The sequence below is a fragment of the Salvia splendens genome, chromosome 12 (assembly GCF_004379255.2).
Source record: "Salvia splendens isolate huo1 chromosome 12, SspV2, whole genome shotgun sequence".
Lineage (NCBI taxonomy): Eukaryota > Viridiplantae > Streptophyta > Magnoliopsida > Lamiales > Lamiaceae > Salvia > Salvia splendens.
The window spans coordinates 4,291,632-4,347,994 of NC_056043.1; the positions used below are offsets into that span (position 1 = coordinate 4,291,632).

General features: G+C 34.7%; 4 protein-coding genes and 1 pseudogene across 5 annotated transcripts; 2 read left to right on the forward strand and 3 right to left on the reverse strand.

Moving 5' to 3' along the window:
- The first annotated feature begins 2,484 nt into the window (after nucleotides 1–2,484).
- LOC121756996 (nucleolar complex protein 3 homolog) lies at nucleotides 2,485–7,651 on the forward strand. Of its 2 annotated transcripts, none has more exons than XM_042152452.1 (13): nucleotides 2,485–2,772; nucleotides 2,849–3,018; nucleotides 3,093–3,265; nucleotides 3,835–4,043; nucleotides 4,145–4,247; nucleotides 4,389–4,552; nucleotides 4,895–5,033; nucleotides 5,220–5,396; nucleotides 5,466–5,593; nucleotides 5,868–6,188; nucleotides 6,581–6,720; nucleotides 6,809–6,906; nucleotides 6,986–7,651. In XM_042152452.1, the coding sequence occupies exons 1-13, from the start codon at nucleotides 2,615–2,617 to the stop codon at nucleotides 7,454–7,456; spliced, it is 2,451 nt and encodes an 816-aa protein (XP_042008386.1). In that variant the 5' UTR covers nucleotides 2,485–2,614; the 3' UTR covers nucleotides 7,457–7,651. The 2 variants fall into 2 exon arrangements, with proteins under 2 accessions (XP_042008386.1, XP_042008387.1); XM_042152453.1 differs by having other exon boundaries at nucleotides 3,096–3,265.
- A 5,637-nt stretch (nucleotides 7,652–13,288) lies between these two features.
- LOC121757284 (auxin-responsive protein SAUR71-like) lies at nucleotides 13,289–13,957 on the reverse strand. The gene has a single exon (XM_042152817.1). It carries the CDS (start codon nucleotides 13,851–13,853, stop codon nucleotides 13,485–13,487), a length of 369 nt encoding a protein of 122 aa, XP_042008751.1. The 5' UTR covers nucleotides 13,854–13,957; the 3' UTR covers nucleotides 13,289–13,484.
- Nucleotides 13,958–24,592: 10,635 nt separating this feature from the next.
- Nucleotides 24,593–27,526, reverse strand: LOC121757431. The gene is made up of 3 exons (XM_042152978.1): nucleotides 27,499–27,526; nucleotides 25,250–26,518; nucleotides 24,593–24,929 (listed from the first exon to the last, which is right to left on the reverse strand). Exons 1-3 carry the CDS (start codon nucleotides 27,524–27,526, stop codon nucleotides 24,895–24,897), a joined length of 1,332 nt encoding a protein of 443 aa, XP_042008912.1. The 3' UTR covers nucleotides 24,593–24,894.
- Nucleotides 27,527–40,193: 12,667 nt separating this feature from the next.
- LOC121757398 lies at nucleotides 40,194–45,509 on the forward strand (annotated as a pseudogene).
- A 13-nt stretch (nucleotides 45,510–45,522) lies between these two features.
- On the reverse strand, nucleotides 45,523–46,223 carry LOC121757397. The gene has a single exon (XM_042152952.1). It carries the CDS (start codon nucleotides 46,176–46,178, stop codon nucleotides 45,579–45,581), a length of 600 nt encoding a protein of 199 aa, XP_042008886.1. The 5' UTR covers nucleotides 46,179–46,223; the 3' UTR covers nucleotides 45,523–45,578.
- Between the last annotated feature and the right edge of the window lie 10,140 nt (nucleotides 46,224–56,363).

Genomic DNA, 56,363 nt, shown 5'->3' on the forward strand with positions numbered 1-56,363 from the left:
AACAATAATTGCGAGCCCAATAGCAGTGACGGCCCATCAGCCCAAAACCCAAGAAAGAGTATCAGTTCGGCACAACCAAAGAGTTCGGTCACAGCCTATAGCTCGGTAAAAGCCGACCAATCGAGCTCAACTCTCAGATCGGCAAAAGCTGTTCGGCAAAGTTCAGCAGTTCGGTCTCAGTATTCGACCGAACAAGGAGATAGTGGACCCACGCAGGATCTCCACGACCTCCATTACACCCACGATCTATTTAGTGGTATTAAGCAGTTATCAACCCCCCTACCAGGGCTGCAAACCACGATCTTAGTTCGAATGTATAAATAGAACTTAGATCAGATAGACCAGGGTTAAGTTCTCTAGATCTTGAATCTCATATAGCAAATCAGTATTGTAATCTGTAAGCTAGATCAAGCAATACAAATTTGCCCTCTATTCTTCCCGTGGACGTAGATTTACCTCAGTAAATCGAACCACGTAATTTTCAGTGTTGTGATCTTCATTTATTACTTGCATTCATTCCCATCAAAAATTCGCTAAATCATCAGTTATATACACGACTTTTTTATGGAGTATTTTAGTTTACAATCATGATATAAGAAATTATTTGTTCAATCCAACACACAAACACTAGTTATAATTTTTGTTTTGGATGCATCAACACACAAACACACACGTTAAATAAATTTAGTTAATTATTGATCTAATGACACCTTAGTTCATTATTTGTACATTTAGATATATTACTAGATATAATAAATTATTTGTATTTTTTTCAATAATAAATGGTGGACTTCGAATATTTTAATAAAAAGTTGTTTGAAACGTAAAACATAAATATAAATAGAATGAGTGATCGAAATTTATAAAGGAGAGAACAATTATTCTTCAAGGATAGTTTAGTCATTAATTTAAATAAATAAGAATAATTTTCACAATTATAATATTATCTTTATTTGTAACTTGTCGTACCAAACATTTAAATAGGATAACTTGTCGTATCAAACGTACAATCAAGATTAATTAACTAATCAAAACTATGATAACTATTACAAATTGTATCATGTCTAGTCGAAACATGATATAGCTACCAAACGATGCTTAAAGTTTGTAAGTTTTAATAGTAATTATCCAAACTAAAAATAATGGATATATTGGTCGAATGGTAATGTATCCCGGATTAAATATATAGTGTGTTTGGTTCATAAAGTATATTTCTTTTGCAATTAGTAAGACTATTGTGAGACTGTCATATTACAATAAATTATATTTCTTTTGAAATTAGTAATAATTAATAAATTTAAAAGTAGTGTAATTTTTTTGAATATAAAGTATATTTAATACAAAATATATTAATAAGAAAATTTTGTATAATTATTTACTTTATAGAAATTATTCTTAAAATAATGTGGGATTAATATGTAAATTAAATAAGTAAGGAGGTATATTTGAAAAAAGTATAAATATGGAATATTTTTTTAGGTTTGAGTTTGATGTAAATGGTTGGAGATGGCGTATCGAGATTCCAACTTAACATTTAGAAGAGGTAGTACAATTGTATAGATAATTATAAGTATGACTACGTATTTAAAATTCAAAATGTAACAGCAAACCATGTTTAGCTCAAAATAATTTGTTGTGAGATCATTTTCTGTTATTAAATTATTAAAAACCCATCCTATAGCGTGACTACATAACCATACATATATTCTATAACAGCAAGAATTTTATATTGACGGTTGTTTCCAGAATAAATACAAATATTTTGAGCATACTTTAATTTCAAACTTAGTGTATTCACAATAGGCGGAACAACCATGCCACAGCTACAACCACATCCGTAAAAAAACCTATCCATCTAGTCATTACAGTCACAATAAAACTCTTCCGCCGCAGCCACAACTTGCCTGCCTAGTTACCACATCCACAAAAAAAACTTTTACGCCACATCATCACAGCCACAAAATAAAATCACATTATTAATTAATAAAATAAAATAAAAAAAATTAAAAATGGGAACGGCGGCTGCCGCGGTACCACCTCATCGACCGCCGCCACCCCGTCCACACTGCCTACCCGGCTCTTTCTCCACCGTCGTGGTGCAACCGGGCTCCCGGCGACCGCCGCGGCGGTCCTATTGGTGATACTTACCCATCTCAATATTTCTTCATTGCTTATTTGAAGAACGTCAATAAATCCACGAAGAATCAAGGGGTTTGAAAGGATAAATGGTAGAGTGAATGATGCCACAACGGGAATGAACGAACCGTTGATAAGTCTGTGAAAGTGGAATGAATAACGTCACAGACAATTGTGAATGGTCGTATACGTTGGATAAAAAGCCTAAATGAATGAAAAACTCCGGAGAGATAAAACTCATCATAATATTAACCTTCTTTTTTTTTCCAGAATATGACTCTGTAAATAAAATTTCTCAAATTAAATATACATGCAATAAAAATTATAATACCAAAGCCCAAATAAAAGCCCACTAAACCCTAAAGCCTCTGTCCCTTTTCTTCTCCGACGCGTCCTCCTATTTTCTCCTGGGAACGAATTGCTTCCTCTTTTCCGACGAATCCTCTCTTCTTTTCTTCTCGGACGAAGTTTTGTCAAAATGGGGAAGAAGAAGCAGAAGATAATACTACCGCCTGACCTTCCTCCAGAAGTTCCCGATGAAGAAGTGGAAGTTTCTGACGAGGATCTGGATTTTGTCGACCAGCATTCAGATTATGCTAATTTTATGTCCAAAATTGACACTCCTTCTCTCACCAAGTAAGTGTTTATCGCATTCTTATCAATTTAGGCATGTTAGTTGAGTAGCTGATGCAATTATTTGTTCGAACCCTAGGCATGTTAGTCGAGTGGCTGATGCCAATGAAGGAGCTCTGGAACTGTTGTATGAGAAGAAGTTGAGAAAGAAATTTGAAAATAAAGAGAAAGAAGAGAATACGTTGGAGGTTGATCCGATTGATGCACTTCCGTTGAAAACGGCGGATGGGCAGTTATACTACAGAAGAGGTTTTTTTTTTATGTGATAAATGGATTAAGCTTAATGTGTAGCAGTGATAGTATTTTTAAAATGTTTTTTGCAGTAGTGAAGGAGCCGAAAGAGGCTGCAGAAGAGTCTGGCGAATCGATCAAGGACCCAGCTCTGGTGAAGCCAACGAAAGCAGAGAAACGGTTGAAGACTAAGAAATTGAGGAAAGAGGCTAAGAAACAAGCAAAGGAGGAGGAAGTGCAGCAAACTCCTCAGGAAGAAGTATTGGTGCGTGTGTCTTTATTATGTATAATGTGTTGATACAGTTGAGTGGATTATTCGAGTGGAGATAGAATTGAAAAGAAAAAAGAGGTGTTAAAAATTCATATTCTTTCTTGGTTGATTCAAGATGCAAACCAATAACTTGAAAGTCTTGACATGATAAAAGCTTACGATGTTATGAATTCCATAGGATTGTGAAGTGTGACTAACACTTTCTTATTCTTTTAGCCAAACAACCAATAAGATTAGTAGAGTTTTGATAATGATGCAAGGTTTTGTGTTTCACTAATGCAACTAAATAATTTCTGGGCTCTTTTTCAGCATGCGTGCTTTGTTTCTTTCTTTTGATTTGAATGTTCTGAATTATTTAAGTTTATTGATTACTCTATGTTATTCTCGTTGTTACTAGTAAAGAATCTGAATTGCTGTATGTGACATGAAAATTTGAGTTATTTACTTTTAAGAGGTGACTGCTGAATTAAAACTGAGCAACCAATAATAGGGTAACAGATCACAGCAAAACAGTGTAAATATTAAGTTGCAGTCATTCATAACATAATATATCCATATTTCAGGATGAAGTGAAAAAAGATCTGACAGCTGAAGAAGCGAATGAGAAGAAGAAATATAAGTTTGCTGAGTTGGGTACCACTCTACTTGCTGATCCAGAGTCCAATATTAGGCTTTTAAAAGAGATGCTAGAGCTTTCAAAAGATGGAGACAGTACCATTGTCATACTTGGGCTTAAATCTTTGTTGGCTGTCTTCAAAGACATCATTCCAGGGTGAGCATGTTGCGAAAAATTCTGTTTTCTGCCCACTTCAGTTTCTGTTGCATCAGTGTTTGTGTTCCATAGGTGTAACTCTCTATTTTCCAATATTGCAGTTATCGGATCAGACTGCCTACTGAAAAGGAACAAGAGATGAAGGTTTCAAAGGATGTTAAGAAGATGAGATTTTATGAGTCCACGCTTTTGTCCGCATACAAGGTTAGGTTTCCAATCTTTAGTATTATTGCCCAGCGTCAAATAACCTTCTCATTACCTTTCTCAGAAATTCCGATAAATCAGTAGTGGACTACGGCATAAATATACTCTTGTACTGAATATGATCTGTGTAACTATTTTCAGGCTTATGTTCAGAAGTTGGTAGCACTGCAGCAACAAACAGCTTATCAACTTGTGGCCACCCGTTGCTTATGTACTTTGGTTGCAGCAGTCCCACACTTCAACTATCGTGAGAGCTTGTTGGCTGCAGTTGTTAAAGATATAAGCTCCCAAGATGATGTTATAAGGTATATAGAGTTAAAAAAATCCATTTTATCTAATATAGTTACGCATATAAATAGCTGTTTTTTCCTAAAAAAATGTTAAAAGTATAAGGTACTCTGTAGTTTATATGAAGTATTTGATTGCATATAGTTTCCTTTGTAGGTAATTTCTGTCAATTGTTGCATTCTCTTTTCCATGAACATGGCTGTGATATTATCCACATGACACTCCAAAAATCATCTAATGAAATATAAATTGTAGTACTACTTTTTCTCATCTGGTTGATTTTTAGCATCTTTATTTTATTCTATAACTTTCAACTACTTTGCTTGATACTGACATGACTTTGTCCTTGATTTTGATAGAAAACTTTGTTGCTCAGCCGTGAAGTCACTTTTCACTAATGAAGGCAAACATGGTGGTGAAGTTACTGTGGAAGCTGTAAGAAGGATTGCAGAACTTGTAAAAAGCCACAACTGCCAACTGCATCCAGATTCCTTAGAGGTAATAATCTATTCTGTTGGTTGGACTTTAGGTGCCATTGCTAACATATTATGTTGTTTATACTGTATATACCCTAACCCAGAATTTCAAATGCCTACAAACCAAAAAGCACTTTTTTGTTTATTGATATAATTCCATTTAGTTTTGGTTCCTTGTAACGAATCTATTTACCATTCAACCTTATAGGTTTTCTTGTCTCTGTCATTTGATGAGGATCTTGGAAAACCAGAAAGATCTGATATGGATAAAAAGGCAAAATACAAAAACTTCAAGAAGAGAAAAGGTTCGGATGAGTCAAATCAGAAGCCGGAAAATGACAGGAAGAAAAGTAGGAAAGAGATGATGTCAAAGACTAGAGAGGAGGTATATATCTGACTTTTAAGTGTTTTGTGCTTGTTTGTTATGTTATCTCTGACATTTGGAGACTTGCAGGTAAATGCAGACTACAAAGCCGTTTCATCTGATCAAGATCCCCAAGAGCGAAGGAAAATGCAGTCACAGACTCTCTCTGCTGTATTTCAGACATTCTTCCGCGTACTAAAACATACTGTGCAGCCAAAGTAAGTTTCCTGTTTTAGGAGGTAAAGATGATCAGCAGAGTTTATTATGGAACTTTGTAGTTATCTTAGTTATATCAATGCACCTTAGTCTCCTTGCATTTAATGAAGTTTTATGTAAATTGTTCCTAACCACTTCAAGAGAGGCAAATTGTTTCATGTTATGCTTGTTGCAGTCTGTTTGAATAAAATCTGTGTTGTTGTCTGTAGTTTTGAGCTATTTGTTTGATTAGGCAATTACTGCCAACCTTAGGTCCACTTGTGTTTTGATGCACAGATCTGAAGGTTCGGTAAATGGTGCATTTGGAAGCCATCCCCTACTTGATCCTTGTTTGAATGGAATTGGAAAGTTTGCTCATCTAATTGACTTGGATTTTATGGCTGATCTCATGCAATGTCTGAGAAAACTTGCTGGGAACGGCAATAAGTCCGCAGATTCTTCCGAGAATTCCTCTTGTCAGCTAACAGTGTCGGAACGGTTACGGTGCTGTATTGTCGCTTTCAAAGTGATGAGGAACAACCTAGATGCTCTGAATGTTGATCTACAGGAGTTTTTTATCCAGTTATACAATCTTATACTCGAATACCAGCCAGGAAGGTCTGTACATATGGTTCTGAATCAATTATATCTGTTACTGTGTTTGCCTGCTTTTGCTTTGTTGGTTTTGGCTGTCCGTCTTTTATTTCTTCATTAAGTTTGAATCTCCCAGAAATTGATCATCCTCAAGCATCTGTTTTTTTGTGTATGTTACTTCAGATGCATTGCTTTATCTGAAACATCATTTGAGGTTGTTGATTGGCATCTTAGGATATTCTAACGTGGAAGTGGATATAATATCTGCTCCAGTTACATTGTAACAGTATATAAATTTTATTGTTTGTGATTCTTATTTTGTTGGACTCGAGTCATATTTTTGGGGCGTTTTTTTGAGTTTTTTGTATTTTCTGCTTAATTTGCATTGGGGACTTCATCATTAATTTCTGAAACAGGGATGATGGGGATTTGTTGGCTGAAGCCCTGAAGATAATGTTGTGTGATGAAAGACAGCATGATATGCAACGAGCTGCTGCATTTATAAAGCGGTTGGCTACATTCGCTTTGTGCTTTAGGCCGGCTGAGTCCATGGCTGGTCAGTTTTCAACTTTGGAATACTGAAATTATCACTACTGAGTACTGTTTCTATAATGTTAATTTCTTATTCGGGAAACAAATTGCAGCACTGGTCACTGTGAAGCATCTTCTGCAGAAGAATGCTAAATGCCGTAATCTGTTGGAAAATGATGCTGGAGGTGGATCTGTTGCTGGTGCCATTGCAGTAAGTCTTTATCTTGATAATCCTATCACATAGCTTCTTGCATTTCAGTTGATGCTGATAATTGTTTGTATAATCGCAGAAATTCCAACCTCAAGTGCTGGACCCGAACCTTTGTGGCGCACTAGCTTCAGTCCTTTGGGAGCTTAACCTTCTGATGAAACACTATCACCCTTCTGTTTCATCAATCGCGGCCACTATCTCAACCATGAACGCCAACACAAACCAGGTCTTTCGTGTCCATGCCTCTCCACAACAAGCGTACACGGAGTTATTAAAGGAAAACGAGTCATTTGCCACACCTAGTGCCATAAAAAGAACCAACAACAAGAGAAAGGTAAGCGACAGCGTGCCTGTCCAAGGACCAGACCTAAATTCTTCAGATGAAATTGATGAAAATGCAATTAGAAGTAAACTTTCCCAACACTTCTCATTGCTACACGATATCCAAGAAAACGAGAGGTTAAGATCCGAGATGGACCACACAAGACAGTCTCTAAATCTCTACGAGACGTACAAAATGCAGAAGAAGAGGAAGGCTAGATCAAATTAAGATAACTACATTTTCATAAATGTTGTGTGGTAAGAAGCAGTTTTGTAGTGTTAAATTATGTAGACTGTCAGAGTTTTGGTCCAAAACCACACAATGATACTCAAATCTTTCATAATTTGTGACAATATAATTTGATTGAGGGAGATTGTATTTTTTCTACACAAAGTGAAGTAATGGGGGATCTTTTCACATGTACATGTTTGGCTTGTTCGAAAATGTTTAGATTGAATATTGAAAATTTCATTCTTGAAGACAAGTAAACAAGATTTGATTGCATGTGGTGGCAGCGTGAATCAAGGGCAAGAATATGAGAAAATTGGTTATTGATTGTGGTTAACAGTTGCATCTCTATTTATTATTAATAACCTCTGAAACAGCTTCTTTTCCTACCATTCTTGTTAATTACTTGTTTAACTATTATCGTCCAAAAATTTTGGGAGGCTTCTATTGCACCATAAATGAGCTATCAACCATTCTTGAACGATAATAGTTAAACAAGTAATTAACAATTTGGATATTCGAGTTTTCAAGAATAAAGTTCTTACGTATTCGAGGGCAAATTGTCAGAAAATCACGAAGTTTTAGTCAAATTATGGTCGTTCCTTAAATTTGAAAATCAACCACAAAAATAATAAAGTTTGGATTTATTCTCAATTATTATATGGTCGAAAAATTCTGGTCGAGTATATGTAATATATTGATGAAAATTTTCAACTAAACGATATCCATATTTCTTTATGACTAAACAACATTATTTGACTTATTGACGGTAACATTCATGCATATCAGATAGTCTCTCTATCTCACAAAAAGAGTCACATTTTGTCATTTCGGTTTGCTCCATAATAAGAATCACATTTCACTTTCAGTATATATGGTAAATATATGGTAAATATGTCTCACACAAAATACTACTCCCTCCGTCCCACATAATTTGACCCAGTTTTCCATTTTGGGTCGTCCCACATAATTTGACCCATTTCACTTTTACCATTTTTGGTAGTGGACCCCACATTCCACTAACTCATTCATACTCACATTTAATTATAAAACTAATATATAAAAGTAGGACTCACATTCCACTAACTTTTTCAACTCACTTTTCATTATATTTCTTAAAACCCGTGCCAGGTCAAAGTGTCCCAAATTATGTGGGACGGAGGGAGTAATTCACTTTACCCACATTGTATTGTAAAACTATAAAAAAATGTGTCACACGTTCTACTAACTTTTCCAGCCTACTATTTTTTACATTTCTTAAATTCGTGCCCACATGAAGAGAGATTGTATTTTTCTTGATAGATTTTCAAAATTTTAGGACGAACTAGATTTTGAGGATTCTTATGTTTCCAACAATTTTGTCATGATATTGTATAGATCGTCTAAGTTCGTGTGATCGTGTCCACTAGCCGTGTAAGATACTACGTACTAAGATGGTAATGTATTCTACTACTTGTAATTATGGATTATTGATAGTTTGATTAAGCTACGGCATGTCTTGCTAATTAAATTTAGGATGGATGCAAAGACATTCTTGATTATGATGACTCAGCAGAATCCTTAACTGCAATCATTAGTGAAAGATTTTTAAAATTTAAGCAACTTCATTACAAACTTAATAATGATATCGCATTAGAAAAAAAATGGTTGTGTGTTACTCAATAACCATATTCACCAATCTTGTATTTTTAATAGAAAATGGTAAAAATGACTTTACTTACAATTTTTCATGCAAACCCACATGATATGTACAGAGATAATTTGTTAGTTAATTGGTAAATTATTGGGAAGAGAGAGAGAGAGAGAGATCATGTGATGTGACATAGCTCCATATCAAATCCCAAAATGGCCAGGTGACGAAAATCGGATAAAAATAAAATAATCCAGGTTGTAGTGGGTCTAAGTAACTTTAATAATTTATAGGTTTGATTTGTTCGAAATCAAGTGATTGATTAATTAGTTAATTAAAATCCAAAATCATGTGGGTCATCCTCTAAAAAAGCACCTTGCATATGAAGTCGATTCGTTCCACCACTTGGCATGTCTGTTATAGATAATATTTTGCAATTTTTTTCTATCTCAATGTTCTAATTATAGTTTTAAAGTACAATTGAACAGTCACATTCTTCTGTTAATTAATTTATTTCAGTTTGTATGAAATGTAACGGAAATAGCAGTGGGAAAGTGTCACTAATTTAATGATTCATGATTAGAAGTCCTCTATGAGAAGAGAAATACTTTGAAAATCTTCTCACATTGACCTTAATTATAAATTGATGAAACTTGAATCTGAAATTAAAGTATTCCAGAGTTAACAGATTCTTAAGTAAAGGGAGAATCCTCTTCATATTTATGTACAAAATCGATGACTTCGATCATTATATACAATCTTAGTTAGGATCTTAAAAATAATCTTATCAGAAGTATCCCAACATGTTCATACTTAATCAAGCATAAAAGAAGTTATGAACTTTCACTAAATTCTGTTTTTGCACAAAAACTTTAAAATTTGTCTATAAATTATTAAACTATTGATTTATTCTAGATTTGCTACAAAACTAGTTACTCCTTTCGTTCCTAAAAAGTATGAACTCCCTCCGTCCCGAGCTACTCGCTCATTTCCTTTTCGGCACGGAGATTAAGGAATGAGTGTATAGGAAAGTCAAAAATGACGGTTGTAGGTAGAAATTTTTACTAAAAATGGAAAGAGTGCAAGTAACTTGGGACGCCCAAAAAGAAAATACGTGCGAGTAGTGCGGGACGGAGGGAGTACTATTTTCTTTTTAGTCCGTCCCTGAAAAGCATATACTTTCTAATTTTGGAAAGTCGTTTCTCCTCTAATGAGGTGAAACTCATTCTCCACTGACAATACTTTAAAAACTTTTTCTTTATATTTCTTTCTTACTTTTCCAATTATGCATTAAAATCTGTGCCGATTCAAATGTTCATACTCTTTGGGGACGGAGGGAGTATTAATTTGTTATGATTTTGCAATAAATTTTGTAAAAATAAAATGTCAATAATATTTTTATTATGAGAATCATATTAAATGCAATAGAACATATACCATTAAATGTATATGAAATGAGGATGATGCTCATATAAGATGTTCTATAAGTTATTTAAGTATATCATTTTCTAAAAGAGGATATAAAACTTGAATGAGAGTCGCTGTCTTTAAATTAGGTAATTCTACTGAAGTCATCAAAATCCTAAACCATCTTTTATTTTATAATTTTATTTTGATTTTAAACAATGAGATTAATTACATTTTATGTGAATTGAGAGAGTATAATTTATTTGTTAATAATCGAAAGTATAAAGAATATCCGGTCAAATTATAATTTATATTTCGCGTAGTCAAAGTTGATGCTGCATGCTAGAGTTTTAAAATGGTCATAATATTTAGGATATATTTGAACATTTTAGTACTCCCTCCGTTCTCTTATAATTGAGGCGAAACTTTTCGGCACAGAGTTTAAGAAAAGAATATTAAAGGTATTAAATAAATAGATTAAAAAAAGTAAGAAAGAGAAAAAGTTAGGGAGAATAAAGTAAAAAGTGAATAAAGTAGAGAAAGTAAAGTAAGAAAGAGAAATTTTTTTACCATATATGGAAATGACTCAACTATGATAGAACTTCCTGAAATGGAAAAATGACTCAACTATGAGGGAACATAGGGAGTATTGAACTTCGTTAAAACAAATTTTGATTTTGTTGGAGGTAGAGCAAAGTTTATTTAAAGTAAACTAGGAGTAATTAGGATTGTGAATCGCACAATTCCAGTTATTACCACGCTAATTACGGCGGCTATACTCAAGCATTCATTGAATCGATTATAAAGTCTTTATGATCATGCATGTTTATATAATAAAAATGGATTATTTTAATTAGTTGTAATTAAAAACGTTTTCTACCCTATATTGTTAAATGATAGTGATAACTCCTTAGCAAATGTTAATTACAAATTAGAAACGTCTATATTAATTGTTTTAGGCGGAGAAAAAAGAGAGCTATTAATACTATCTAGACAATACACCCTAACAAAATAATCAAATTAAATCGTTTGTTAAAATTTTGTCTCATATGGGGTTTTGATAGAATGCCATTAATTAATTTCTTAGCCAGACATATTTTATTTCAAATATACATACATGAATATTTTTCGGTTGCAATGATAAGATACTTAATCTAAGTAAAATATATGGTTAGTATTTCCTTGTGTGTCTAATCTCTGCTATGACAAAACTAATCTTAATTAATTCAATTCAGCTAATTTCGAAACAAATTATATAATTGACGCCCACTCCACAACCCCTAGCTCTAATTTATTACTGCTACTATTATCTTCTCTTGCGAGATTCTATCTATTCAACTTTCACTGTGGAGATGCATTTATTGATTATTCCGTCCTTCTAGATTCAGTGTTGGCGCAAAGATAATAGTCAGCTTGATAAATTAAGTAACAAATATTATCTGGTTGCAATGATACTCTACTTAATCTCAGGATAGCATATGGCAAGTAACTTAGTATTTCCTCATAGGGGAGCATTAGGGTGTCACCATAGTTAGATTGACAATGTACGATAACCTCGTGCTGCCACGTGGCACGCTATCCAGCAATATTAAGGGCGTATCCAACAATATCATAGTAGCGTTTTAGATGGACTTCTACAGATTGCATGATAGTACTACGTGGATTGCTGTGTGGAGTGCTGAGTATTGCTGTATTAGCTATACAACAAAATAATGGTATAAAAAAGCAATCTTTCTATCTATATACTGCAACTGAAACATTCTATGCACTATACAGCAATACTCAACAATCTACACAGCAATTCACCTATTACTATCATGCAATATGTAAACGCATGCTAAATGAATATTGCTGGATATGCCTCTAATATTGTTGGATAACATGCCACGTGGCAGCACGAGATTGGTGGTACGTTGTCACTTTAAAAAGGGTTATCATCTTAACATAATCCTTTCATTATAAGTATAATCTTTGTTACGACAAAACTAATCTTGATTAATTAAATTCAGATAATTTTGAAACAAGTTATATTAAAAAAAATAATTTATAGTGGTGATTGGCTTCGACTCCGTAACCCTTAGCTCTAATTTATCATATCTGCTCTTGCGAGATTCTATCAATTTAACTTTTATTGCGGAGATGCATTTATCGGCTATTCCATTAATGTAAAAATATACCTTCTAGATTCAATATTGGCGCAAAGATACTAATCAATTTGATAGATTACATATTACGAATATCGTTATCGGTTGCATCATATGATACGATACTTAATCTCAGTATCACATATGATTAGCATCCCCTCATGAGTCTCGATTATTGCTATGCCAAAACTAATCTTAATTATGAAAATTACATAAATATTTTAATTTCATAGTAGTGATTATCATTTTCAACCGTATCCGTACAACACAATGAGATATTCCTCCAACCAAAAAAACACATTTTCTTAACGTGACGAAATTACCCTCGCCGAAATGACCATTTCGCCCCTCCATTTCAGAATCCGATGCTCCGATATCGGAAACAGCAAAGCGCCACCGTTAGCCACGCGGCGGCGCTATTCTCCAAAATTCAGTCACCGTTACTTTCCGTTTTCCTCGTTGTACGAACCGTACACACTATCGGTATCCCCGTTTTAAACACTTAATTTTGCACCTTTATCGTATATACATACATTATACGCTACATTCCTCTTTCGCCTTCTTCCTCACTCCTCTTTCGCCGATTTCAAAATTTTCCGGAAAAAAAAAATTCAAAATTCAAAACTCAAACACGAATTCACACATCAGAACTGAAGAAAAATACGTTTAATTTCTGTTTCCGCTGTCGTAACTTTCTACATCATCAGGCACAAAAAAAAACCTTCAACGAAAAAAAAAATCCTAGCCTCTCCGCCTCTCAACTCTGCTCACAACAAAGTATATACAATCGAGAAGCCAGAGAGAAAAACGATCCCGGCGATCTGGTATAATTAAAATTCATCGGTTGCTACAACTGATCGGTGAGCGAATTGAGCAGATCCTGCGCGTCAATTGCGTCGGCGACTCCGACGCGGAGCGCCTCGAGCACGCGCTCGAAGATGAGGACGTGGCAGGGAATGCGCAGCACGCCTTTCTGCTCGTATCCGTACTCCTGCGCCGATCGGTTGAGCAGCGTGACGAAGATCGGGTGATTCAGCAGCTCCGCGCTCACCACGAACCGCTCCATCTCCTCGCCGACGTAGACCGGGAGGTGCCCCTCAGGAACGCCGCCCTTCCGCAGCGAGGAGGCGGAGGCGCAGCGGCGCGATTGAGATCTGAGGAGGCAGTACTGTGAAGAGTCGCCGACTCTGGATAATCTCCTCATGAGCTTCTTCATAGATCTCGGAAATTGGGGGAAAATGGTGAAAATGGTTTTAGTGAGAGAAAGTGAGGGTGGGTGAGGGGAGAGATTGAGGGAGAAGGGGTATAAATAATGTTGAACACAGAAAGGTTATTGAGAGGAGAGGTACAGAGATGCGTACTTGGCAGGTACAATTATTGTTTGCTGAGAGACTCTATTTATTTTATTTATTTAGCTAATTTAATTTAATAAATCCGGTAAAGAACACACAGATGTTTTTCTGGAGTGGGGATAGCAATTGTCACGGAGTGGGGATAGCGATTTTGCGGGAAAGATAAATCTTGTGATACCGTGACTTGACGGACTCGGTCTCGTTAGTATCGCCATGGCCAAATTGATTTCACCTACTTTAGATAAGGATAAATTACCAGAAAGCGAAGAAGTTTTTTTCAGAGCACCCACAACCGTGCTCTTGCCAGAGAGCACGGTTGTGGGCCCGGCCCCACTTTTTCTGCCTGTTTTCTGACAAGAGCACAACACCCACAGCTGTGCTCTTCCGCAAGGACGAACATAATTCAATTTAAAATTCAAATAAACAAAAACATTTCCATAATATTAAAATTCATTAAAAAACCTAAATAATATTACAAATGACAAATAAAATAAAAACAACATAATTAAAATACTAAAAATAAAAAAAAATCACTACTCGTTGCCGAATTTTGCCCACATGTGTTTGATTATGTCTTCTTGTAGCTCAATGTGGGTTCGGGTATCGCGCATTGTGTGCCTTGTCTCGATCCTCTGGCCCACCATCGTATGCACACCTCAGCGTGGGGGAGACCTCGCGGTTGAGCTTCCGGCTTCATCCTCGTCGTAGAAGCTAGCCGCCCTCAGTCCTTCGTCGGCTATGATCATGTTGTGTAAGATAATACACGTGTACATGATGTCGGCGATATTATTCACGTACCAGAGCCGAGCCGGGGCCTTCACAATGTTGAATCGGGCTTGAAGGACCCCAAAGGCTCTTTCGACGTCTTTCAGCGCGGACTCTTGACGCTGCGCAAAAAGAACCCGTCTCGGGTCGTGCGGGTTGCTGAACGTCTTCACGAAAGTCGATCACCTTGGCCAAATACCATAGGCGAGATAGTAACCCATATGGTATGTATTTCCGTTGATGGCGAAGTCGATCGCTGATGCTACACCATTCATCACATCATTGAAGAGTGGTGAAGAGTAGAGCACGTTCAAGTCGTTGTTGGATCCGGCAACGCCGAAATATGCATGTCAAATCCATAAGCGGTAGTCGGCGACCGCCTCAAGGATAAGTGTTGGGCCGCCGCCTTTGTGACCGCTTAGGTGTTGCCCCCTCCAAGCTGTTGGGCAATTCTTCCACCTCCAATGCATGCAGTCAATCCTGCCAAGCATTCTGGGAAAGCCATGGACTGATTCGTGAACACGAAGCAACCGTTGGCAATCATCGGTGGTGGGTACCCAAAGGAATTCATCACCGAAAGCTGAACAAACGCCCTCGCAAAAAAATTTTAGACAAGGGATTCCGGTGGACTCAACGATATGCAAATACTCGTCGAAGAGGTCGGCCGTTTGCCCAGTAGCGAGTTGTCGGATGGCACACGTACACTTCTGCAACGGCGTGATACTTTGCCGGTCGGCTGCATCTGGACATGTTTGGAAGAATTCAACACGTGCGGACAATGTGTTGACAATTCGCATAAACAAGCGCTTTGACATGCGAAAACGGCGCCTGAAGTAATCTGCCGGAAACCGCGGCTGGTCGGCAAAGTAGTCGGCAACGAGCCTTTCGTGGGCTCCCTCCCGGTCACGATAGATGTAGCGGCGAGTTGATCTAGTTCGTTGAGGAGGAGGAGCGGGGGTATTCGCCGCGACATATGCTTCGTAAGCGGCACGATATTGTTCGTAATATTCTTGTTCTTCGCGCTCCGCTTCCGCCATAAGATGGGTGGAATCCATTTGAGGTTTTGAGTGAGAGATGAAGGTGTAGATAGTATGTATGAGAATTATGAATGAGAGATGATTTGATGTGATAAATGGATGATGAATGTGTGTATTTATAGATGATTTTGGGGAAAAACAAATTAAAAAAATCAAAAAATTTCAGAAAAACCTGCAAAAAAAAAGGCATATTTTTGGGATTTGGAATTTTTATATTTTTTTATTGATTTTTAAAATTAAATACTGAATTTTTTTAAAAAAAATAAAAATATTCTAAGGCAACGGCTATGTCGTTGACCAATCGCGTGCCGCCACATCACCTGCTCGCTGACACGGACGGACGGACGGCGTCCGTCCACCGTTGCAGATGCTCTCATATTCAGCTAGAAATAATATAAATTTTTGTATTTACTTTTAATTATTTTATGGTAAAATTTTGTTAATGAATTTTTATTTGATATGGCAGCTGAGAATCTAACGTGGATATCGCTATCTACTCATAAGGAGAACAACATCGTTCGTTTGAAAAGTACAAATATAATATATTTGTGTGTGTGCGATTAGAATTTTTTCACGGTTACACAGTTACAAACAAAATCAAATTTCATGATTTTTCTGGCTTATTTTTCAAAATGACCACTTCATTAAATCTCATGCTGATAAAAAACGACTTACTACTTATTATAAAACGGAGTGAGTATGTTAAATCTCATACAACACCTACTTATTATGAACCGGAGGGAGTATAATAGTTGTTTTATTCAATTTTTGAAATTATAGAAATAGTGAAAGGATCAAATTTTGGTTTTCAAAATTGAAGTGAATTGTAAAGTTAACGAATTTAATTAGTACTAATATGAGATATTAAAATCGAAATAAATAAGTGTATAAAATAAATAATGTAATGTGAATTGATAGTGGTTCTCATGGATGATGCTCGACGTCTATATATAAACTGTAAACATTTTTGTTTATATTAATGCAAGCAAAATTAGTAATTTTTATAAATATAGTGACAAATTCGACTTGGGACTAACTTGTTTAAAATGTTCATTCGCGACTTTAGGAAATTTCGTAAATTGATTAATTTATTGACCAAAAATTGAGAGTATTACAAGTACAGATAACTGTCAATTTAATTAAGTTTCTCCCCAACCTCCTTTGTCGAATCACGAATGTGGTCAATGGCCACACTCTTTGAATGAACTCATGAAATTAAGCATGGCTAATTTAGTTTTAACTTCTAATTAAGTAGCATAATTAATATGTTGATGGAACGACATCGAGTTTTAAAATTAGGGTGGTGATACTAAACATAGTCACATACATCTCTAAAAATGAAATATATTTTTTAAAAATATATCTGATTGTAGTTTTATTTTTGCTTTGATAAATTATTAAAACAGAATAATAAAATTGTAGTTTTATTTTTGCTTTTATATACTTTTGGTGGATTGAGTTTAATTCTTGCCTCCAAATAATTTTAATGGAAAATGTGAGATAAAAACGGTAGTCATAATCTCTATTGAGAATTGGTGCAAAATGATAAGTATTTAAAAGCATTTGAAGATTAATTAGAACTATTAATCGATCATTACTTTTTAGAGCTATTTATTAAATAATCATGTGTTGAATACTATAATATGCCAGAAAAAAAGTAGCAATACATAGTTATCCAGAAAAGACAAAGTAAAACTAAAACTAAAAGATGAAAAAACTATTGGAATCGTAGTCCGGTCAACGCAATTTGACCGGGTCGTACAAGTAATAGAATATTTAATTTTGAAATAATTAAATAATTTATAATCGATCTACGCTCTGAGTAAATAATTGTGGTATATTCATTTTCTCTAAACTGATTCCGGTGAGTGAAAAATAATATATTAAAATATATCACGATATATGTAGTTATGTAATTAATTAATTAATCTCATTTTGGATATGTAGATAAAATAATGTGGCAAATAAGCATACGGAGAATGCTTTGTAGAATTCCATGTGTGCACATTGATCAATTCGTCCAGATACATTTCTAGAATGAACAATTACGTGAGAGATGTCTAGATACATCCGTCCAGGTTCATGCTCCATGAGTGGCGTTTGTAACGTCTATAACCGCCGACCGTTACAAAGTAGCCTTAATGGCAGAATTGACTCCATATCCTCTACATTGGCTATAAATAGTGATGCATACTCTTACATTCTCTACACTAAATACACCACATTCTGCATCATAAGCTTTCTCTCTCTTTTTTGCATTGTTGTTCTATCGAATTTCTGCCCTCACCTCCATCTAGTTTGTCGGAGCTCTGCTGATATCGGTGCTGCTTCATCAAAGACGGAAGTTGTTTTATCTTTGGGGACGACATGCTAATCCGAGAGCACTACCGGGGCGTATCTCGTCTTGCGTAAAGATGCCTCCTCGACTCGGCTTATCACTACATTTACTATTTACGGTTTCGATTTGGTATTGTAATTTCGTTTTCGTTTTTCTTGTATTCCAGAAACCAACAAAAAAATGATGGTAATTTTGAGAAGATAGTATATAGTAGCTTGCAATCCATATACATTATAAGTGTAGTAATGATATTTCAACTAAACAAATTATATACAATGGCAATATGACATAATAAAAGATAACCTAATTCTAGGCTAGAATATGATTAATTAAATTGGTATACATAATGATAAAATAGCATTATACAATCATCGCCACGCGTCAGTGGGATATTTTGTTGGTCTAATTTAGATCTCATTCAATTTCCACGAAATTTAAAAGGGGTGGTCACAGTCACATAATTAAGTAAATTAGAATAGTCCTAAGTTGAATAGAAAGAAATTGCTTCCATAACTGTCGGTATTTGAATTTAAAGAAATAATGTGACTTGCCCACATCATGATTCATGACACACTTAAATAAGTAAGCATACATATATTGAGATTTTTAATTGAAATAGGATGAATGTAGAGTACAGTATTTATTAAAATTTATCAAGGTATCTACCCTATTATACATGACACACAGTCCTACTAGTTAGTTAGACATTTTTTACAATATATTTACATGTTAGAATAATTTAGCAACGTATCTACCCTATTATGCATGATAAAATTTAGTTTGTGTTTGAATATATATATGCAGACATTTCTTCATACATACATTTTTATGTAATATTATCAAATTTTTAGTATTTTGTTTAAATTATTGTGCAAAAATCTCTGTTATCATTAAAAAAACATTAATATTATTATCTATAAATTCGAATTCGAAGTTTAAAAATGTATAGCTCTTACCTAAAAAAATTTATGCATCCGATATTCTTTACTTGAGCCCGAATATAAGTAGCAACACACAATGACTAAATAAAATATTTACCTTATATGCTAAGATCAATTATTGTTTTAGATTAAGCCATAGTCCAATGGTGAGAGACAGTGTCCTAAAATTGATACAAAATTATTTAATGTAATAATTCTGACAGTTGAGTCTTGGGGAATTCTCAGATCCAGTTCAGACTAAAAACGAAGTGTATTCACATTGATATAGGCACAAGGGCGCCGACGAAATTATTTGAGTATATATATTCAACTAATCATTTATCATCCCATTTACTATAATTTATTTTAAATCAATCATTAGCACTGGCATATACTTGGTTTACAAGAACATAATCATGTCACGTTGGAGGGAACTCTATATTTATTAGTAATACATAATACGCGTATGTGCGTTGTAGTTTCATGATATTAATTTAATTTCCACAATTTTAAAAAAAAAATATCAGTGTGATAGTAATACATTTGATATTATCAAATTGAATTAATTCATACATAAATACGCGTATGTGCGTTGTAGTTTCACGAAAATAATTTAATTTCCATAGTTTAAATAATAATATTAGTGTGTGATATCATTTAATACACTTTCTATTATATATCGTATTAAATTAACGTTGTAAACTCTAAGTATGGAAACTTCATACTAAAAATGGAAATCATGGTTCAATCAATCCTTGCCCACTACATTTTCGAAGCATTAAAATTATTATCGAGAAGAAATCTTAGTTTGTGTTATCTAGAAGAAGAGGGTAGGTACGATCATTAATGAAATCAAAATATTGGTTGGCTTAGTTTAATATATTAATACTCCATTAACCAATAGATCATGTGACGGTAAATTAATGTATGAGATACATAATAAATACTACCAAGGAACTAAATTTCTGAATATTCTGATCACACTAGTAATTACTATCGCCGAGACTTGAAGACAACGTACCCAAATTCTTGTAGGAAACTATTGATATTTGTCGAATTTATAATTGTTATTAGAAAGAAAGATCATAACTAGGTAATCAGAGCATCCACAATGGTTTTCGCCCAGCCATAGCCTAGCCACAAACTCCTCCTGCCACATCATCAGCACTAAAAATCTTCCTGCCACATTATCTAAACAAACAAATAGTCCAGCCATAGCCCAGCCACATCACTCAAAATTATATAAAACAAATAATGAACAATCACACAAAATACGGAATTAAATTTACGCCACAGATACGGGAAAATGCAACAATTTTATTTAAATTTTAAAAAAATTACATTTTAAAAAATTACATAAATAAAAAAAACTAACTCCGAGTAGTCCTCCGCGCCCATAACTCTTCAATTAAATCATTTTGGAGTCGAATATGAGCTTCCGTTTGGCGCATGTCGGTATATGCCTCAAACGCTTCGGCCATTCGACGTTCGTACTCCTCAGCGTCCCCCCCCCCACTACCTCCACTACTACCACCCGCGTTACTCATTTCTCGGTGTTGATCTTGTACAGAAATTAAGATAGAGAGAGTACTCGTTAATACAAGTGGTGCGAATGAAAATGAAGTGCAAATCGCGTATATATAGTGTTTCGAAAATTAAAAAAAAAACGCTGGGCTATGCGCTGGGCGATCCGGGCGCTGCAATGGCGCCGAGCGGATCGCCCAGCGCATAGCCCAGCGGATTTTGACCGCCTAGCGCTAGGCGAAATTCATTTCCGAAAAACCGCTCGGCGGTTTTCGGCTCCTGCAATGGTTCGCCTAGCGACCGCCTAGCGCCGGCGCTCGGCTAGGCGGTGCGCTAGGCGCCATTGTGGATGCTCTCAATATTATATTATACAATCATTTTTGTGCAAATTATCAAATAAATCATGAAAAATGGTCAAATGTTAGCATGTCACACGTTTTCAAAATATGAAAAATAAACACAAAGTTTGACATTTTCGTAATTATCATATCCTTTCCATTTTTCGGTGAATAACATGTTGCTTTAAACACATGGAGAAATGGCGCTGCACAACATGACAATGTCTAATTAAGTTCAAAATGACGTTTTGTAAATGTGTTTTAAACCGATTGCCGCATTAGCCGCGAAAAAGAAAAGTAGTGCTACTAATAAAAAAAAAAGAAAAGACACATAATCGTGGTGTACAAATGATATACGGTTGACATATGGAGTCGTTGATGTTGGTGTCCAAAATTTGTGTAGATGTTGAAGCGGTCTGAGCATGTTGATGGAGTAGGAGGTGGTGTCCGAACGTAGTAGCTTTCGTCACTCATTTTTCTTTCGACTTTTCACTTTGTCTAATGATTAATTATTTTTAAAGCCAAAGGAAAAAAAACAAGGCCGTTTGACTCAAGGAAAATGATAAGTCCTTGCAGGGAAATGTATAACGTTCCAAATACAAAGGATTGATATCGAATATTATGAACTTTTTCGATTATGAAAATGTAATTCTATATACTAGAACTCATATTAGCAAGTAAATTAAAGATAAAATAAAAAGATTCTAATCATGCTTATTAATGAATTGAGAGGCTGTACTTTTGAAGATCAAGAGATGTCATCCATTTTTTACTCTCCTTTAGTTCAATCTTCGATTTGTAACTTATTCCTGAATTAATATTATAAATATGTGGATAATATTTATCAAAGTGTGTAGAAATTGTAAAACTAAACATATATCAAATCAATTCTCAATATAGAGAAGATATAAAGAGATGAGAGGAAAAGATATTTTTATTGATCAGAATTATGAATTCAATTCAAAGAGAAATAGCTAGCTACTTATTTATACTATGGCTGGAAGAGCTAAGACGTAGCTAGAGTGCATAAGGGTGCATGGAGTTGATCACAGACGATTAACTCTCTTTTAACTAACTACCAACTAACTAACTGCCAGCTCATCATTGAAGATCTTCTTCTCTAAATCATCGAGTCTTCTTCATTTCATTGTTTTCATGCAGCTATTTATTTCTTCACTTTCAACACCCCCCTTCAAGATGGACAATATAGGCTTTTAAAGTTCATCTTGTCCAACATTCCTTGGAAGGCAGCAACTCCCAAAGGCTTGGTAAATATGTCAGCCAACTGCAAAGTGTTTCGAATATGCATAGGTTTAATAATCCCATCCAAGTACTTCTCTCTGACTGTATGTCAGTCTATTTCAATATGTTTTGTTCGTTCATGGAAGACTGGGTTGGAGCAGATATGAACCGCAGCTTGGTTGTCACAATACAGAGGGATAGCTTTACTTATTTTGACTCCGAAGTCTGCCAAAATGGTGGAAGCCCATACTACTTCACAGCAAGCTTGAGCCATTGCTCTATATTCAGCTTCGGCTGAGGATCTTGATATAGTGTGTTGCTTCTTAGCTCTCCATGATATCAAAGAAGTTCCTAGAAATAGGCAATATCCTGTCATTGATCTCCTAGTATCCGGACAAGCTGCCCAATCAGCATCCGAGAATATGCTCAAAGAAGATTCTGATTTCCTGGAATAGAACAATCCATGTCCCGGTGTTCCTTTCACATACCTCAATATTTTCTCAGCTGCTATCCAATGTTCCTCACAAGGTTTAGATACGTATTGACTGAGCTTATGGACAGCAAAGGTTATGTCTGGTCTTGTGATGCACAAATATAGAAGTCTCCCAATTAATCTTCTATATTTTGAAGACTCTTTCATTGTTTCTCCTGCATCTTGTCCCAGTTGTTTTGAGGGATCCATAGGAACTGAAGATGGCTTACAGCCTAGAAGACCAGCATCTCTCAACAGATCCATGGCATACTTTCTTTGAGAAACAAGAATACCATCTTTACTTCTAGCAATTTCCAATCCCAGAAAATATTTAGGAATGCTCAAGTCTTTGAACTTGAAATATTGAGCTAAAAATTCTTTGAAGTTATCAATCTCCTTTCTGTCATCTGTGGCTATTAATATGTCATCTACATAAACCACTATACCAAAGAATCTTGCACCATCTTTCTTGAAGAAGAATGAATGGTCTGAGGCTGACTGTTGAAGTCCAAATCCACTCAATACTTGAGATAGCTTTAAGTACCATTGCCTTGAAGCTTGTTTAAGACCATATAAAGATTTCTTGAGTCTACAAACAAGTCTAGTTCCTGGTTCACAGTCGACCCCCTCAACAGACAGCCCAGGAGGTATGTTCATATAGATTTCCTCTTCTAAGTCTCCATATAAAAAGGCATTGTTTATATCAAGATGACTGAGTTCCCAATTATGTATTGCTGCTAGTGCTAGCATAAACTTCACAGTAGTGAGTTTAGCTACAGGAGAAAAAGTGTCTAGAAAGTCTACACCTTCCAATTGTGTATAGCCTTTAGCAACTAGCCTTGCCTTATATCGTTCTACTGTTCCATCAGCATGAAACTTCACTTTGAAAACCCATTTGCAATCAATAGGTTCTTTCCCAGGTGGTAAAGCTGTGATAAACCAAGTTTCTGTCTTTTTGAGAGCATTTAGTTCATCTTGAATAGCTAGATGCCATTCTGGAATAGGAGCTGCCTGAGCATAGCTGGCTGGCTCAAACACTGCAGTCATCAGAATGACATATCGAAGGTATTCTGGGGATAGTTTTGATAATGTGAAGTAGGAAGAAATTGGGTATGGAGTAGTGGAAGAAACTGAGTTACATAAGTAATCAGTTAGATGAGCTGGTGGTGTAATTGTTCTGCCAGCCCTGGTGGTGATGGAAGAGGTTGATTGCTGGTTAATTTCTGAAGAAGAAGATGGATTATTGGATGAAGAAGGCTCTTTATTATGTGCGGCTGAAAGATTGTGTGAGGCTGATGTTGGGAAATCAGGGAAATTTGATGTAGTGAGGTGTGAGTATGGAAAAATGTCCTCATGAAAGACAACATTGCGAGTAATGATTTCTTGCATGCTGTCAATCTCAAGGAGTTTGTACCCTTTATATCCAGGTGGATACCCCAAAAATATGCACTTAGAAGCTCTTGGTGAGAACTTGTCTCTGCCTCTAGTAAGGGTTGAAGCATAGCACAAACAGCCAAACACTTTCAAATGGGAATATGAAGGTTCTTTATTGTATAGGATATGAAATGGTGTAGTGTTATGAGGTAAAACAGAAGATGGAGTTCGGTTTATTAGGTATGCTGCTGTGAGAATGCAGTCTCCCCAGAAAGTGTTAGGTAAATGGGATTGAAAGAGAAGACTTCTTGCAACATTTAGAAGGTGTTGGTGTTTTCTCTCCACTCTAGCATTTTGTTGTGGAGTTTCCACACAAGAGTGTTGGTGAATGGTTCCAAAAGGAGTGTATATGGAGGGTATAAGAAATTCTGGGGCATTATCGGTTCTGATCATTTTGATCTTTTTATTGAACTGAGTGTGGACTGTGTTAAAGAATTGGATGAGAATGTCTTTAACATCAGATTTGTGTTTCATGAGGAAAATCCAAACAAATCTGGAAGCATCATCAATAATGGTAAGGAAGTATGTAAAGCCCTGTGATGTGCAAGGATTAAAAGGACCCCAAACATCACAATGTATCAAATCAAAAGGAGCATCTGCTATAGAGTTGGAAGATTGAAAGCTGAGGTGTTTTTGTTTGGCCATAGGGCAGATATCACAAACAGATAAGCTTTTATTTGGCAAATGCAAAATGTCAGAAATACATTTGAGTTTATTTATGGAAGGATGGCCTAGTCTCATATGCCAAGTATCAACAGAAACAATGGCATTTGCAGCAGATACAGTAGGAATGATACCAGAATCAACAATGAGTGTGTAAAGATTTCCAACACGTTTACCCTTCCCAATCAAAGTCCCCTGTGAAGTTTCCTGAATTGTGAGTGAATCATGAGTAAAATTCACAACACAAGGTAAAGAAGATGTTAAGGAACTGACTGAGATAAGATTGAAAGTGAAGGAAGGAACACAAAGGACAGAGGAAAGAGTTATTGAAGAAGTGAGATTAATGGTGCCTATGTGTGTCACAGTGGCTGTTTCACCATTAGGCAAATTCACAAAAGTCTCATTAACAGGGGAAGATGAATCAAACAATGATAGATTGCAGCATACATGGTGTGTGGCACCAGTATCAATTAGCCAAGAATTAGGAGCAGTAACATTAGCTACAAAGGGAGTGAAAGAGAATGTACCAGCAAAGTGAGGTGATTGTGAAGTTGGAACTTGAGGTGATGAGGTGGATGAATGTATGAGTGCGGCAGAGATGTTTTCTGGTGGAGCTGAAGTGGATTGGGGAGAGGAAGACATGCCAAGCTGAGACTGCAGTAAAGCCATGAGATGTTGGCATTGCTCCATGGTTGAATGTATAGAACCTGCTGTAACAGAGGAATTTGTAGCATTGTTAGTGAATTGTTTGTCACTATAATCAGCAAAGTTATCCTCCACCAAATTCACTGATTTAGGTTGCATAGAATCTCTAAATGTAGGTTTTCCTCTGCCTCTTCCAAAACTAGGTGGAAAACCATGTAGGACAAAGCATCGATCAATAGTGTGATTTGTTTTTCCACAGTGAGTACATAATCTGCCTCTGCCATAGGATGAGGAAGCTGCATTTGCAGCAAACAATTGTTCACTTGAAGAATGAGAAGGAGAAATATAGGCTTGATCAATATTTCGTTGTCTTTCTTCCTGCACAACCATGGAGAAGACCTTTGACAGTGATGGTAAAGGTACCATAGAGAGGATTGTAGATCGGATTTGAGAAAAAGATGGATTAAGGCCAATGAGGAATTGCATTGTGCAATCCTCCTCTTGAGAAATCTGCCATCGCCGAGCGCTATTGCAACGGCAATTGGAGCATGTACACCAAGCAATCGGCTGGAAATGCTTAAATTCATCCCAGACTATTCTCAGATTAGTAAAATAAGAGCTAACATCATTCTGACCTTGTGTGAGATTCATGATTTGCTGTCGAAGTTGATAGGATCTAGCAGAATCAGATTGAGAAAAGCGATCACGTAGATCCAGCCATATTTCATAGGCATTCTCCAGATACATTATGCTGGAACATATCTGTGGTGAAATCGAGTTTCGTAGCCATGAAACTATCATGCTGTTGCATCGAATCCATGCCGGAAGGAGAAGATGATCATCATCCGGTCGAAGAAGAGTACCATTGACGAAAGGTAGTTTATTCTTAGCTAGAAGAGCTGTAGTCACAGATCTACTCCAATTGATGTAGTTTGATCCGGTTAAAACCTGAGGCACAAGCTGCAAACTAGGATTGTCGCTTGGATGAAGGTAATATGGACTGGAATTGTCCTCCAAAGTAGAATTGTTTGATGATCCGCTGCTTCCAGCGTTGCCGGAGTTAGCGGCGCATTGCCGCGAGCCATCACAGAAACAAAGATAGAATGCGGAATTTAAAAGATGTTCACTGATACCATGTAGAAATTGTAAAACTAAACATATATCAAATCAATTCTCAATATAGAGAAGATATAAAGAGATGAGAGGAAAAGATATTTTTATTGATCAAAATTATGAATTCAATTCAAAGAGAAATAGCTAGCTACTTATTTATACTATGGCTGGAAGAGCTAAGACGTAGCTAGAGTGCATAAGGGTGCATGGAGTTGATCACAGACGATTAACTCTCTTTTAACTAACTACCAACTAACTAACTGCCAGCTCATCATTGAAGATCTTCTTCTCTAAATCATCGAGTCTTCTTCATTTCATTGTTTTCATGCAGCTATTTATTTCTTCACTTTCAACAAAGTGTAATTAAATAGTAAAGAAAGATAAGAAGGAGACGTATGGATTTCTTTTATTCTAAAGCAAAAACACAAATGCTCTTTTCTAAAAACGATTAAGAGTTTTTCCAAGGCAATAACACACCTTAATAAGTTTCAAATCATCTTTATTTTTCTTGTGTACTGTACTTGCATTTAGATTATAACACAATTAATGTCCATCTATGTTATGTTCACTATAGGATTAGGATTAGGATAAGGACTAAAGGTCTCTAGTTTAGATTTACCCGTCGAGCTAATTATAACTACAATTTAACCGTTGTTCAAACAAATCTTAACATTATACCACTATCAGAGTTAACTAATGTAACTTTTTGAAATATAAATGATTTAACTAATGTAGTTTACTAATTTTATTATGTAATATTTGGAATATAAATGATTATGTGATTTATTTTATGGGATATTTCAAGCTAGATTGAAAGAAATTTATACGAGGCAAGCAAACAACCTAGTGCCAACCCTACTTGACATTGACAAGTTTTTGAACCAAACAACATAAAAATATGCATTTACTCTTTCAGCAAGTTATGGCCATTTTTCTTCTTTCTTAAAGTTTGGTAGATATCGAGAACAATATAGAGGCTGTCGATCCCGTTGTAAATCTATTTTCTTGTCCAATTTACCTAACTCGAATTCTTTAGCTACACCCATTAATTGCACTATCCTAGCATTTTAACACATTCTTGGAATGTTCATTTACTGGTGGTGGGCCCGATAATGTAAAACAACATAATTTATATAGTTTTTATTTTTCGTAATATTATTCAAAATTTAATTTTGGTTTTAAATATTTTTATTTAAGAATTTTACAAAACAATTATATAATCTCTCGTTTAATCTTTATCCTTATTTAGGTCAATTAAATTATTAATATATTTGATTTTTCATTTAATTATTAAAGATAAAATAAATTTACTCTAAATCATTTGTATAAATATAAAAACTTATAGGACAAGGAAGTAAAAATTAAATGAAGGTATATATATTTATACACAAGAATGTAATCAAATGCAACTTCTATATATTGTACAAACTTTAAACTATGATTTGGACTGTTAGAAAATGTCAACACATGACAAAATATTAGCAACAAAAAATGTCAACATAGTGTCAACGAATGACACCGTACTGGCATTGTGTTGACATCAAAATCTTGAAATTTTATACTATGTTGAAAAGTTTGGAGTTTGTATAATATATAGAGTTCGTTACCCTTTATACACATCTAGTATATTTATACACATCGAGCGGGGCGGATCCAGGAAAAAAAGAAAGGAAGCATTATGTTTACAAAAGTTTATACCATAAATTATAGTAATTTTTTATAATTAAAATTATTAATAAATATTTGTACTTGACATTAATTTGTTCACAAGAAAGGAAGGATTATGTTCACATCCAGTAATTTGCAAAAGTTTGACAATACTATAAAAAATATTTTCAAATACCACTAAGCTTGTGGCGAGGGCATATAGAGAATTTTAGATGAATGGATAAATTGTAAAAAAAAATGAAATCTGAAAAAATAATAATTTGTCTCGTAAAAAGTCTACTAATTGAGCCGCAACTAAAACAAATCAAATAAAATCAGTCTAAATTAATAAAATGAAAACTAATACTGTACTAATACTAGTACTAGTAACTAAATACAAACTACGTTAATGCTAAAATATAATTAAACAAGTCTTTACAAATCCTTGGTTGATCTACTTATCCTTGTATTAATACTAAGTAGTAAAAAATAAATAAAAACTAAAGTAAAAGGTGTGGCAGAAGTGATATCACAAAATATCACTTTACTTTTTTCTATTATCTTCATTTTAATTTATTATCACTTTCCGTAGTCCGTTTCAGTACAGTTGTCACAATAAAATGATAAATCAATCACTTCTCTATCCAACTTTATTTGTTTATTTTTTCACCCAAATTATTCCCCTCGTGTGAAAATGTTATCCTTTTCCAACTTTAACCAAATTTAATTTTGTGGGTGTCTCGACAATAACAATTAAATTTAGAATAATAAAATATCAGGGACTATGAATATGATAACTGTCATATATTGAGGTTGAATTCAAAAAGTAAACATTAGTATTTTATAATTTGAAGGATTTATTAATTGGTTAAAGTAGAAAAGGCTACAGAATGTGTTCATCTCGTTTGAAATCAGGTCACACCTCACTTTATTTACTTTTTCTTTAATTTAGATCCCACTTTTTGAATGATATTCGGCTTTGGACTTAAAAAAGTAAAAAAGTTGTGGATAATAAAAGTGCATGAAATAACAGAACAAAAAATGTGACATGCGTGAATTGATATTCACGGGAAAAACGTAGAAATGTAGATATAGATTAGTGATTATTCAACTATCGGCGCTCATCACATTTTCTAATTGACTTCTTCATTAAAAATAAGAGGCTTTGGAAATTTTAGGACATATGAATCGTCGGGTTTTAAATTAATTATACATTACATAATATATCTACATTCTAAATACAATTTAATTATTATTATATTATAAATACAATTTCAATTAATTATACATTACATAATATCACTACATAATACTATCTAATAACAAATGTTTTTTTCTCAAATACGTAGATATGTAATTTAAAACGTTATTAATTTTCTAAATTACTACATAATGATTAGTATATACTACATCCGTCCCATAATCAGAGTCCACATTTGACTCGGCACAGGTTTTAAGAAATGTAAAAGAAAGTGAGTTGAAAAAGTCAGTGAAGTAAATGTCTCACTTTTATGTACTATTAGTTTTATAATGAAATGTGAGTGGAATGACTTAGTGGAATGTAGGACTTACCATTTATAGTAAAAGTAAAAGTGGACTCTTATTGTGGGACAGACTAAAATGACAAAAGTGGACTCTTATTGTTGGACGGAGGAGGTAGTAATATACTTTAAATCAATTAATATAAATTAATTTTCAGTGTAAAATTTCTTTAAAATTCAGTTATGTACTTGTGTACATTTATAGCCATCCTTCTTTTTTATTAGTAGTATGTAAATAATGTAACTATATATTCTTGTGGGTTTTTGTTTCGATCAAATCTCCCTAATGATTGGGCTAACTAAATTAAGAAGTACTAGTATATGTTGTCATAATAACATGCATACTCTAAACAAAGAATAAAGCTATGCGGCCACATTATGGCCAGCCATAAATTAATTAAATAATAAAAAAATTGATTTTTTTTCAAATTTTTTATTTAATACTACTTGATTTTACTTTTATATCATCTTCATTATATGTTGCTCAACATGTTAGTGTTGCTCTTTCGTAGTTTTTGCTCAACTTATTACTACTGTCATTTCTTGATCGTTGCTCAACGTATACAGTAATTCGTGATATTAATGTGGCTTACGTAATGGAATTCAAAGATAAGTATCAACTCACAAGTCCATTCACACACATATAAGTTTATATCGGTAATTCTAATTTTTTTTATGCATGTAAATGGACTAAATTAACTCTTTATGGCTGGCCACATTATGGTCATTTAGCATCACTCTAAAACAAAAGGCTAACCCCAACTAAATTAAAAGTATCCCAGAGAGGGTAATGGTTGGACATAAATTATCTTAATAGGTTCTGACAAAATCATCAAGGTGGACGACATGTAAACCCCACTATATCAACCCATTCAAATCCAAAAATCAACAAGTTGCTGGTGGATGTGGAATTCCATCTGTAATTCCTATATATATTAATACTCGTATAAGATAATAAACAATTCCAAAAGCAATGATTCATATAGAAAAAGATTAGCTTAGTGTGAAAATAGAGAATATTTTACAAACCTCCAATTCCAAAGATATAATGAGCAAAACTTCATTTTTTTCACTACAATTAATTTCATTATATATGCATTGATTTTGTATATTCAATAATATACACTATTTTCACCTTTTTACAAAAAAAATGTAGTAGTAATATTCTAGATAGCTGGCATTTTCCCACAACAAAATATATAAATTAATAAACATTTTCGCCTGTTGTTATAATAAATACTACTAATATTTCAGACCAAGACATTTTTTTCTTTTAGGGGCAGACAATATTATAGTGCAACCTCATGTTGCAGTCTACGTCAAAAGCATGCTCCTTTTAGACAAACTTTTTGAGGTATTATGAACAATAATATCCCAACTGTAATTTATGTTATGCCAATTTTAAATAAAAATTGTCTAAAAATTTTTGTCTAGGGCAATTATTTAACTGCACTACTCAATCCAAATGCCTAAGACGAAATGTATCAATCAATTAGACTATATTTAGAACTAGCAAAATTAAAACTATGTTAGTATTATTGGTTACAAATTGAACAAAGATAAAATGAATGGGAATGGTCTCAATGGAAAATTCCTCATGCGCTTTAGCAATCTAGCATTCATTATTTTTGCTTATGATTAAAGCTAAGTATTCATATTATGATTTTCCATACAAAATATTTTAATTTTATAATGCTATAAGTTTATGTTTTATACTTTAAACTATTGATAAATTATTAAATAAAACAATTAAAGTAATAATCTTCTATGATGAAAACATTTAGGCTCCACAATTTCAAATTTTCTCTATATATATTTACAGTTTATATCATAGTACTCTTAATTATGAGTGGCGACGCGTGTTTTTCTTGATATGTGTGATTCATCTAACTTTCTTGCTGGAAATTAATTTTCCAGCTCCACAATCATATTATTAAATCATACCATCATCTTTTGGTATATGACATCTCATATCTCATATTTAAATCAATCAATATTATACGCATTGATCTCAAAATAATATTAACATGTAGTAGGAATTTAGCGATTGATGAGTCTTAACGGGTATGCACCATACATATGATGATGTGAATGTAAATTAATTTACAATAATTTAAATCTTTATTCACCGAGCTTAGATATTGCCAAAATCTTATTCAGGTATAGTGTAATTAAGTTTAAATCCCAATAAGCATTTAAACCTAATTAGTGTTTTTTTCACCGCGCAATGCACGAAATTAAATTCTTTTGTCAATTTGCCATAAATATTTAAGAATTTGCCGCGTTTTATTTTTTGGAATGTAAAAATTGTGTGTTCATATATTTGAGATGCACCTTATTAATTGCTTTAATTATTATCTTCTTCGCTGTCACGGTATCAATGTTTACGAATTACAATCATCACGAGAGAATAAAACATTTTAGATATGTTCCCCAAAACATCACCGGAATTATCACACTTAATCAGAAAAAAGAAAATAAAACTGATTGCACACCGCGTTTCAATTATTATTTGCAATCTGATTCTCTTAATTAGCCTTAATTATTATTATGCAATTATAATTATTTATATTTTTTTCATTCATTTATGGTTAATCTAGTAATTTTGAATTGTAATTATAAATTTTTAATTGTTTCGCGATTGTCAAAATGGAAATTAATCTGGCAAAATTAAGTACTCCATGATGTTACAATAAATCACATTGTTTTGAATTTTGACGTTTTTTAAATTAGCAATAAAAATAAAATGATGTTATATTCTAGCTTCAGAAATTACTCCATAAGATTGACAATTTGACCATAAATCAATCAAAAAATACTCGATCAGTCCCTTGCTTAATAATTCATATTTATTTTTTAGTTATTCCAAAATAAATGAGTCATTTTTTTTTTCATTCTCTCTTTTACTTTTTCATCTTTACTTTATTCATTCTTTTACTTTATTACTCCATCCGTTCCCAAAGAATATGCACTTTGAGTTCAACATGGATTTTAATACAAAATTGGTAAAGTAAGAGAGATATAGAGAGAAAAAGTAATTAAAATATTATTAATGGAGAATGCATCCTAACTTATTATAGAGAAAATATTTTTCAAAATTGGAAAGTAAATATTCTTATGAGATGAACTAAAATGAAAAGAGTGCATATATTTGTGGGACGAATGAACTATTTTCTATTTAAATAGCAAATTATATTTTCTTAAATTTCGTGCCGAAAATAAATCCCACATAGTAAAGAATGGGGGTAATACTACTCCCTCTCTCCCGCTTAAGATAACACATTTTATTTTTTAGTTTGTCTCAACTAAGATGACACATTTTTTTGGAAACGTTCTCTCTCCAATTAATACATCAAATTACTTTTTCTTACTCCTATTAAAATATTCATCTTTCTTTCTCTCTATATTTTAAGGCCATCCGCAATGGGGCGGACAATGGCACGCCCGCTGGCGCGCATCGTCGGCGCCATTGCGGGTGCGTGACATAGGCCGCGGACGATCGTCGCGCCATCGTCCGCCCCATTGCGGCCTACGCAGATGATGGCCGCGGACGATAGGCCATCGGCCGCCCCATTGTGGGCTACGCGGACGATGGTCGCGGACGATGGCACGCGTTTTTTATTTTCTATTTAAATCTCGTTTCTCATTCATTTGTACATACGAACATATCGACTATCTCTTTACATATTCTCTCTCAACATCCAACCAAAATGAATCTCGGCGACGACACCAATAGTTCTAGTTCGTCTGAGTCCGGTAGTTCGACGTCAGAAGCATTAGATGCAGCCGTTGAAGAGGCCATGGCGGCATGCTATACGGCAATGCAGCGCGAGGAGGAGGCGGCGGCAGCGGCGGCTGAGCAAGTCCATAGGCCTATTCGACATAGGACGTATGTCCGACGCGACCACCCGAAAGCTCACAGACGTCTGGTTGAAGACTATTTTGCCGATCAACCACGATGGGGCCCGACTGTTTTCCGCCGGCGGTTTAGAATGTCGCGGTACCTTTTTCTCAGCATTGTTTGGACATTGTCTTCACGTGATGAATACTTCACGTTTCGGGAGGACGACATCGGCAAACCCGACCTTACACCATTGCAAAAGTGCACGACTGCTATTCGTCAGTTGGCATACGGCACCACGTCGAACCTTTTTGACGAGTACCTCCACTGCGGGGATTCTACAGGTCGCGAGTGTCTGAAGCGCTTTTGTCGGGGGATAGTAGAGGCCTATGGCGACACATATTTGCGCAAGCCGACTGCCACTGATTGCCAGGGTCTGATGCAGATGCACGAGATGGCGCACGAGTTTCTTGGGATGCTCGGGAGCATCGACTGTAAGCACTGGCAGTGGAAGAATTGTCCAACGACGTGGAGAGGCCAATTCACAAGAGGATACAAGGGCAGCCACCCGACGATGATCCTCGAAGCCGTCGCTGACTATCGACTCTGGATCTGGCATGCTTACTTCGGCGTAGCCGGGTCGAACAACGACATTAACGTCCTCAACTCGTCCACCCTCATCACCGAGCAATGTAACGGCAACGGCCCGGCCATCGAGTTCACTGCCAACAGAAGCAAATACCATATGGGGTACTACTTGGCCGATGGCATCTACCCGCGGTGGCCAGTTTTCCTAAAGACGATCAACTACCCAATTGGTGAGAAGAGGGTTTTATTTGCGCAAAAGCAGGAGTCGGCGCGGAAGGATGTCGAGCGGGCATTTGGTGTGCTCCAATCACGGTGGGCAATTGTGAAAGGGCCGGCTCGTTCCTAGTACAAGGAAGTCATCGCCGATGTCATATATGCGTGCATAATCATGCACAACATGATAGTCGAGAATGAAGGCGGAAGCATCACCGATTGGAATGAAGATGACCGTGCATCTAGCTCGTCCGGCACGTCGACCGAGACACCCGATAGAGGGTTACCGTTAGGCTTCAATGAGGTTCTATCTAGACAGACATCAATGCGCAACCAATAGGATCATGCGCAGCTCATGAGCGACATGATTGAAGAAGTGTGAGATCGTAACCGCCGTCGTTGAGTTTGCGTTTTTTTAAATTCGCATTGTAATGTATTAATTTTTATTAAATGAAATGAAGTTTTTGAAATTCGTATTTTAATTTATTAGTTTTTTAAAATTTGTATGGATTTTGTAAATATTAAAAAATGATGGCGCTCCACTGCAGGTGGGGAGGTAGGAGGATAAAATAGATGACGTGGCGCGCCTTAGGGCGCCCCACTGCTGATGCCCTAATACTTGCACCCACCTTTTCTCTCTCCAATTAAACATTTTAACCAGTAACACTTAAAATCTTGTGTCGGCTAAGAAATATGCCATCTTAGCCGGAAAGGAGGAATAAGTAAATACTATCAATAATTTAATTTTTCGAGAAAATAAAATAATTAAAAAAATTGACGCGCTACTTTTGTTGAATCGCAGGGGAGTGGGGCCAGGGGCAGTTGACGATGGAATTTAATTAACCGTAGCGTTTTCCTCCCATGTGCCGTACGGTCATGTCGTACGACCCTACTCACTCATTTCCCATTAAATTAGGGTACCTGACCTGTCCTCATTATTTTTAGTCGTAGACAAAAGGAGGCCCACTACTGATGGATGTGATTTGGATTTCCACAATCCTGTGGGCCTCTCTCGGCCCATCTCTTATTAAAAGGACGGTCACAACAAGTAAAATATAATTAGTGGACCCCTTTCTCATTAATTTGCGCATCACCTGTCTCTCTTTGTTTTTCTGATATGGATGTAATTTATTATTCATAAACATACAAGAATTTTAATATGAAATAAATTATAGATAAGAGAAGTTATTGGAGTATTATTAGTGAACTCCACCTTATTAGATTGAGAAGTGAACTATTTTTATGGGACATATAGGTTACACATACGTGGTTTGTCGAGTCAATTATGATTACAGAAATATTTCCTCTCCTTTGTTTTTCCTTTTTCTACATTTGTAATTATCTAGACATAATACTTGATAATATGTCTGGACTACTAACTTTTAGATCAGTTAGACAAGGTTGTTATCGCTTGAATGTTTTTCGAAGCTACTTTGTTCACATTTAAGGATAACACAGTAAGTGTATCATTTTAGAATATAGTGTGTGCACGACTAAAACAATACAAAAGGCCAAAAGAAAAGAAAAGAAAAGAGTAAAGATGTAGGCAACTGCAATACGTGAATATATGATATCTGAATTGTGTGGACGAGAAATTGGTTATAATAATTATTATTCATCAACATTTTATTTCTTGCAAGTTATATACACATATATTGATGATAGTGGTTCTCATGGGAATATTTTGGTCAATTATTACTCCATAATAATAATGCTAATTCTGATTATAGTTAATTTTGCTGACGATCGCCTAAGAGAAGATGGATGTGGGGTGGTTTTTGATATATACATGTATTTTAGTTTGATGCATGAATAATTTTCTGTTTATTTTTTTAATTTTAAATTAGAATATCGCGTACTTTTCCATAATAACCTCTCACACTTATCGCCACGCGTTAGAATTGTGCTTTAGATTTGGTTTAGGGATTCATAATCATAATCAAAGGTGAAGAAACAATTGGGGATCGAAAAATGGTGTAATTTTATTCTTAATGAATATGTGCAGAGATTACATCTTTATAAGTAAGATACAATTTACATATGGAAAATACAACCTCCTAATTTTGGTATATGATCAATTAGAGATCAATTAGGAATCAATCACATTAATTCCTTGATTTATTTCCAACAAAAGGGAGGATTAATGCAATGTTGAAAAAAAAACTAGCTAAGTAAAGACAAATCTTCTACCATATTTAATGCTGCACATATAGGTTTATGATAACAGTTGCATTTATTTTAATTATTTGTGTACAATATTCGGTTTGAAATTTCCCAATTCACAAGACATTCAAAACCACCACAAATTTCTTCCCCCTCATGTTATGTTAGATAACCACTTGCTCATCATAGTAATTAATTAATCACATAATTAAAGCAACACCAGCACTCCACCTATAAATTTATTTTTTTTGGTCCTTCACTATTGTATTTTAACTTACTACTATATTGATGTCACGTATATAAGTAATTAGTAAGACACGTGTCGCGATCCAATTTATAAAGTCAAGAGGATCTGAATATTAATCCGACTTAGGTATTATTGACTAAAAACAATGTGACACGAGACTAAACTGTAGCTTGTGGATCTACGGTGGATTCATCATCTCTTGGGTTCATATTCCTTTGGACGAAAATTAAAATTTTTAAATTTTCATAGCAAATTCAACATATATATTCTACAGTGAATTCATCATTCTTTTAATACCACTCTATGGGAGTTTACAGACCTAATAAAGGAGGAAGGAGGGGCTTAAGCCTCTACCAAAACTTATTTTATACATCAAAAATTGTCTTGAACCTAATTAATTAAGCCGATCTTTTGAATACTAAAAATAAATACATTAATAGTTTGTTATATTATTTCCTGTACAGAAGATGATCACTTTCTATTTCTAAGAAAAAAAATACCCCTCCGTCCTGCACTACTTGCACTTATTTCATTTCTGGGCGTCCCAAGTTATTTGCACTCTTTCCATTTTTAGTAACAATTTATACCTACAGCCGTAATTGTTGACTTTGTCTATCACTCATTCCTTAATCTCCGTGCCCAAAAGGAAATGTGCGAGTAGTGCGGGACGGATGGAGTATTTTTTATTAAAATATTAAACCAATTTTTTCTCCCTTCCTTTACTCGATCAACAACTTTGACCAAAATCGTAGATGCAACTTTTAACATCATTATTATGTGCATCCACCATAATTATATTCCATCCATATGTGTCAGTGTGTAAGTGAGTGATGAAGAAGAAGAGTCAGAGAAAGATGGAAAAACATGCATGAAGAGATGTGGTTCTCGAAATGGGAAACTAAGAAGGCGACAAGATAGGAGCTTGAAAATCTTGATACAAACATTTATGCCTTTGTCTTTATAGATACATTTGTATAGTCACGAGACACTCTAATTTATTGACTATTTAATCACTAGAATTTCTGTTTGTGACTACTGGTTTTTTAGAGGTTCTATATCATTTCACTACTCCAAGGGCCAATTTGCCTTGTTTTTTTGGCATCATATTCACTTACCAATTTATCTAATTCTGAAAAGATTGCGTATATTAATTGATTTTAATTAATTGATAAAGTTGCGCACATATTTGAGAGGGAGATGATAATATTGTGGGCGCATTCTTTAGAGCACCCACCTTCATGCTCTTGCCCAGAGCACGGATGTGGGTTCAGACCCATTTTTATTAATTTTCAATTTCCTCCTCTTTCGCAAAAGTATGCTCAAAGGTCTCACCATTTTATTATTCAATTTAAATACTTCAATTACTAAAAACGTTTCTACAATATTAAAATGCATTAAAAATACTCGAAAAAAAGTTAAAAACTACACTAAAAATTAAAAATTACATTATTAAAATCCTAAAAAAATAAAAATTACATAATTAAAACCCTAAAAATTGAGATTGAGAGAGTTGTTTGGTGTAGTGTGATTTTTTGTGTTGAAATGGAGGTATTTATAGATGAAAGTATGAATTTTGGGATAAAAATTATGAAAAAATAAATTAAAAGTGTGGAAAAAATGGATATATTTTATTAGGAAGTGGGAAAATATTTTTTTTATAACCTACATTTTTTAGATTTTTTCGATTTTTTTTTAAAAATGTTAAACCAACGGCCAATCAGAGCATGCCACGTCGGCTGCTCGTGCTCTTGCCGTTGGCACGACCGTGCTCGATAGCAAGAGCACCGTCGTGCCAACGGCAAGAGTGCAGCAGTGGGCACGGCGGCTGCTCTTGCGGAAGAGCACCGCTGCAGATGCTCTTATTCCATTCAAGTATCAAGTTGTATTTATGCTACACTTTTTCACTATACACCTCCATTGTTTAATGATACTATGCTTCTTAAATAATTGATGAAATTGCAAGTTGGTAAGTGGAGGGTGACATGGGGTGATAATTACCCTCGCACAACTATAAGAGCCATTTAACTGTTTTTATTCTTGCTAGCTATATCAATAAATCGATATGCTTCTATATAGTTTTACTCCCTCCGTCCCTAATAATTTGTCACCATTTGACCCGGCACGAATTTTAAGAAATGTAATAGAAAGTGAGTTAAAAAAGTTTGTGGCATGTGGGTCCTACTTTTATATATTAGTTTTATAATAAAATGTTAGTGTAAAAGAGTTAGTGGAATGTAGGGTCCACTATAAAAAATGGTAAAAGTGAAAGGTGATAAATTTTTAGGGACGAACGAAAAAGGAAATAGAAGACAAATTTTCAGGGACGGAGGGAGGTTTATTTTGGGCCTTTGTCAACTGAATTATTTAAACCGATAGATATTAAGTGGGCTTTGTTTATATGACACGATCTAAAATTAAAGCCCGTTAAAAGAAACTTTATTGTATAGTTTAAAGTAGTGGCCCAACTTAGATATATACAATTAGTTTGAGATTGAGTTTGATTTGGGCTTGGAAGTTCAAAGGGTTATTTTTGGCTAATTTGTAAATATAGATAGATGGGTTGGGTTGGGTCATTCGTTGCATCTTATTTTGACGTTCAAAATTTGTCTACTTATGCATAGTTAAGCTTGAAATGTTGATAGCTAGCTGACAGACATCGAAGAATTATACTATCAACTTGGGATTTTAGATCTACATATCCTACTAATGTTTCGATTAATTGGCTGATATGGCCCATCATCTTGAGGATATGGTCCTTCACTGATTTAAGATCATTGTAAGCCATTAGCTCTGTGTGTGTGTGTGTGTTCAGAGGGAGTGAAGTATATGAACTGCATGGTGTGTTCTTGCTCTCTTGCAGGGCTATTGGTACTTGTAATTACTCTGGTCCTTTGCCATCTGAACTTGCGGACTGCACTGCTACTTCTCTGTCTTTGTCTTGCATTTAATTTACTACTGTGTGAGAATTTACTGAGGAAATCGCCATGCTCGATATAAGAGTAGAATGCTCTGCTTTTTTTCTTTCTTACGAGCTATATGTTCTACTTGCTGATAACATATTCTTGAACTTTCATCTTGATCACAAACTGTGTTGATCCTCCGTTTTGATGTACACCTTACCCGTTGGATCGATAGCTCTGGAGTTAGGGGTGAAATCCCTTCGTCGTTTGCAAGACTACGGAACATGAAGATAATGTGAGAGTTTAGCTCAAGATAAATGTTCAAATTTCTTGGGATTTCAGGTTTTCTTCAGACGTTGCATTCACAGGACAAATACCCGATTTCATTGGAAACTGGACTAACTTAACTGTCATGTGAGATACAATCCTAGTTATTTATGCCTCCTTCAAGATTCTAGCTTCTAATTTGTTCAACTATTCAATAATCTTGGCAAGTTTCATGGTAGTAAACCTCTGGCTGTAGTCCTGCCTTGCATTTTCATGATCCGTTTTGTTCTGATACATCTCCAGAAGATTCGAAGGAAACTCGTTTCAGGGCCCAATACCACCATCCTTTTCCAATTTAAGGGATTTGACCGACTTGTGAGCGCCTTAACCAACTCTCTCTAAGATTTGATGGTTCGATACCATATGTTCATACTTTGGAATGGTTAATATCAATGTTTTAAAAACCGGACCGGTGAGCGAACCGGCGAAGCTACTGGTTCATGGTTCAACCGGTCCAACCGGTTCAATCATTGGTCGAACCGTTTTATTTTTGTAAATACATATAATTAAGTATACAATATACAAAATATATTAAATTTATATAGTAGGACTATAATTTATCAAAAATATTAACCTTATATTTTGGTTTTAATATAAATATTAAAATTTAGTAGCAAATGACTAAATTTCATAAATATTTTTGTTGGTAAATAAAATTAAATATATGATTCATTAGTTATTGTAGATAAAAAATTTAATATTTTATATATAGATAGATAATTTTTTTGTAATTAAAAAAGTGTATTGAACGAAATAATATTATATTAAGCAATAATTAAACATGAATAATTAGTTATTTTATGTAAAAGTATTAATATCAATGGGTAGTGTATATAAATTAAATATTTACAAGAAAAATATTAATGTTAAGTAATAATAAATTATATTTACATCTAAAAGATATTAAATTTATGTGTAGTTACAAAAATTTAGGGATTGTTAAAGCATAATTAAGTATATATTATAATTAACAATTTATATAAAAAATATAAAATTAAAATGAATTATTATTTTAGGTGGCTAAAAATTATCATTTTTAGTGTATAAGAATAATTAATGTTCTTATTATTTCAAAATGGTCATATGGTGGAGTGGTAAAGTGTTGGATTGTAGAGAAGGCGTCATGGGTTCAAGTCTTGCCAACAACAAATTTTGAAAATTTATTTTGTAAAGTAAAAAACCGGTTTTCGGTTCACGGTTGAACCGGTTTGACCGGCCGGTTTCGCCGGTTCACGACGGTTTAACATGCTGACGGTTTCTAGGGGTGAACCGGACCGGACTGCATATCGGTTCGCGGTTGTACCGGTCGAACCGGCCGGTCCGGTCCGGTTTTTAAAACATTGGTTAATATTTTAAAAATTATGATCACAGGAGAATATCTGATCTATCCAATGGGAGCTCTTCACTAGACTTTCTCACAAATATGAAGGCTTTGACTACTTTGTGAGTGACTCTGGCATGGCATTATTTACATAGTGATAGTATTATCCTAGTGTTGTTGACATACTTCAATTATCAATAAATTGCAGATCTTTGAGGAATAACAACATCTCTGGCTCCATCCCCTCCAACCTTGATGAATATCCAAATTTATCTTTGCTGTAAGTTTCCATGATGAAAAATGATTTCATGTGCACTATGGCTCTCTATCTTTTATGATTTCGTTCTTATTCTTTCAGTTCACCAAATGCATAGTCAAATTTTCTACTGTAGAATGCTATTGGCTTATGTTTATATATCAATACAATTATCATCATGATGATATTAGGCATGTAAGCTTGTGCCTAAAGAAATTAAGAATACTGAAATTCACTGGAATTGTATATATATTATGCATTTCAAGCAAATTATGCATAGTTTCTGGATACCAATAACTAGAATGACATCCATATTCTACTTATTTGCAGTGATTTGTCGTATAACGAACTTTCTGGGAGCTTTTCCTTCTTGGACCAGCCAGCGAGATCTCCAACTGTATGAATTTGTTACATTTAAGGGTTAAAATAACTTAGATATTTTGGTCGAACTTATTATTCCCATCTAAGTTGGTTAGTGTGATATCTAACATGTAACTTTCTGCAGTAATTTGGTTGCCAACAATTTTAATATGGAAGGTTCTAACACCAGGTTAACTCCTAGTCCTTAAGCTGTGTTCATAAGCTTCATATTATCTGTTTGTTCTACTCATTATTTCTGCTTCACATATACATGCTACTTCTGAAAATTTCTGGTTTCTTCATGCAACTGTCAGTTACAGTAACCAACCACGTTTATCCGATCTATATGGAATCAAGGAAAACATATATCACCATATAATAATGTACAAAATGAGAACTACTATTTTTTACATACACCAGAATATGAATTTTGTAATGTCCATATGTCCCATATCCAAATCTGAATTTTCATCATGTCCTTTTAAGAATTAATTAGCATCTTACCTAAATTCCTTTTTTAAATAAACTACAAGTGGGAAGAGGTTTTCAGAATTGAGTTTATGCTTTAGCTTGATCTTTTCTTGAGTTAAGTGCGAAAAGTATTGGCACAAATGAGCACATCCCGCCAAACATTTGGGAGATGAGAATGTGTGCATTATATATTGAACACAGAAGTTACGTTAAATATAATACTAAGTGTTTGAAAAAAACATGTATGCTTGCCTATCTTTGACTTGTGATAGTTAGAAATTGTAAAGAGCATAAGCACTTTAAAAAATTGAAGAAATTCAGAATTTTGCTGACTGCATGTGAAATTTGGAAACCATTTTTCTTGTCACGATAAAGAGATCGATGTTCATCATCCTTCAGTATTTTTTGATCCAGTAATATAGTAAGGACTGCTAATCAACCAATAAGCTGTTTGCATATCCAATGAGCTTCACTTTACTTTCTTAGAAAGCTTTATTGACAAATTAGCATGTGACTTTGTATTTCCATGTTTGCAGATTCCAGCTTTGCGATAAAATCTGGTGGTGTACAAATGAGATCTGCCACAGGAGTCGTGTACGAGGCAGATAACGCAACTCTAGGTCCAGCGTCATATTATGTGACTAGAGAACAGAGATGGGCTGTTAGTAATGTTGGTCTTCCTTCTGGAAGCAGGAATCCAGAATACATAACTAACTTCGTAACATATATTCCGAATACGAGGGATCCAGAGATGTACCAGAGTTCGCGTGTTTCTGCTGGATCATTAAGATATTATAGCTCGGGCCTCGAGAATGGGGGTTACAACATAACCCTTCAGTTTGTGGAAGACCAAGATTGAGAACCCTACTAGTTGGAAGAGTCTTGGAAGGCATGTTTTTGATATATATATTCAGGTGAGAGATACATACAGCTATCGTAAAGAACTCTTGCTTCACTGTGGCTATGTTTAACTTTTTATAAGGTCATTTTAAATGATCAATCTCTCCTTCCCAGGGTAATCTGGCTTTCAAAGATTTCGACATACGAAAAGAGGTGCGCGAGTGACTGAAAACCACCTTGAAATCCATCTGTTTTGGGCTGGAAAAGGAACTTGCTGTGTGCCCTCTCAGGGTATATATGGACCTTCTATTTCAGCATTGAGCGTCAGCCCCGGAGGTACATCTCCCTTGGAAACTGGACTTCTTACAACTAATGAAGTTTGATCCTCAAATTTTATGCCAATTCTAACCAAAAAAAATAAGTTATTCTGTATATTTTATTCCTACTCTAAGCAATAATTCTCCAAATGAGTTTGTCAACAGCAAGAAAAATAGGTCGGGCATGATCGTGGGGGTTGTCGTTTCGGTTGTAGCTGTAAGTTTCCTTACCTTACTAGCAATCTGTTATACGGTGCGGAGAAGAAGGCAGAAGAGACATGAAGATGAAGGTAATTAAGCAGAAAAGTTTATGCCCTCTTAAAGCAAGAATTTATGTTTTTTAAATGCAAACATGGCCTTATATGGTTCATGCGATAGAAAGCCATGTTCATAGGCAAAGATAAGTTCAATTTGTCAAAATTCACCATAAATTCTCTACATGATATACACTCTCTCAATTTGTCCATAGGCAAAGATAAGCTATATTTTGTTTGGAAATACAGAACTTTTTTCGTGTGCTCGCCTTTTTCTACATTTTTATGATTTGATATCTCTAGATGACGTTAAGCATTTCATGGCATGCCATAACTGTGAATCTGTGATTATCGCCCTAAATATTGAAAAGTTTCTGCCTTAATCTTCAGAGTTCCTGGGCCTTGAAACCAGACCCTACACTTTTACATATGCACAGCTTAGAGCTGCCACAGACGATTTCAGTACAGCCAACAAGCTTGGAGAGGGAGGATTTGGGACTGTTTACAAGGTAACTTCGGTTTTTTTCATACAAGCATTCTCACATGGTTTGTCTTTTAGAAGAGGCTAATCATATGATAAAAACAGGTGTAAACTGAGTATGTTTGTGAGACAAACTGGTTGAAAGATGAGATAATAAGAGCATCACAAGTATTAGTATAATAATCAAAAGTCTTTCCTCTTATCTACATATTGCATCAAAACGAAGGGGAAACTGGAGGATGGAAGAGTTACTGCTGTGAAGCTGTTGTCTGTAGCATCCCGTCAAGGGAAGAGCGAATTTCTGGCAGAGATTGAAACCATATCAGCTGTGCAACACCGTAACCTAGTGAAGCTGTACGGATGCTGCATTGAGGGGAATAAACGACTACTTGTATATGAGTACCTTGAGAACAAGAGCTTAGATCATCAAGCTTTATTTGGTATGAAAAGTCTAGTTTGTGAATCAGTTGTATTTTTACAGGAATCACTAATATCTGGACCACTGTGCTTTATTGTATCAGGTATAGGAAGTTTTTTCCTCGTCTGGCATATGAGATTTGATATATGCTTAGGAGTAGCACGAGGCCTAGCTTATCTTCATGAGGAATCCCGACTTCGGATTGTGCACAGAGACGTGAAGGCAAGCAATATTCTGCTCGATACTCAACTCAACCCAACCCAAAACTCTCGGATTTTGGCTTGGCCGAGTTGTATGATGACACGAAGACACATATGAGCACCCGTGTTGCAGGCACGATGTAAGATCCACCAAACTCATCTGCTTAAAAAACCTATATCTTCCAGTCATCTGTGTACAATTATATTGTGAACGATGTGATGCAGTGGGTATCTTGCTCCGGAATATGATGAGGGGTCACCTTACTGTGAAGGCTGATGTATTCGGTTTTGGAGTTGTGGCTCTTGAAATTATCAGTGGAAGAGCAAATTCCGATCCGAACCAGGAAGAAGATAGGGTATATCTACTTGAATGGGTATGATCTTCTCCTTCCTCTACACCTCGCGAAAAGCAGGCAAAATACTAACAGATAAGGGCAACATGTGTTTTCTACACAAGCCTGGCATTGCCATGAAAATGAGAGGGATGTGGGGCTGGTGGACGAAGAGTTGTCAGAGTTCAATGAGGAGGAGGCACGGCGGGTGATAGCAGTAGCGCTTTACATAACACAATTAGAGATTACTTTCTATCATTCGTACATCATTTGTGAATTCTAATTATCTGAAGTAAAATTTGCATTGTAATATGAACACATTACATAACACAAAAGCGAAATTTGCATTGTAATATGAAGAAAGATTACATTACATCAAAGCTAGTAAGTGCACAAGATGAGCCTGTTCAACACTACGACACAGCAAGACACCGCAAAGAAAAACAGGGTAACGAAGTCCCGGGCGGACCACTTGGGGACGGACTTGGACTCAATTCGCAAGCTCTTGGCGCGGCGCAGGGCGTCCACCTCGGTGAGCAGGTCGAACTCTGCGCCCTTCCTCTTGAGCTCCTCGACACACTTAGCCAGCAGCGCAGAGTCCTCCTTCTCCCGGGTAAGCATCTTCTCGAGATGGGACTCGGCGTCGGTCTTGTACCGGATGGCCCAGATGAAGCCGAGAGAGAAGAGCAGGGAGCAGAGGGAGGGGAGCCAGGAGCGGCGGCAGAGGTGGGGGCGGGCATCTGCAGAGAAGAGGAGGAGGAGGGCGGTGGAGTGGAAGAGGAAGAAGAGGCAGTAGAGGTGGGTGATCTCTTTGCGGGTGGAGTCGATTTGGGTCTCCTTGAGGGAGAGACGGTTGAGGATGAGCTCCTCCTCTTTCAGCCACTGCTTGAGGAGGAGTTTGTGGGTTGGATTTCCGGCGATCTGGTGGAGGGGGTGCACCGGCTTTGCCTCCATTAGAGATGATGACTTTGTATCGCTCATTTGATTGCTAGATTTTTCAGATCAATGAGAGGAGAGTGTTTTCACTTTTCATATGCAACGGGAATTTATTTTGAATTTTGCAACGGTCGAATTATGGGGAGAGCGGTTTATTTGTTTATTTACTAGTAATTTAATTCAACGACTAAACACTAGCCCAAGCGTTTATATTTTCTTTGACATAGTTGTAATTTTGGTTAATTTAACAATTTATAAACTTGGAATATAAAATTAAAAAATTATTTTTTTGTATTGTTTCATATGAGTATTAAAACGAAGTAATATTATTTTTGACAACACAACGTTGTTATATTTTGAATGCCAAGTAAAAAGATGTTAACATATATCTAAACGATGTAATTTTACTTCCAATATCTTATTTGATTTTATCGTTAATTCTATTTTTGATTATCATGGACAATGGTGAAAAATTGAATAATATAATATGATATTCAAATTTTAAAAAAATTGTTAAATTAGTTAAAAGTTAATGGAAATTTATAATTTAAATGATAATTATTTCATTTGTTTCCTTTTTTTTCCAGAAATACTACCACGCTATGATTAATTAATATCGCGTCGCGCCAAACACTTTTGCTTTTTAAAAAGTGAAATAAAATTAATACTTTATTCCTTAATTTGACATGGATACGCTAACTCACAACAATGTTGCCACGTCATCTTTCTTGGGAAAAAAAAGCAGGCTAACTCACAAGTGTACAAAAAAAAAGTTATCATTGGAGTATTTCATAAAGAAATTGACACTTAATTATTTCAGGTGGTGAGACATGAATTGACTTAAATATTAGGATGTGATGCAAAAAGTTGCTTTAGTATCACCGAAACTTATCATTACATCCATTATTTCTAAAAACTATGAACTATTTTATTTTTAATCAATCCCTTAAAATTATGAATTAACAATAATTATTTACAGCATCATCAAGTTCTCACTTCCCGCATAGATCAAAAGAGTTAGTCTAAACGAGCGCATACTGCATTAGCGAGTTATGTATAGCTCAAACGAAACAAACAAGCCAACCAACACTAGTCATTTGGTGTGAACAAAGGAGGATATCAGTTTTCGTTGCTCAACTAAATACCACAATATTTAGTACTCATTAAACAAAAACTTTATCATTACTTCTACATTAATTAATTAGCATTTCACTCCAACAAATGTTACATGTACCTTAGTCAAAAATGAACTTCCACTTATACATAGAGTTGTGATCAAACGAGAACACCATCGAATGCACGCTTCAAAAAGCTACTCACCTCCTAACTTAGAAGATTAAGCAAATGAATTTGAAGATTGTTTTTCTATCTCTAGATATGCCTATTCTAAGCAAACGCAAGAGAATGCTTAGAATAAGAATACTGTTATGTTTTGAGATGTGTATTTAATCTAGAAATGCCAATTTAGCCTGAATCCAATGGATTGACCCGAATTACCCGTAAAAATTGGAGGGTTATGGCCGACAATATGTAACCCGATAAGAAGATGGGCTAATCAGGTCAATCCTAATGGGCTAGCGGGTTAAGCGGGCCAGCCCGCTGGGCTACACCAAATTAGGGTTTTAAATATTGTGTTTGTATTTTCAAATGATTGGGCCGCAACCCACAGAGGGATGTCAGTGCAGCCCGCAACCCGTGGGCTGACCCGAATAGCCCACCAAATTTACTGGTTAGGGTTGAAAATTTCTAACCCGATAAAATTACAATCTGATTAGCCCGCACCTGATAAACCTGCAACTCGTCAGGGTCAGACCCGAAAACCCGATGGGCTGGCTCGAAAACCCGATAAAATTTTTATTGTTCTATTTATTTGACTCTTAATTCGACACTTCATTGATTAAACTAAAAAAATGACTTTCAATTTTATATTAAATATATAAACTATATATTAAATTTTTATTAATATAATAATAGATAAATAAATTATTAACTTCAAATGCACAATAAAAATATTTAAACTTCTAAAACATGCTTTAAAATTTCTGAATGTTTATGTTTTATTTTGCACAAATCTCAAATATTAGTATTTGATCATGTTTATGTTTGAATTTAACCATATATATCAAATTTATCATAATTAAATATTTTACATTTTATAAATATAACTAATTTTTATCATTATTTATTGGATTGATCGCATGTTAATTTTATCGATAGCAACCCGATTAAACCGTTGGGCTAGCCCGAACCCGCTGGGCCGACCCCGATTGACATCCCTTTACCCACTGCATGAAATCAAGATTCCAATTCTCATTATACTACACTTAATCTTTTAGCGTCATTAATTCTGCAAGTGTCCTTAATTAGATTTCACATATTTTACAAATATTTTTTTTATAATTTCTTGTATACTTGCAAACCAACCAAAAACAAAATATACCGTAATATATTCTACACACAGTGTCTTCTTATTAATTATATAAATGCAATATAATGAATTTATAATAATTTCAAAATATTTCAATCACAATACATGCTTTTAATTTGACTTTTTTTAATCTAAATTCACATTAGAATTTTAATATTTTATCACCCAATTTCTCGACTTTAACATAAATTCACAATTACAATAACAATGTTATTCGTCTTCACTTTTCACAAATCCTACTATTATGAATAATATATTTAAAATTCCTATATATATTGAGTTTATTCTAATGTTTTTTTCATAATATAGACTTATTATTGCTAAAATAAAATATTTCCCGGAATAGTGACAATAGTAAGAAAAATGAAGGTTTTAGATAATTTCAAGCTTAAGAAGAGAATATTTTCTTAAAATTTTTGTATATTAATTTATTATACATATGAGGCTCTTAAGATTAAAAATAATTTTTATTATTTCTTTTTGACTCGATTAATCCGTTGGGCTAGTCCGGAATCCGAATGTTTAAGGTTAGGGTTGTAAATTTTTATTCCAATATAATTTCTGCCTGATTTCATTTTAGATGGTGGGCTGACCATATTGACATCCCTAAAAGGTTAGCCCGCAATTCGAGTAGGGTTGACCCAAAACGTGCTGGGCTGACCATATTGACATCCCTAATTTCATCTATTTTGATTATCTAGTGCCTTCATTGTAATGATAATGACTAGATATCATTTGTAAACTTCTTGATTGTATTCTTCCGATAATAGATTTTAGATGGTGGATCTCGTAGTTTTTGTCGATTCACATTGAATTAGAGTGTTTTCCACATAAAATTTTGATATTGCTATCTTTGTTCTCGCTATTATCTTGTTGATTTGTCTAACTACATTATATTAAGGGTAAGTAAATTGCGTTTAGAATTAGACCACCCCCTTCCAACACAACAATGTGCAAACATTGAATTTTGGAGGATAGTTAGAACTAGACCACTCCCTTCCAACACAAATGCACAACAATGTGCAAACATTGAATTTTGGAGAATATTTCATAACCACTATTCCTACCCTCTCTGTCACTGGATTCATATGTAGCTATATTCCCTGGCCGATGTTTTCGTTTGCCACTGTAAAGTTTTCCTTTCGTTTGATTAGATCCAAGTTCTTTAATCATAAGTCTAAAGTGATATGACAAATAATTTATTTAGTAGAACTAGAAAAGATTTTGTACCATTTTACTCCCTCTGTCCCTAATAAATGGTCACCATTTGATCGGAACGTATGGATTATAATTTATAACAATACATATAAAAATACTTTTAATTTAATCTAAAATATAGTATATACTCCCTCCGTCCCTTAAAATTTGGCACCATTTGATCCGACACGAGTTTTAAGAAATGTAATAGAAAGTGGGTTGAAAAAGTTGGTGGCATGTGGGTCCTACTTTTATATATTAGTTTTAAAATAAAATGTGAGTGAGAATGAGTTAATGGAATGTGAGGTCCACTGGACTTGAGACTCCATCTCTTCCAAATACATGCACACTTAGTAGGCTCTCGAAGGATCTAAAACCAAACAGAACTAAGAAAGACAAAGTCAAACGCCACAGAATATGGCTCAGGTCGCAACAGCGATTACACTTGGCCAAGAACCTCCCCACGGCTTCAATCAACAGTCACAAGAGAAGCACCGTTGAATACAGGTGCCAGAAACCTCAGTTTCACCGGCTATCACCAACGCAAGCCTACTCAACACTCGAATTCACACGAACCTCTCAGAACACAGCCTTACACCACAGAAACCCTCGCACAACACCTTCAAGCACAAACGGTTGGTCATAGAAGAAGACCGAACCCTAAGGTTTGAGAAGGAAACCGAAGAAGTTGCCTAACACTCAAACTACACCGATGGATCTCTTAAGAACTGAGAATCATCGGTAGAACCAAAAGCTTAAAGTAAAACTCCAGCTAGAATAGCGGGAATTCTAGAGAGAAGGCGGAGCAAATTCTAAGAGAGAGAGAAGGTCGAGAGTTGAATGAACAGAATGAGTGAAGTGAGGAGACGACGCCTCACTTAACCCTCACAACAAACACACTCTAGATCCAACGGCTGAGGCTCGTGATCCGCATGGAGCTGCTACGTGGCGGCCATCGGGTATAACAGGTAAGTAACGGGCCAAACAACTCATTGGGCTGAGTTAACCAATAATTGGGCCTAAGTAATTAATTAAATTAGGACCAGCCCAATTCAAATAATATATAAGTCCAATACATAATTGGTCCACCAAATATTCAAGAGATATACCGAACGCTAATTCAAAATTGCACAAAAAAGTTGTCGTTGTATTTATTTATTTCATTATAAGAAATAGACACTTATTTCAGGTGGTGACATGATGAATTAACTTAAATATCACGATATGATCCAAAAAGAAGCTTATCCATAATTTTAAAAAGTCCTTGTACTCCCCCCTTCTATAAAAAAATGGTTCCATTTTTATGGACAATGCGAGTTTTAATGAGAAATTGATAAAGTAAAAGCAATAGGAGAAAAAGTAGGTAAAGTAAAAGAAATATGAAGAAAAAGTAAGTAAATTATGGAAAAGAGGAGAAAAAATGAGTAAAATATGAGAGGTAAACTTTCTATTTCTAGAAATGGGTCTATTTTTTTAGACATACTAAAATAGCAAAATGAGACTATTTTTCGTGGACGGGAGAAGTATAAGTACTTTTTTATTTTAACCATGTCATCAAATCCTCATTGAAACTAACGGCTTCATAACTTTTTTCGTTAATTAAGAAAGAGATCATTTATTTGAATTATAAATCCTACATTCGTTGCTTTACGCATTGATTTAAGATTAGAGTTTATTACAGTCTATATATCTCCTGTTATTTTCAACATTTGGGCAAATTGAAAAAAAAACTCTACAATATTTTGTTAATCCCACAACTTTTTGCAATAACTGATTATATAATAACTTTGACAAATTTTCAATTCATTTTTTTAAATACAGGATTGACCGTGAATTGACAAAACTTTGTTGTTTTTCTGACAATATATCCTTTTCAAAAAAATATTATGTGCATCTTAAATATAACTTCATAAAAATATCTGTAATATGGAGTATATAAATACATAAGTTAGAATAAGAAAGTTAGTTTTGATATCGTAAAATTTAATTTGAGTACTCCTTGTTGTGCCCTTTTTGATGCTCTCTTATCTTGATTAGCCAATTATCTCAAAAAAAAGTTAATAGCCAATTTGTGAATGGTCACACTCAAGATTAATCATTGATTGGTAATCTGTCATAACTGTATACAAAACTGTCATAATAAACTTAATAAATGATTTGACAAATATGGTGCTCCATATTGTTGGGGAAGGTTGGCCGTCATAATAATAAACTCTGCTAGGGATGTCAGTAGCCCGAAACTCGTGGGCTGACCCGAATAGCTCGCTAAATATATAGTGTTAGGGCTGGAAATTTCAAGCCCGACAAAATTAAAACCTGATTAGCACAAACCCGATTAACCCGCAACCCGTTAGGGCCAAACCCGAAAACCCGATAAAAATTTTATTATTCTATTTTTTACTCATAATTCGGCACTTCATTGATTAATTTTATAATATACAAATATACAAATTATATATTAAATTTTTATTAATATAATTAATAAATTAATTAAAAACTTCAAATTCACTAAAAAATATTTATGCATTAAAATTTCACGAAATATCTCAAATATTAGTATTTTATCATGTTTATGATTGAGTTTAAGCATATATCTCAAATTTATCATAATTAAATATTTTACCTTTTATGAATATAACTAATTTTCATCATTATTTATTGGATTGATCGCATGTTAATCTTATCGCTAGCAACCCGATTAACCCGATGTGCTAGCCCGAAACCCGAGCTTTTAGGGTTAGGGTTGAACTTTTATAACCCAAAAGAAATCACAATCCGATTAATCCGCACCCGATTGACCCGAAACCCGACAGGCCGACCCGATTGACATTCCTAAACCCTGCAAACTAATTGCATTTAATTAATTTAGGTGTATTATTACAAAAGGGCAAATTAGAAAAAAATTTTCCAGAGTTTTTGGTTAATCCCGCAACTTTCACAATTAGCCGTTGATATCATAACTTTAACGATTTTTTAAAGTGTACCATGGCCAAAATATCTGACGTCGTAGGTTTCTTCATATTTTTTGTCTTTATTTTTTTATAGCATTGTACTCCCTCCGTCCGTGAAATGTTGTCCAGTATTGTCATTTTGGTCTGTCCGCAAAATGTTGTACACTTTGCTTTTTTTCAAATTTTGGTAAATGGACCCTCTTTCAATTAACTCATTACAGTCACGTTTTATTATAAAACTAATAAATAAATGTGGAACATATATTCCACTAACTTTTTTCACTCACTTTTATTCATATTTATTAAAAACAGTGCCAAGTTAAACCGACAATATTTTGCGGACGGAGAAAGTAAGTCTATTTTTGGGCAACCTGATAAAAAAACTGCCTAAAGACAGATAATACATAAAAAAAATTGAAGACGTGTATGATGCCGAATTTTTTGGATATAAAACAAATGAGGAATTGTCAAAATTATGATATAAATTAACTCTAATATTATTTTTTTAGAATTGCAGGATTGACTGAAAATAGACAAAAAATTGTGGATCTTTTTACAATTTACCCTTGAAAAAGGTATTATGTGCATCTTAAATGTAACTTCATAAAATATTAAAAACATAATTTAGAATAAATAAGTTAAGTTTTGATATCGTTATTCAATTAAGTACTCCTTGTTGTACCCTTTTCTATGCTTCCCTTCGTACTCTATAATCTTGATTAGCCAATTATCTCAAAATATTATTGAATAGCCAATTTTTATGAGTGGTCACACTCGAGATTGATCACTGATTAGCAATATGTCAAAACATTATACAGAACTGTCCTAGTAAACTAAATAAATGTTGTGACCAATATGGTGCTCAATATTGAAGAGGTAGGTTGCCGTCATAATAATAACTCTGCAAACTAATTGTATTTAATTAATTTAGGAACTTTACTAGGAGTAGTATTATTTAGTGGGGATAGTTGTGGAAGTTGAGAGCGATTGGAACACTATGTGATTTTTATTGATGGCTTTTATTTCGGTTGTTTCATTTCTTAACTCCCAGCAAAGCAATAAAGATGAACTGTTGAGCAGTTGAGACCCTTCTTCAAGTGTGGGTTTATAATTTTTATTTATACCAATAGTTTTGTTTAAGATGAAATTTAATTATGGTTGCGATTCAGATATCGTAAAATGCTAACCAAATTATAATCACATTATTAAAAATGAGATCAAATTCTTATTTGTTAATGTTAATGGACTCGTTGACTTGGATAACTAACTAGCATATCTAAAGTGTATACGTTGTGATAAGGAGTTGATAGTAATATACGAGTATATGGGGTGACAAAACAGGGTTGGGTAGTTACAGTGTCAACCAGATATTGTCCCAATTCAATAATTAAGGTCTATTCTAAACTCGACCTATTAAAGAAACTTTCAACCCGAATGAACATGACACAAACTCATTAATAACACGATATAATATGGAACAATACAATAACAATTCTGACTTAATTTACATGATTAAAACATGATTTATATGATTATAACCTGATATTAATCGATAAAAACTTATTTTACATGATTAAAACCTAATATTCCATGATTACATCTGGTTTACATGATAAAAAAGTGATTTATATGAACCTAGAGTGCATTTTAAAAAAAAGAACAAATTTAATAACGAGTAGTACTCCCTCCGTCCCTTTCAAGATGACCACCTTTCATTTTTTGTTTGTCTCAATCAAGATGACCACTTTCCAATTTTGGAAATAACCTCTTTTCTCCTCTCTCGTCATTAAAATATTCAATTACCTTTTTCTTCTCTACTTTATTCCACCTAACAACACTTCCTAAAATCCCGTGTCATTCAAGAATTTGGCCATCTTGAATGGGACGGAGGGAGTATTATTTTTTAATAGGGTACTCAAACCTAATCCAAAGTTATCAGGTAAACCCAATAAGAATAAGGACACGAACTTAAACCCATTAGTTTCGTTCGTGTTCATATTGGATTATTGTGTTGTATCGAAAATTGTCATGATCAGCACTATTAATATTTTTTATTCTATTAATGTGAAGGATTAGTGATATTAATATAAACTCCCTCTATTCGCGAATAAGAGTCTCATTTTTTCATTTTAGTCCGTCCGTAAATAGAAGTCTCAGTTGACTTTTACCATAAATGGTAACAGAGTCTCACATTCCATTCACATTTCATTTAAAACTAATATATACAAGTGAGACTCATATTCCACTAACTTTTTCCACCATTTTTTCTTAACATCGTTTAAAACTCTGTGCCGCTAAGAAGTCAGACTCCTAATGGCGGATGGAAGGAATAGTGTTCTATTAACATAAAGGGTTAGTATTAAGACTCAAGCGGAAATTATCAGCATTAGTAGTACTAATATATAGTGTACTATTAACATCACTATGGGGACCCCCAATCATTTCAATAGTACTCTACTTACTATTCGATGGCGCAGGTGGTTCATGAGTTCTTATTCTTGGAATATAAATATTCTACCTCCACTAAAAAAATGATACTACATTTTTCTTTGTAAAATGATATATTTTCCTTTATGTATCGTCCATTAAAATAACACATTTCATATAATGAAAACACTACTATTCCTACTAAAAAAAGGTACTATTTCTATTTTTTTTCTTTTTCTCTCTTAATTTATTCTCTATTCACTTAACTTAGACAACAACATAATATAAAATCTCATGTCTGAAAGCAAAGTCTTCATATTTAGTGAGACTAAAGGAGTATTTATGAATATTTTTAAATCATTAATATATGTTAGAGCATCTCCAATGGTTCTGGACAAGCCATAGGCTAGCCACAACTCCTCCTACCACATCATCAGCACTTAAAAACTCCTCATGCCACATCATCAGGACAAGCAACTGGACAAGTAATACGCTAGCAATAGGCTAGCCACAATAAACAAAATTATAAAAAATAAATAATTACAAATAACACAAAATACGGAATTAAATTTACGACACAGATACGGGAAAATTCAATAATAACATTTAAATTTTAAAAAAATACATTAATTAAAAAAACCCATCTTCCACGCACGAGCCCCCGCCTCCGCCTCACTCGTCGTGGCCATCGTCGCCGGCCGTTGTCGCCGTCGTCGCCGCCCGGGTATATATAGTGTTTCGAAAATTAAATAAAAAAAATAAAAATCAGCTCGCCGATCGAGAGCCTGCAATAGCGGCCAGCCGATCGGCGAGCGCCCGAAAATCGGCATGCGTTCACCGTTTTTCTCGCCGATTTGCCGCTCGCCGGCTGCAATGGTTCGGCGAGCGGACCGGCCAGCGTCGGAAATCGGCTAGCCGGTCCGCTCGCCGCCATTGTGGATGCTCTTATGACAACACCACTAGCCACTGCAGTCTCTTTCAAGACCGGACCTAAAAACATCACACAACTATTAATAGTGGCTCAAACTCCAACGTTAAAATTAATCCTGGCTCCGTAACCGACCACTCCTTTCATCCCATAAAAATATGTTCATATTCATTCTGTCCCACAAAAATATGTTCATATTCATTTATAGAAAGTTGTCCTGTCATGACTCTTATATCACTATGTCTCTCTATTACTACTCATGGGAGAAAGAAAAAAGATTTTGACTTTTCCCATTTTCT

Coding starts and splice junctions, on each gene's coding strand:
- LOC121756996 (XM_042152452.1), top strand. CDS start 2,615: ATGGGGAAGAAGAAGCAGAAGATAATACTACCGCCTGACCTTCCTCCA. Junction 5,034..5,219: donor TGCATCCAGATTCCTTAGAG/GTAATAATCTAT, acceptor TCAACCTTATAG/GTTTTCTTGTCTCTGTCATT. Junction 6,189..6,580: donor CTCGAATACCAGCCAGGAAG/GTCTGTACATAT, acceptor TTTCTGAAACAG/GGATGATGGGGATTTGTTGG.
- LOC121757431 (XM_042152978.1), bottom strand. CDS start 27,526: ATGGGTGTAGCTAAAGAATTCGAGTTAG. Junction 26,519..27,498: donor AGCTAAAGAATTCGAGTTAG/GTAAATTGGACA, acceptor ATATATGTTTAG/TTTTACAATTTCTACATGGT. Junction 24,930..25,249: donor ACAATCACCTCACTTTGCTG/GTACATTCTCTT, acceptor CTCACAATTCAG/GAAACTTCACAGGGGACTTT.
- LOC121757397 (XM_042152952.1), bottom strand. CDS start 46,178: ATGAGCGATACAAAGTCATCATCTCTAATGGAGGCAAAGCCGGTGCAC.
- LOC121757284 (XM_042152817.1), bottom strand. CDS start 13,853: ATGAAGAAGCTCATGAGGAGATTATCCAGAGTCGGCGACTCTTCACAG.